Here is a 72,089-nt window from a genome sequence, read left to right as displayed (position 1 = left end):
GATATGTACTTCAAACGGAAACCCCACATACCTCCAGCCTGCCCCACCCAGCACAGTTTCAATCAGTACCGGAACTGCCAGCCGGACATTGCAACTGCAACTTGGAGATAACTGGGAGGGCTGCAGCGGTGGGAGAGAGAGAGAGAGAGAGAGAGAGAGAGAGAGAGAGAGAGAGAGAGAGAGAGAGAGAGAGAGAGAGAGAGGGAGAGAGGGAGAGACGGAGAGCTAGAGTAGAGGTATGCAGACATTCAGAGATACACAGTATTACACAGTCAGTGATATTGACAGAGACAGAGACAGAGACAGAGACAAAGACAGACATCAAGAGACTGAGACAGAAAAGGGAAATAGTGAAGAGGAAATGGAGAATAAAAGGAGAAGCCGAGAGTGCGATAAGAACTAAGGTCAGACAAAATACGAAGGCACAAGCAGAAGCAGAGAGCAAACATTCATTATAGTTGTGCTTTTGAAACTGGATGCCCGATTTGGAGCCCGGTTCCCGTACAAAGACCATCAATGAACATGTTTACACAATTTATTCACATTCCAATTAGCAACGTCCATATAAAGTAACTTTCTAGTTTCTACGAAGACCCAATGTTCAATGTCGCCGCTGCGCTTATTTTCAGCTCAGGGCGACGTTTTTTTTTATCCCTGATCTGAGCTGTCGGCGTGGCCCGGGTGGTAGCGTGAGAGAAGGCTAAACAGAGTAGGAAATCCTGCACCCACCAGTCCCTCCCCTGCGGGCATCTGAAAGTACCAGCTCAAGGACGTGGGTGAGTGATACGCAGACCGACTTCTTTGACGTGCTCTGGACACGATGACGTCTCGACATGTGGCCGTCATAGCGTAACAGATCCCTGCTGTAACGGGAACGGCAGACGATACTGGTATGCTTGCTCCACTATCTGGTTGTGGTTTCGTGCCACACGTTCGATACGCGGCGACAGCAGTTATATCATACAAAGTGGCCTCGGCGCAGGGTTTCTTAGCTTTTACTGTTTTGTCTGCAGTGGTCCCCACAAACACCTATTGAACGGATGATACAGAGTACAGACATTTTTAGTACTTTCAAACACGTGTATGTACATTCTAGTGCATCCATGCGGGGTCATCGCTCTTGCGGGGTTTCTCTAGAAAGTGCTGTATCTTCCGTATAACTATGTGCTGTACTTCGACTTTAAAAATGAAAGCTTATTTTAGTCAAAATTGTTTTTGAAAGGCGTGCCAAAATAAGTATGGCAATATAGCAACCAGAAAAGGTGTGCAAAGTCAACAACTAAATTGAAACTGTGTATGACCTCCACGAGGGCTCGGTCTTACCAATCGTGATATCAGATACCGATGATATGAATAATAATATAAATGTTTAAATTAACCTGATGTTCGAAATAGTTATTATAGAAATTAATCGAAAAAAAATCCATGGACTAATGGACTTTTATCGATTCATTTCCCTAATTATGAGCATGAGGTCAATTCTAACATTTATATTGATAATTATCATGCTCAGAGAAACGTTATATCACATGCAAATAAGGTATGAATACCGCTAACTCATGTCGATCTTTTTGTAAACCTTATTATCAAAAGGTTATCGCACATTATCTCACTTCAGCTTACAATCAGTATATTTCCACTTTTTTATGAATGACCACAAATGCGAGCGGCGTTTAAAGGGACCCTCCCACCTTCAAAAAAGTTAATGAATTGGCATGAAAATGATGTCGCTCGGTTCAGAAAGAGCAAAAACGAATATCTACCAAATTTCATCGAAAAATATTCACCGGTTTTCAAGATATTAGACTTTTACTTTTGCGATAGGCGTTATCACAAGTGTATTCGCGGCCATTGGGGCGACGTAAGAAAAGAAGAAAACAACTGGCCCCAAGAACCTTAAATTATCAGTTAGCATGCACATTTTCCTTGATGTGTAGAGAATTTACCATAAATTGTTAGAGAAAATTGCATATAATATCTTCCATTTATGCTTTTTTCATCGTTTGCACAATGTGTTCTTTTACTTAGCTAGAAACACTAATAAGAAATAGTTCCCGCATCCGTCAAGAACAATAGGGAAGGCTTGAAGTTAATACAATAATCTAAACGGTTTTGTAATCTATGTGAAGACACTTCTAAAATTGCCTGTAGAAATATTGAAGGCAAAAAGTCAACTTCTTCACAAGACTGTTGTCTATACACCTATTCAACGTGTGACAACTCAGCCGGTATTTCTTCGCCTACAGCCCAGCTTTCCCTAGTGACCGATAGAGGCGCTGCTATCGATGTCCGCCCGTGCCGCCTAACGGCTTACTTTTTGGGATCTCCGCTGTTCCTAGCGACTTTATTTGAAAGTGCGGCATTTGTTGCGCGCAAAGCAGCATATACCACCGTGTGCTACAAAACGTTTTAGTCAAACATTTAACGGACGTTCGAAAGCCTGATGACGTCATCAGATTCCCGTAATGGTTAAGAGATAGGGACCACGCTGGTCCCACCCTGCAAGTAAAGGGAAGAAATTTCTTGAACACCATAAAGCTGCGGGGCTTGCGACCAGGATAAATGGTGGTTTCTGAGCCTGGCCGCAAACTTGGCTATCTCAACTCAAAACTAATGTTAAGGTGGGAGGGTCCCTTTAACCTTTCCTCTGGCGTTCAGAAATACCTGCCGCCATACTTGTCAATTCCTGCACTGCCATGAAACCCTGGCCGCGTGGGCACGACCCCGCCCGGCTGCTAATCTGATCATTAGCCAAAGGTTATCCCCCAGGCTCGTTACCATATCCCAATCCGCATCACACGCGACCGTGCCGACACCATTGAACTGACTCGTGACAGGAAACACAGATCCGGTCGGAGAGCCAGACTCCAGACTCAGACTGGGGCAGTGAGAGCGGAGTCAAAACGACAGAGTCAAACTCAGGTGAAAGTGTAGTCACAATGAGTCAGACTCAGACTGGTTAGGCTGGAATTATGTGTCAGAAGGACAGAGTCAGAGAAAAACTGGGTTAATTACAGAATGACAGATTTAGCCTGGGTGGAGAGTAAGATGGAGTACGACTCGGAAACACGCATCACCAGAAATGATCGCAAGGCGCCCGACAGCACTGTCTGCATTGAGTTAAGTCAAATACTTTTTTCATACGTGGGAGGGCGCTGACCTCACGGTTTACACGTTTATACGGCCAGGCCCACCAGGTGGGAAAGGCCAGGGGCGGTTCTTTGTCAGTGACTGGCGTACAGAACATTGAGTCCGGCTCAGTGACTAAAGGGAATCACAGCACTATACTTTCCCCATAGGCGGGCGACCCCACCCCACAGCCGTCGGGTTACTCCAACTCTGCAGGAGATCGGGGTCGCCAAAGGGCAGGGGTTGCCGCCACTGTCTCCACTTCAATCAAGAGCAATTGCGAAAACCGAAAAGAAAAGAGTAACGAACAATAATGAGATCGTGAAATGCAATGTCACTCTGCAACATTCTCTGACCAGCATTGCAAATTGCAAGGCAGGCACTGATCGATCCACGTGACATACAGCTTTGAGCTCAAAGTTTAGCAGAAGGCTACTTAAGACTTTTTCCGCTTACACCGTAATGAGGCCATGAGGAAAACGGATATAATTCTGCAGAAATATATGCTGAATAGTGTGCATGCACTTACGCTTACTGGTGCTGGGAGCACAGCCAGTTGGCCGGCTGTTGTGGTGCCACACTCAAAATGGCACGCCCTGGATCGATGGAGAACGTGACACTATTTTCTGCGGTGTCACCCTCGGTCCTGACTCGAGATTCGGAGGGCGGTCTCAAGGTCCCCTCACGACCTTTGATCACGTGCTGACAGCCGTCATATTCTGTAACCGAGGCTAATTTTTAGCAGGCCAATGTCGGTCTATCTTAGCCCTCGCCCGCACATGGGGGGGTGGTTGCCACCCCCCCCCCAGGCAGTCTTTCTGCTCTGCACTCAACATTTTTAGAGCTAGAAGGCTGATTTTTCGTATAGCTGCTCGTCTATCCTTTCTTGATGTCCACTGAAAATTTCAAGTTTCTGTGATTTTTGGTTTCGGAGATATGACCTTGTTTTTCAGGTCATGTCATGACCCAAATGGCCAATTCTCAACATCTTGCGTTTGCCATGGGCCTTGTGAGCTTTTGACACCCTGATTTCGGCCTTTTTTGCCAGTCTTACCTCCCACCTATCATGGAACATGTTGTTCGACGATGTACAGGGGTCAAGGTCAGGGTCAAGGTCAACCTAGGTCATCTAAGATAATTGCGTTTTAGGCAAGCTGAATTTACTTTTTGTGAAGTTTTTTTGACTGCATTTTTGGTAAAAACTTCTCAGATCATGATTTCATGTGATATGGACCCAAAAACAATCGGTGCACACATCAGTATACACACAGACACACACAGACATACAAACACATATAATTGACCTTGACCTAGCTTGACCTGAAATGACCTCAGCAGCAAAATTCTGGTCGGATAGTGTGACAAAGAGGTTCTAGCTGGCTTGGCACCAGAAAACAGCATCGTCATCGGTATTTGATAAGCAGCGCACTTGATATCCAACGGTGACCCAAAACAGCAACATTTTTTAGTTTGACCTGACCTGGAAGGTCAATGACTGACCTGAGAAGGTAAAACTGGGTATCATTGGATTCGTCTCTTCCCAAAGAATCTTTTTGGTCTTTACTGCTAAGCTCTATCTCCAACAGGAACGAAATGGCGCGGGGGGGGGGGTGGCAACCACCCCCCCCCCATGTGCGTTCTAGGATGGGAAAATGGCATGTGCGGGCGAGGGTTAGTGGGATCTGAACAATATGTAATTGATGCGTTTAGTCTCTGGGAGCATTTCGATTTCCAGGAAAGGCTGGTTCAAATATCTCTCCTGGCCTCTCCCAGCTTGTTCAAATTTATTTGTCTCTAGAAATAACCGATAACAAAAATAGATAAACAGCACTCCCATGGCAAACACAGTTTTTTTTTTCGGTTCCCGAGATAGCCGTTGGCAGTTTCCAAAATGTTGAAATAGTCAACATTTTACCTTTGGTGACCTCTGGTGACCTGACCTCTGACCTGACCAAAAAAATGACCGAAGTGTTTTCGTCCTTATTTTGGACGTTCTTTCGATTGCCGCTTAACGCGTGTCGCTACGTGGCCCAGGAGCCGAGTTAGAAGGGGGGGGGGGTGTTCAGACACCCCCCCCCCCCCGCGGCCCGGCGCGGAATCTCAGAGCACCGGCCCGGCGCGGGCTAGAGGGCTTTCACGCTCTGCACTATCTCGCTTCTTAGTAACCGATTGCCCGGCGGTGACGGCCGATTCAATGCACTTCCCGTTATCACTGTTTCCGTCCTGAGGCTACAATCGTGTCACATGAGAGAAAATATCGACAATGCCGCAAGCAAAAATAGCTGAACATGCTGCTTAAGAACTAAGCTCCTTTCCAAAGCAGATCAAACCAATACTAAAAGGGCAAAAGCTCACGTTTTGTGATCAAAGCAAACAAAACGACAAGAAATCAGTGTTTGTTGTTAGTAAGAATTGAGTTGTGCTCCAATCGTTTTTCAATGGCAAAGCAAACGTGCAATCCTACCATTCCCCAGAATTGTTATTGGACATCTGTGCACTTCCCCAAAATTACAAGTGGCAGTGGCAGCAAGCGGCAGCCATCTGACTGAATGTAGCGTTAGTTGTGATTTGTGAGAGAGATTCGATCAACTTCACTAGTTTCCGAGTACCTACCGGTTGGTTGAAATATAGCCGCAACATGCAGTGAGTAGCCTAGCCACCACATAGTTACTAACTATCTAACCGTGGAGGTAGACAATTATCATTTACACCTTGCACCATTAACCCGCGCCGGGCTGGTGCTCCGCGACTTCCGCGCCGGGGGTGTATTAACACCCCCCCCCCCCTTCTAACTCGGCTCCTGGGCCACGTAGCGACACGTAGTAAGCGGCATTCGAAAGAGCGTCAAAAATAAGGACGAAAACACTCGGTCATTTTTTGGGTCAGGTCAAAGGTTAGGTCGCCAGAGGTCATCGAGGGTCAAATGTAGTCCGTTTCAACAATTTTGGAAACTGCCAACGGCTAACTCGGGAACCTATAGAGCAACAGCGCGGCGGAAAAACGCATTCGATAGCCCTTTTCCAGATCTTTATGTGTATTGTGCTCAGATTTGACCTGAGATCAACGGTTTAGCCTCCAGAGGGCAAAAACTAAAAATAGCAGTTTTCACGAAAATGGTTTTTCGTCAATACCCTAACTTTTGACTCAAGAGAGCCACGACATTAATTTTGGCAGCATCGTGCTCCTCTCGTTGAGACGCGTCTAATGAATTATTTGTTGACCTTAAAAGGTCATTTTGAAAAGTTGACCTCAGGTCAAGGTCATGACCTGACCGGACCGGAAAGGGTCATGTTGCATATCAGTCGATTCGTATTGTCGAGCTGAATACATCTGACGTGTTTTCATCGCTCTAGCAAGTCTTTATCAAAAGTTATAGCCAAAAAACTGCTGGTGACCGTTCATGACCTGAGATGACCTCAGGGGCACACAGGTGCATTTTTTTCGATTCAGTGTGTCATTTTTACCTATGAACCGATGTTTGTGAGGGTTTTGAACATCATTCGTCCAAAATAGGCGCATCTCAATTTTTCTCCCATTGACTTATAACGGAGAGGTCGCAAAATTGGCCTGACCTAAAGTCACTGATATCAAAATTCCGAGATAAACATTTTGTACATACTGTTACTCTCATCAATCGCTGAAAGTTTCAAGGCGATCGTTTCGTCGGCGTAGCTATGACGAGGATTGAAACTTTACTTTTTCTGATGTTAGGTCACTTGACCTGACCTGGTGACCTGACCTTGAGAGCCCTGGGTCTGAAATTTTAACAACATGTGTGGAACAAATGCATGAACAGGTGTGCCAAAAACGGCGGCAGTCCGCGCCACCGTTTTTGAGATATCTGCGAAAAACCGCAGTGGGGGTGTTCAAACGCCCGGCCCGGCGCGGGTTAAAGGAGTCGTTCTAGCATCACACATCACAAATAAATAAATAAACATATCACGCGTGACGTCATCAGACCAAGCATTCATTAGCGTGTCGTTAACTTACTATCTGTGAAAATGTGGCACAACGTTACGACTCCGGTGTCCTGAGTTGCTCTTCGTCTCCTTCCACCCTCCTCTGTCCACCTCTCTCTCTCTCCTCTCTCTCTCTCTCTCTCTCTCTCTCTCTCTCTTCTCTCTCTCTCTCTCTCTCTCTTCTCTCTCTCTCTCCTCTCTCTTCTCTCTCTCTCTCTCTCTCTTCTCCTTTCTTCTCTCTCTCTCTCTCTTTCTCTCTCTCTCTCCTCTCTCTCTCTCTCTCTCTCTCTCTCTTCTCTCTCTCTCTTCTTCTCTCTCTCTCTTCTCTCTCTGTCTCTCCTCTCTCTCTCTCTCTCTCTTTCTCTCTCTCTCTCTCTCTCTCTCTATCTCTCTCCTCTCTCTCTCTCTCTCTCTATCTCTCTCTCTCTTCTCTCTCTTCTCCATCCCCCTGCTCCCAGTTCCCACATCTATCAAACCGTGGCCGTCCCGGTCATGCGTGCCTCGATCAGTCGCGCGCGGCTTATGGGATGAGCTGCTCCCGGTCACACACACACGTGACGTCATCAGGTAGTCGTGCTGTGACGTCATCAGGGGTAGTCGTGCTGTACGGTCCGGTAAGTCGTGCCGCCAGTCCCCATTGTGAGGTTTCAGCGGAGCGCCGCAGGGACACCGGGGTCAGAGCCTGAGGTCAAGTCGGGTCAGGCCGAGTCTAGGGCAGTCGAGTCATGACTCTCGGCTGAACGCTTCGTCTAGAAAAGGTCACGGTCAGGATTATTACGGCAGAGTGAGGTCATTGTCAAACGTTTGTAGACTGCAGACTTAAATGCTTAACTCAGATATTTTCCTATAAGATCATTAACTCAAAGATCACTTTTAGAATCGCGTGTATTATGAGGCTCCTGAGATTATGGTTTCCGTAAAAGAGAAAATAATGCCAATGCAAAGCATTGATGCATGACAACTGCTTGATAATTAGAAAAACACATGTCAAACCAGTGAGTAGTGATTGCCTAACCTGTATCATGGGTTGTGTAATGCCAAATGGTTCAATGTCCAGATGGTTTATCTCTATTCACACACATCAGATCTCCTGGGTGTGCTACGAGTAGACACTATATGTATACAATCAGTGTAGTATAGATGTCAGTCAGAAGATGTACAGGGTGGGGCAGAAAGATTTACCTCTTGATTTTCCTAAATATTTCGGCCCCGAACAAATATATCAAATTGATTTCTGGCACATATATGCAGTAACATGTACACATCTCAGCGACGGCATAATGAATCAATATGGTCACCTTTGTCCTTCACCACTGCCTCGAAACGTCCCTCTGCGGAGGGGCACGAGCGCCGCACTGCGTCCCCGCCAAGATTCGACGGTGCCGTCTCGAGGGCCAGCTTCAGGGCGGCGATTCTGCTGTGTGGCACTGCACACACCCTCCTCTCTAAGATGGCCAGATTGCGAAGTCCATCGGGTTCAGGTCTGGTCTTGATGATGGCCGAATGTCTTTGTCCCAGAACCCAGGCATGTGGGTCTTCCACACGGTTGAGCGATGTTGGCCGTTTGCGGCGGCGCACCGTCCTGGACGAAGACGCATCCGTCTCAGAACGACTAAGTGACCCAAGACAAAGCATGTTCCTCCAGCAGATGGACTTGAACCTCTGAATTCACTTTCACAGCCTCCTTGATGAAGACCAAGGCTCCTTTTGAGCCGTCGGATGCGACGGTAGCCCAAACCATGACACCAGCAGGCTTCAAGCAACAAAAAAATGGTGCGAATAGCAGGATCAATGCTGGATGGACCATCTGCCAAAATGTTGAAGCTTTGGGAGTGTCTCTGGGGCTCAGGCATGAACATGTTGTCATTGGACCAGCAGAATGCCTTGTTACCGGCGCTCCTGATCTCCTCCAATGTTTTGGATCCTGTGTAGCCGATTTTCCCTGGATGCCGCCGAAATTAGGTGTCGACGTTGCATCCTGTAACATAAAGCCTAAGCCGTCGTTTATGATTCTCTTGGCGGTTCTGGGCTAAACAACGAGTTCCCTTGGCAGTTTGCGCATGCTTCGCCTAGGAATTGAAACACCTTCTTGCGCACGATATCAACTAGCTTTTTGAAGCGGAAATTCTTTGTTCTGCCTGGCATGTACTTCGACGACACTAACGCTGTCTTTTGAAGTCATTTAATTATACTGCAAACAGTTTTTACGGCAACACCGAGCTGTTTGGCAACGCTTCGGGAGCTGTGGCCAGTCTACTTCAGCGCTGCAATTTGGGCTCACTTAGTCATCTTCGCCATAGCTCACCAACAACTATTACAAAATGTAAAAACGATCTTAAAGTTGATACATGAGTCAGTTGGGAGGCTGCATGCAAAATTTTATCAAAATCCGTTCATAACTTTTTAAGCAATGGACTGAAAACAAACAGGTAAATCTTTCTGCCCACCCTGTATAGTATAGTTATAGTCAGCAGATGACCACGCATAAATGGCGAGAATAATGCGATTCAGATTGGCTATCAACTTTCTACTAACGCACGTCTGCCAAAATGAGTCCTTCTGTGTATTACTCATGCTTGACCAATAACTAATGCCACATTTCAGCGATTGTTGCAAAATGACCGCTGTTCGCCACGCCTCTTGACTCCAAAGCGACGGTAGTAATCGCTCCATTAGTTTCTTCGTTTGCCACCTGCCGATAAGCGTTTCGCGTTCCATGTTTCATAGCCCAAACTCATTCACTCATGCAAAAATTCAGCGCTGCATAATCGTTGCTTTGCTCCACAGTTTCCGCAACGTCAGGTTTCCAGCCGCGATGCCATTGCAACAAGCGCGCACGCAGCGTAGCGCTCAGGGTCGCTGATAGCGGCTTCGGTGGTATCTTTGCTGCGGTCACAAACATCCTGGGATGGCCTGAAGCACGCACAGTTGGAGATACGTCGTCTAATGGTTGGAAAAAACGGGCTTCCCCAGTGAACATTAGGTAATCGTGGGTGGTTTGTTGGAGTGCATTGACTCCATATGGGTCAAAACTCTTGAAAATGCTCCCCTGAAAACTCCCTAAAACCATTGATAACTCCCTTTCCAGCAGAGTTATTGAGTGTGTTCTAGGGTAACTTCGAGCCTTCCTCATTTTGCGAAAGAGTTTTCAAGAGTTCTTAATGGATGGCGAAATGACTCCATGTGTGACACCCCATAAACCTGTGACGCAACTCTCCATTATTCCCGAAAAACTTTTCCCGAACGTTCCGACAGGAGTAAAAGGGGAGTTACGAAGGGGTTTTAGCATACGTCGCGAGGCTGCCGGTGGCCGCCATCTTTTGCGCGTAGTACACAGCACGTTGTGCGGGGCGGCGGGCGAGGTGTTAGTGAAGAGCGTGTTTGTTGACTTAGACGGACCTGACCTGTACAGTGACGGATAATTGGACCTTACTTTGGATTTAAAGGTAAGCTTAGCTGTATGTCCCATCATGCTTTTATAGTGCAAAGTGTTATAATGCTGTGATGAGAACATATGGAAACCCCATGTTCTTGATGGGCTGGAATGGTCTCTGTAAGGGTAATTGATTGTTTTGTTCCTGAGTGAGATAAAGATCGGAAACAGCATGCTCTGAGTTTCTAGGTATTTGCAAATATCATACATTATTTCCCTCGAATAAATTGGAAAGTTAGGATTACACAAGCTTTACACGTCATGGATTCTATTGTTATTGCCCGATTATTTTAATATCCATACCAATGACAAATATCAAATTTGAAGGGCTTTCAAAGCAGAGCCAGAAAATTAAACTATCTTGGCATAAAAGCCTTGATTTTCCTAGCCCTATATATAAAAAATCAGTTACCTACCACTGCCACTGCCCATGAATGATGAAAACCACCGACAAACCAGCATGTTTAAATAAATTTTGTCTAAATTGTTGTATGTTTTTAGAAAGTGTCCATAATTGAATTTCGTTCATTAACCCGCGCCCTGGTGGGGGGGGGCTATTTTTTGCCCCCCTCCAGATTTTTCAATATATCTCCAGAACCGCTGCGCCGATCGTCACCAAACTTTCAGTACCCTCCCGGACATCAATTTTACACATTGGGACCAAAAATTTTTTCCAAAGGCTATGATAGGTTGGCCGGAAATGACGTCAGAGTGACGTCATGTTCTGCCGTTTTCGACCAAAAAAGGGTTTCGCGGGAAGAGCTGTCAGGCCTATAGCTTTGCAAATACAGAAAAATGATAAAGACATAAAAGCTGTAGAATTGACAGGGCTACAAATTGCTATCTCGGATTTTGAAATTTTGGATTTTGCGCCCCAAAAATAAAAAAATAGATTTTTTGATTATAATAACCGAAAAATCCAAAAAGTTTTTTGAATTTCGTAAAAACCGGAATATATGTGATAGTCCCTACCGCCCTCTATCTACATACCAAATTTGAGATCGATACCTCTTTTTTGGCCAAGTTATAGCGAAAAAAACTGTTCAAAATTGATGACGTCAAATTTTCAAACTCAATTTTTAGCAATTATAGACCTCGTAGCGCAAAACAAAGACCACCATTAGACTCCCCGTGACGAGCTGCATCGAATCGATACCCATTTTATGCAAAAATATCAACTTTGAAATTTGACCTTTTTGACCTGACCTTGACCTGACCTCCACCAGAAAGTGACCTAAGCCGTACCTGATAGTCTTATAACCAACACCATTGAGTTGGAAATGAAAAATTGGCAATAAAACATGCATCGCACAACCTTAGTATCTAAAGTTAGGTTCATGTGACCTGACCTGTGACCCTTGGTGACCTGACCTGTGACCTGACCTGGTAATGTCAGTGACCTTTATAGCAACATATGTACTAGGCAACCGACGCCCTATCGCTGATTCTCGACAAAATGCGTTTTCTTCGGTGTTAAAGCGCATTCCCTAGATGACCCGTGAACGGTGAAACATTTCATCTTTGACCTGACCTGTGACGTCATCGGTGACTCCGAGGTCAATGAAATTTTGTTTCCTTCGACAAATTTGACAGGCCTTTCGAACGCCGTTTGAATTTTGCGGATCCGTCCAGTAGTTTCGGAGATACGAGGGGGGGGGGCAAAAAATTGCCCCCCCCCCACCAGGTCGCGTTATAAACAGACCCCACCAGGGCGCGGGTTAATGTTAACATAGGTACCTATGCCGCGTATAACGTCCTTAGCTTATTTTTAGCGACTGCTCAACTTTTTGAGCGTTCAAGTAGGTACGTTTTATAGCATTGCCCTACTGTGTCTGCAACTAAGATGGAGGCTGTTAACTTGCCCTTTAGACTTTCACTGAAACTTAACTTTATCAAAATTGTAGTGCATAAAAAGTATGCTAACTTTGCAATCTCTTGCGTTCATTATTTTGACATCATGTGCCGAAATGCAGTATCAGTGCCAACACGTCAGGTCGCGTATATGTCTCGTCTCGTCCATCTTGTCTCATCTGCCTACCTCTCAGTCTCCCTCATTTCTTCCTTCCATCTTTCCTCGCTTCCTCCCTCACCCTCTTTCCCTCCCCTCTCCCTTTCTTTCTCCCTCTCTCCCTCCCTTCCTTCCTTCCTTTTTCCTTCCTTCCTTCCTTCCTTCATCCCTCCCCTCCTCCCTCCCTTTCTCCTTCATTATTTCCCTCCTTCTCTTTTCCTTTCTCCTCCATTTCCTCCCAGCAATGTTAAGTGTACCTATAATTTCATAGTTATTAACATTTTGCAGGGGATGAGCTGAAGAGCCTGCAGCGCATCCCGCAAGACACGTCGGAAGCCAACGGAGGCCAGCAAAATATCCACCCCACCATCGTGAAAGGAGAGCCGGACGAAGAAGACGCAGTATTCGTCGAGGCCCAGGAGGTGGTAGGGTAGCGGCACCACCAGACCAAGCAATCCTGCTGTGGTAGGCCGCCTTTGGATTCTTAACATCAAAACTCGCGACCGTAAAGCATATGGAGTGAGATCCCGGAGAGCGTGCCGCGGCGGGATGTCAAAAGCGTTTGTTAATTTTTAAGCCTCCACCGCCCGGACTATGAATGCACATTTCTTGAAATATATTTTTATCTGTGCTTTGGTACACGAGCTTTGGGTGGTTACGCTATTCGTCCAATATTTATTTTCGGGGGGGGGGAGAGGCTGGAGTGGAGTGATGGGAAGTTTGGGTGAGTTTGATGGGGAGTAACAAGAGGTATACCATGAAGCTGTAAACGGAGTTTTGGGGAATAATGGAATGGAGTAATCGGGAGTAATGAGGCAGTAGGAGAGTCATTGAGAGTAATGGAAGGGAGGTTCAGGGAGTATGTTGTTTGTTTTGATAGGGTAAAGGAGAGTAATGAAGAGTTTTCTGAAACGGTAGGGAGAGTTACAGAGAGTTTCTCGAGGGAAGTGTTCGGGTGTAGTGGAGAGTTTTAGAGGGGGTGTAATGAGGAGTACCACCTGGGAGTTTTGGGGTGTCGTTTTGGTGAACTCCCCTGAAGGTGTCATGAGGAGTCAGGATTTTTCTCAGTGTGCTGATTTTAGTAACTCCAAGCAGCCAATAATATACAGACAGAACTGAAGCATTCATTTCTAAGCATGACGTTTGGATAGGCCGTGATGATATATTTGTATTACTAAGCTAATTGTACGTCTGTCAGTTCAGCAGAAGCCGTATCACCTCAGAGCAGCATATTACAAGGTGTCTCGATTTGGCTAAACATGGTATACACGGCCACCTTGACGCACTGATTCCGAAAATATACCACTTTAAGATGGTATTTTGCGCGTTAGCGCGAGCGGGTAATGGCCCGTTAGCATTGCGACATTTGCAAAATACCACACAAAAGAGATACATTAACGGAATCAGCGCATCGAGGAGCCGTGTGTGTGTGTACCAATTTTTAGTCAATCGAAATGCCCCGCTGTTTCTGCCCAAATGTTAAGTTGCAGGGAAGACCGTTAAGCTTCAATTTCTGACTGACTCACACTGCACACATCAATGATCAAACTGCAATGCGAACGCATTTGTGTTACGAGTGCCAACGAATCTCATTTGATTAACCATGCCTTCCAACCCAATCATTACGGCTTCTGCGCGTGCTCTGGTCATTTTGCAGTGTCATTCGCCGGCAACGACATCGCTGAAAATGACGCTTATTTGACCGCGGCTCTACTGCTCGAGCTACGTGCGTCCTATCTGAGCGATTTGACCTTCGAGCGACAGCGTCGTACACAACTGGGCGCCCTCACGTCTCGGGGTCACGGGGGGAGGGGGAGGGGGTCAGGGAGGAGCCCGTCACTGACCTCTCCCCTTCCCTCCCCCCGCGCCGGGGGTGGTATATATCAACTGGAGCTAGGTCCCAGGTTAGTCAGTCAGTCAGACGCCTTCAGGGAGCATCCACAATGATCAAGGTAGGTGGAATGGAGCACAGAGCTGGGGAGGGATGGGGGTTGGGGGAAGGAGGGGAGAAAGGGCTGGTGAAAAGGGAGAGTGGCGGTGTGGAGAGAGTGGTGTAGTGGAGAGGCGTGAGGCCCCGGCGAGGCGCAGAGAGTTAGTGAGGTGGAGGGCAGAGTGGTGGATGTGGAAGGGTAGAGCGGTGTATGCGGTGGGCAGAGCGGTGGTCGGTGGATGTCGGAGGGCAGAGTGGTGGATGTGGGAGGGTAGAGTGATGGATGTGGGAGGGTTAAGTAGTGGATGTGGAAGGGAAGAGTAGTGGATGTGGGAGGGCAGAGTGGTGGATGCGGGCCCTGTTGGTGGTGGAGCGGAACTTTTGAGAGCGCGTGCATGAGACATGTGATGGATATGACATTTTGTCCAAACTACTCCAGCTTTTCTTTACGAGATATCTGCCCATAGCATATCAGCATTAGGTAAACACTGCGTTGGGAAGAAAGAAATCCGTTCTTCGGATTCAATCTGAAGAATGCTGGCAGAGGAACGAGAGAAGTCCCACACCGCCAGCACCCCTTACAGCACTGAATTACCTCTACTGGCCCTGTTGGTGTTTCAGCTCGTCGTCCTGGCTACCGCCGTGGCCGCCGCCGCAGCCAGCGGCTACGGAGCTGCTCAGAGCTACACCCGTGTCCACACGTGAGTCTAAACCGCAGCGAAAAACATGTTAACAGTGCAGGAGCATAAATGTACCACCCATGGATCACCGTATGTGTACAATGGGCAAATAATTTCATACGTTACGATGAAGTAGAGTGAAAGCAAGCCTAGTTATCATATCCACAAAAAATATCAATAGAAAACAATTCAACCGTACGATCATGTGAGTTCAAAACCAGCATGAGCGACAGCAAAACGTATCTAGCAACTAGCAATGCAAGGTTTTCAGGTAATAACATTTGAAGTAATTGAAAAGTAAAACGTTAAACATTTGAAGGTAGTGTTAATTAAACCTGTGAGAATATAGTAAACATGCGCCTGTTGTAGGGCACGCATGCTAACTTCTTATTGTTTGTTGGTTTATCACATACTTTTAGTTTATCTGACGTCTTTCCGTATTTCCAGTTCTGACGGTTACGGCACGTCCTCGTACGGAACTGAGATCGTCCATCCCACTTACGGGTGAGCAGGCCAACCAAATGCTGACTCACTAGGCTGCGTGACGGAGCAGGCCAACCAAATGCTGACTCACTAGGCTGTGTGACGGAGCAGGCCAACCAAATGCTGACTCACTAGGCTGCGTGACGGAGCTGGCCAACCAAATGCTGACTCACTAGGCTGCGTGACGGAGCTGGCCAACCAAATACTGACTCACTAGGCTGCGTGACGGAGCAGGCCAACCAAATGCTGACTCACTAGGCTGTGTGACGGAGCAGGCCAACCAAATGCTGACTCACTAGGCTGCGTGACGGAGCTGGCCAACCAAATGCTGACTCACTAGGCTGCGTGACGGAGCTGGCCAACCAAATACTGACTCACTAGGCTGCGTGACGGAGCAGGCCAACCAAATGCTGACTCACTAGGCTGTGTGACGGAGCTAGCCAACCAAATGCTGACTCACTAGGCTGTGTGACGGAGCAGGCCAGCCAAATGCTGACTCACTAGGCTGCGTGACGGAGCAGGCCAACCCAATGCTGACTCACTAGGCTGTGTGACGGAGCAGGCCAACCAAATGCTGACTCACTAGGCTGCGTGACGGAGCAGGCCAACCAAATGCTGACTCACTAGGCTGCGTGACGGAGCAGGCCAACCAAATGCTGACTCACTAGGCTGTGTGACGGAGCAGGCCAACCAAATGCTGACTCACTAGGCTGCGTGACGGAGCTGGCCAACCAAATGCTGACTCACTAGGCTGCGTGACGGAGCTGGCCAACCAAATGCTGACTCACTAGGCTGCGTGACGGAGCAGGCCAACCAAATGCTGACTCACTAGGCTGTGTCACGGAGCTGGCCAACCAAATGCTGACTCACTAGGCTGTGTGACGGAGCAGGCCAACCAAATGCTGACTAGGCTGCGTGACGGAGCAGGCCAACCAAATGCTGACTCACTAGGCTGTGTGACGGAGCAGGCCAACCAAATGCTGACTCATTAGGCTGTGTGACGGAGCAGGCCAACCAAATGCTGACTCACTATGCTGCGTGACGGAGCTGGCCAACCAAATGCTGACTCACTAGGCTGCGTGACGGAGCTGGCCAACCAAATGCTGACTCACTAGGCTGTGTGACGGAGCAGGCCAACCAAATGCTGACTCACTATGCTGTGTGACGGAGCAGGCCAACCAAATGCTGACTCACTAGGCTGCGTGACGGAGCTGGCCAACCAAATGCTGACTCACTAGGCTGCGTGACGGAGCTGGCCAACCAAATGCTGACTCACTAGGCTGCGTGACGGAGCTGGCCAACCAAATGCTGACTCACTAGGCTGCGTGACGGAGCTGGCCAACCAAATGCTGACTCACTAGGCTGCGTGACGGAGCTGGCCAACCAAATGCTGACTCACTAGGCTGTGTGACGGAGCTGGCCAGCCAAATGCTGACTCACTAGGCTGCGTGACGGAGCAGGCCAGCCAAATGCTGATTCACTATGCTGTGTGACGGAGCTGGATCAGTTCACTTTTTGCACCTTCTGATATCAAATGCCATTGGTTTTTAAATATTGTCAACAATTACTTAATGGACACATGTATGGATGCAATCTTCCGCCTATTGCTCGTCACGTATGAGCACAACCCAGTCACAAATTGACCTCAATCAGGAATAGTTTTCAATTATAATGGATGCGATGGATTTAAATGGTGGACATCTAACAATCACCGGTTATCTTTCAGCGCCGGATATGGATACACCGGTGGACACGGCACCGGACACGGTACTGGATACGGTACTGGATACGGCACTGAATACGGCGCACATCAGGGAGGATATGGCGGATACGGATATGGATCCGTATCCGGATACGGAGGCTACGGACTAAGCCACGGATATGATGGATATGGTGCCGGCCGTGGCTCGTATGGTGGCTATGGATACGGCGCCAACCGCGGATATGGGGGATACGGATACGGCGCCAGCCGTGGATATGACGGATACGGAAATCGCGGATATGGATACGGTGGCGCGCGTGGATACGGATATAACGGTGGTTACGGATACGGTGGATATGGCAGGGGATACGGATACCACTAACGTCGCCAGTTTCAGTTGTGTACGAGTATTGACTCATTTGTAATTATATTTGAACTTGCTTGTCTGTGTGCAATGTATGTGATTCAACAACAAATTGGGAAATAAAATATTCATAGCGGAGGAGAGCATCTAATAAAATGTCCACATAAGACATTGTTCTATTAGCATTGGAGACAACTCCATAGGATTTGCTTCGTTGAGCAACAAGAGCAACGCTATGGTGGAAGTTCGCTGAGCAGAAATAGCTCAGCGAGCACTCCCTCCCTTTCCTTCGCATTTCCTTTTGCACGGGCAGCACAACACTTTATTTTTGTCCTGGCAAAGACATACTCTAACGGACAGAAAGACTGTTGTTGGAGTGTGAGACAGCAAAGGAAAATGTAAGACAAACAGAGCCAGATGCTGGTATGAGGAAGGCGCTACCACCGACATGCTTCTGGCGTGCGAAGGCCAGCGGATAGCGATTGAACGTCTGCGAGACAACCGACAACGCTATTTTCAAATCGTGAAAATTTGAACATCAAATACTGTTTTTGCTCTAATAACAAGCGGGATCAGATATAAATAATTTTACATTATATAAACACAATTGAAATATGTGTTCCTGGTAATATTCAAAGATATTCGTAGTGGACTGTCTAGGTATTACAGAAATGCAATTTCCAGTGGATGAATGAAATGCAAATGCAGTTATAAATTATATTACCTGGTGCTCAAATATGTGCTTATGATCAGTGAGCAGAGTTTAAAGATCCGAATTTATCACAAATTATTTTTTTATAATGTCCTAATTGTCGCCAAAGCACTGTAGTGCCGACCACTGAAGGAACTGAAACCAATCTGACAAATAGTCCGGTTAAAATGTTAACGATAAGTGGCAATCCTCGGGCTTTATGAAGACCAGGTACTATTGACACACACTGAGGTTGTTATATTGTGGTTACTATTTTACAGCGGCGTGCTCATGTGAACAGTATGCAACTTTTGATTCACTTTCTTAGTCAAAAAGATTTCCTCCACGCATTGCCGTTGAAGTTGTGAGCATAAGCATTTGTTAAGGCCTGGCTACACTATGCGTTTTCTTCGTGCGTTTTTTGCGTGTTTGCGTGTTTTGCGTGATATCGTTCTAGAAAAAGGAACGATATTACGTTTTTGTGATGTTTTTCACCTAAAATGTTAGTTACATAAGAGTTATATTAGCTTTTGTATATAACCAAAGTAAAAATTATATTGTTTATAACTTTTTTCCTAGAACGATATTACGCAAAACACGCAAACCTGCAAAAACGCACGCAGAAAACGCATAGTGTAGCCAGGCCTTTACACTAGCCAAGGCCTGCGATGCGACAGTACCAACTTGTGTGTGCGGTGCATATCTTCAAAAGTTGATCTATTAAGAATTCGAATAAATCGAGAAGCGGTTATTAACCTTCGCCCCAGTGGGGGGGGCATATGTTACCACCCTGTCGCGTTTTTTGCGTGTGAATAAAAAACCGCGGCGCGTAGCGCCGCGCCGCTTGGGGTAGCTTTTGGTACATCAATTTTGGACAATGTGTGAAATTTTTGACCCCAGGTCATGTCAGGTCAGGTCACCAGGTCAAGTTAACTGACCAAGCCTAAAAAAAGTTTGCAATCATGTCCAGCCTGCAGTGTTTGTCAGAAAGGTGACTTGGTGGATTGCATGATGTTATGGGCGCCTTCAATTTGTATATCTCGGATTTTTTATATCCGTGACCTAAGGTCAGGTCAGTAGCGTGACCTTTCCATTACAAGTCAATGGAGAAAAATGAAAATGCCTCTAGATCCGTGTGTACTCATAGGAACAGTCCAAATATTTCAGAATCACAATGATTCGGACCACCCGTGATGACCAAGGTGTCATTTTTGCTGGTAGCCTCTAGAAAGGTCATCCGAGGTCATTTTAGGCTACAAACAGATTGTTGCCAATAACTCGCGATTAGAAAGAGATAGAACGCTGGGGATGGTCTCATTGTGTTTGTCTTGTTGAGGCGCATCGACTGATATGCAACATGACCTTTTCCGGTCAGGTCATGACCTTGACCTGAGGTCAAATTTTAAAGTTGACCGTTCAAGGTCAAATTATAGTTCATTCGACGCGTCTCGGCGAGAGGAACACGATTCTGGCAATAGAAATGTCGTGGCTTTTTTTAGTCAAAAGTTATTGTCGAAAAACACTTTTCGTAAAAACAGCTATTTTTGGAGTTTTTGCCCTCTGGAGGCTAAACCGTTGACCTGAGGTCAATTTTGCTTCTGACCTTATCGCAAGAAGAGTTCAAAAGCTATCGATTGCTTTCCCATGCGTTTTCGTAGCTATCATAATTTCTGAGATAAATGCATGTTTTCTGAAAAATATTATGACATTTGGCAAATTTTGACCTTTAATGACCTCTAGTGACCCCAATATTGCTCTAAGATTAAAAATGACTGAAATACTTTCAAACGTACGCATTGAGAGCTATCGACTGCTTTTTACCGCGTTTTTTCTAGCCCTCTTCGTTTTTGAGTTAGAGGTGGGTGGTAACATATGAAGTTCGATGCGAAAAAGGCTGTACTGCTGGGTTGTTTTTATCGACCGCCCACATCAAATCAGAATCAGGTGCAAGTTGACTTTAATGACATAGAGGAACAGTTACAGCATGTAATAGCCACATATCCATCCCAATGTATCATTGTCGCAGGCGATATGAATGCGGACGAACGGACCAATCCTGTTGCGCACTCTCGTCTGTTGGAGCTAGAGAGGTACGGACTGAGCTGTGTGGTGCGGGAACCGACGTTTCATCGCGGTGATTGTCGTTCTGTCCTTGACGTGTTCTTACTATCTGATGCACTGTGCAATGATCATGTCAAGCCGACATGTACTGTCGAGAGCTGTGACTATTCTTGTCATCATCGCCGCGTGTGTCTTGAGACCAGGATACCGCGAAGTAAGGCCAAAACACAGTACCGATCTGCTCGCAACTGGCGTGAGTTCAGCGGCGAGTCGTTTCTCTGTGATATCGCTAATGTAGACTGGTCATCTGTAGTCAATCGCAATCAATCATGTGAGGAACAATGGGATTCATTTTCTTCTGCTCTAGTATCCGCTTTAGATAGGCGCATGCTCCAGTCAGACGTTTTCGAGTTCGGAACCCGAATTCACCCCCTGTCTCCGATGAAACCATAGATCTAATGAACCAGCGTCGAATGGCAAAAATTAATGGTGACCCAAATTACCAAAATCTAAACACTCTAACGAAGCGCGCGATCCGTAACGACTGCCGCGAGACTTTAGCAAATCGTGTCAAACACTCGTCCCCCGCCGAGCTGTATCGCCATTTAAGGCCCATCATAGCCCCTAAGCGCGGTAAACCAGTCGAACCTAGGGATATCACGGCGGACGAACTCAATCGTTATTTCACGTCAGTCGGCACTGACACGCGAGACGCGGTGGCGGCCGATTTCCGGCGGTCAGGCCTTGAGCCGCTGAACACGCGACTGCCACGAGTTCACACTGGCGCCCTGACCATCACGCCGGTCACACTGGAACAGCTGAAACGGATCCTGTTCTCGCTTCCAAACAAAACCTCTCAAATTGAAGGTGACATACCCGTAAAAATTTTGAAGCTTAGTTTTGAGGTAATTGGTCGGTACTTGCTCAGGATTATTAACACTAGTTTTGCGTCCGAATGCGTTCCCCGGAGCTGGAAGCGGGCGGTAGTTATACCATTACACAAAAAAGATGACCCTTCTGTGGCGGCTAACTTTCGGCCTGTTACGCTAGTCCCGGTTATTAGCAAAATCGTTGAGAGGCTAGTTCACGTACAGCTCACAGCCTATCTGAGAGCAAATCACATCTTCAGTGAAGAACAGCATGGGTTCATGGCGCAGCACTCAACATGTACTGCTCTTCTGACGGTCACAGACGAAATTTTAAACGGAATGGATAGGTCGGAAATTTCACTTTTAACTTTGATTGACCTTAGCCGCTGTTTCGAATTTCGATGTCATTGACCATGACATGTTATTATCCAAATTAGAACTATTTTGCATTTCCACCGGGTGGTTCCGTAGTTACCTGAGCGATCACGAACAGAGAGTCCGCATGGGAGATAAATTGTCCGAGCCACTTCCGATCGAGATTGGCTGCTATCAGGGTACATGCTTGGGACCGCTTCTATACAACATCGCATCAAATGACCTGTCATGTTATATACCTCGGGAAATCAATGGTTTTCATATTACGACCGTCAGGTACGCAGACGACACTCAGTTGGCGATTACAGGACCACGGAACCGACTCGCTGAGATGGAGCTATGTCTAGAGCAGGTACTAAACATTATGTGTACTTGGTTCTGGCAGAATGGAATGAAAGTCAATGCGTCGAAAACCGAGATGTTAACCCGCGCCCTGCTGGGGGGGTGTTTGAACACCCCCCTTGTGGTTTTTCGCGAATATCTCAAAAACGGCGGCGCGGAGCGCCGCCGTTTTTGGTACACCTTATCATACATCAATTCTACACATGTTGTGAAAATTTCAGACCAAGGTCATTCAAGGTCAGGTCACCAGGTCACTTGAAGTGACCTCACCTCATAAAAAGTTTCAATGTCTGTCATAGCTACACCGAGTGACCGATCGCTTTGAAACTTTCAGCGATTGCTAAGAGCAATAGCATGTACAAAATGTATATCTCAGAATTTTGATATCGATGACCTAAGGTCAGGTCAATTTTGCGACCTCCCCATTATACGTAGGGTGAATGAAAAGTTTTGAGCCTAACATAGTTACCGGTGACGCAGATTAATGAAACTTTGGTCACATATTTTGCCACTATTGGTATGGATGGACACCAAATTGTGAAGTCCTAGCACTTTTTTCCTCACTTTTATAGCGCCTTGAATCATGCTTTTTTGGGTAAGTGCTCGCGGTGTCAATGACGTCATTATTTTTTGTGAAGCGTCATCCAGTCAGTTTTTTCTTTAGGCTTAGAAAGAAATAGACACCCTTAGGATGCCAATGCTGGTTAAAAGATTAAATTTGGGATACATTGGAAGGCTCAGTAATTGATTGTTTACATTGCAACCAGTGAAAAATACCCTGATTTATTGTCCCAGTGAAACACGACCAATTTTGTCCGCATTTCTCTTCTGATCTTCCTGATTTTCTAACAAAGGTGTATCAGTGGTTCATCCTAGTAATGCCCAATTACAGTAAGACCCTTTGAAAAAGTGCACTTGCAAGATATCTCATTTATTTTCCGAATTACGGAACCCTTTCCTCCTTGTTATGACTCTGACATTTAATTTTTGAGATTATAGTAGAGACGTTTTTTTCACTGACTTCACTGTTCTTCCCATGCTGGATTGAAGTGAAACACCCACAGTTTATCATCGGTAACGAAAAGTGACTTTGAATTCTCAGAATCTGCTTCAACTAGCGCCAAATGTCATTACACATCTCTCGTCGTGCTCTCCAGCAAAAAGCCGAGAGGCCCAATGAGCAGAGACCTTTCTCATGTCATGCCCATCGGTAAGAATGTCGCCAGCTTGCTCTTGGGAGATGTCCATTCTTACCGCTATCTGATGAGCTCACAGTCTTGGATCCAGCATCCACACCCCTAGAGCAGGGTCCATGTTTTCGGATTTTGTCACATTCTACGGCGTTTTTGATATTTGTTCATTTTGGACGCCGTTCCTGCCCTGCTTGAAATTAGCAGCTCAAACCTTAACAGTGCCATATGATGGGCCACAGCCAATAAGTTTAATTTCAGGTCCTTTTTAATTTCAGATGAAGGCATGGCTTTGAAATCGCAATACTTTATAAAAGTTTGGTTCTCGATTTTCTTCCCTTTCACCGAACGCGTAATCTTATTCACTTTAACGGGCTCTAAAAACGAAACGAAAAGGACTAAGATTTCAAGACTTGGTGTACACACCTAAAAATAGTGGCAAAATGTGTGACCAAATTTTCATTAACCTGCGTCACCTGTAACTGTGTTAGGCTCAAAACTTTTCATTCACCCCACGTAAGTCAATGGGAGAAAATTGAAATGCGCCTCTTTTGGACGAAAGGCATTATAAGCACTCCCAAACACTGAATTACAAGTGGTTTAGACACACTGAACATGAAAATGGTGTCTGTGACCCCTGTTTATGCCCTGAGGTCATCTTAGGTCACGAATAGTATCTAACAGTTTTTCGCAAATAACTTTTGATAGAGGCATGCTAGAGCGATGAAAACGCCTTAGATGTGTTCAGCTCGACGATACCGATCGACTGATATGCAACATGACCCTTTCCGGTCAGGTCATGACCTTGACCTGAGGTCAAATTTTCAAGTTGACCTTTCAAGGTCAAGTTATAGTTCATTCGATGTGTCTTGACGAGAGGAACACGATGCCGGTAAAAGTAAGCTCGTACAAGGCTTGAGTCAAAAGTTATTGCAGAAAAACTGTTTCCGAAAAAATCGGCTATTTTTGCAGTTTTTGCCCCCTGCAGGCAAAACCGTTGACGTAAGGTCAAATCTGAGAAAATTACTCAGGAAGGGCGTTAATAGGGCTATCGAATGCGCTTTTCTGCGGCGCTGTAGCTCTATTGATTCCCGAGTTATGCGTTGGCTTCTTGGAAATTGTCGACATTCGACCTTGAAATCGGCGAAGTTTTGCCTTCAATGACCTCTGGTGACCTGACCTTTGACCTGACCAAAAAATTGACCAAAGTGATTTCCTCATTATTTTTGACGCTCTTTCGAACGCCGACTTCCGCGTGTCGCTACGTGGCCCAGGAGCCGAGTTAGAAGGGGGTGTTCAAACACCCCCCCCCCCCCCAGCAGGGCGTGGAAATCCAGGACCCCAAGCCGGGCGCGGGTTAATGTGTGGTGACAGACGACAGCTAAAACAAATCCCACGTCCTGCATGTGTTACATTTTTAGGCGAGCGCTTGGAAAGCAAAGATGAGGTTAAAAATTTGGGCGTTTTGATGGATAGAAATTTATCTTGGGAAAGCCATGTCAAACGTATATCGGATCGCTGTTTCGGTATTCGCATTGGTCTCGCGAATGCAAAACATGTACTACCACGGGAGGCTTTGCCTAGGCTCATTGATTCACTCGTCATGTCACATATCCGTTACTGCGCTCAAGTCTATGGTAGCGCTGGTTCGACGATAATAGGAAGAATTCAGAAGGTTCTCAACTTCGCGGCCAGGATTCTGTCTAATCGCCGTAAATATGATCACATCTCTGATGTGCTGGATGATTTGGACTGGTTGAATTCGAAACAGCTCATTGAATATTCGGATCTATGTATGGTGCACAAGATCATATCGACAGGTCGTCCTGAAGTGCTATCTTCACGCTTTAGATTCAACCACGAGATAGTCAGTCGAGTAACTCGTCAGTCAAGTCACTTAGCACTGGCTAAACCACGAACAAATCATGGAAAGCGGTCTTTTGTATACAGGTCTAGTCAGCTGTACAATAGTTTAAGTTTTCATGTGGATGTCGATTTGAGAGCGATCGCAGTCAGGTCTTTTAAACTATATGCGAGAGCTGCGGTTAGTTCTTAGTGCTATTGCAAATGTGCTATGTGTAGCCGTGTTGACTGTTGACGATACCCTCAGTGGTTTACAGACCGTGTGAAATTGTATGACGATGCCCACTAATAGCCCCAGCATGGGAATGGGACTGATAAGTCACAATAATAAACAATAACAATATGCCCCCCCCCTCCCCTAGGGCGAAGTTGGCTGAGACCGCCACTGGGGCGCGGGTTAATGTGAAAAAACATAGTAGCCGTTTTCACGACAGGCTAGCTGGCGAATGCACCTAATTTGTCGAACTCTGACCAAATGTCTTTTATAACAAACTAGAGGTACAGGTTTGCGCGAAACTGTATGTTTTGATTAATTATATGTGACGGATGCATTAGTTTGGGTGAGTAGCTTGTATTTTAGCTGTATTATTTGGGTAGATTTGGGTAGCTGTTTTTAATATAATAGCGATAGTTGCGGGGGGTACGTCTTCCTTGGGGAGGAATCGAAGAAAATCCGCGCCAATGTCGGCATTCCCAAGTTCCTTTCACTGAACGAATATGTCGCGGATGACGTCACCCGGCCTCCCGAGTGGAAGTGCAGGAAGCCTTCCCTGTGCACCCTCTCCGACTTCGAGGAGTCTGAGGCGCCCAGGTCGGGTCCGTCGCCGCCGCCCGCCGCCTGTGGACCGTCATCAGTGCCGACCGCCAGCGCCGGCCCGCCGGAGTCCGCCGCCGCCGGATCGCCGGTGTCGGCCGGAACCGCAGCGCCGGCGCGTCCCCCGTCACCGGCGACCGGTGCCGAGCCGCTGCCACCGCCGCCGCCAGCGCAGGCTGAGCTGGTGGTGCTGGACGCCGACTCCGAGTCCAAACCGGCACGGACCCGCGAGGACGAAGAACGCGAGCCCCAGAAAGCCACCATGAGGTCGCTAGAGGAGGGAGCGCCGGGCGACGCCTTGGAGCAGGCACACCTCTCGGAGTTCTGCGTGGAAGACGGCCAGTGTCTCTGCTCAGTGGACCTGGCCGGCGACTTTACCTACCGGCTGGTGGGCGTCGTCAGCCACTACGGCGGCGCCACGCACTCCGGACACTACGTGTCGGACGTATACAGCCTCGGCAGGGACCGATGGTACCACTATGACGATCGCCGAGTCAGCTGTGTCGACGAGGCCGACGTTCTGGGCGAGGGACACCAGAAAAACGGCTACATTTTCTTCTACCTCTACAATGACCTATGCAACCAAGTGGCCAGCGTAGAGGGAGCCGGCGGGGCGCTGTGACCGCCGCGCCAGGCTCTGAGCGGCACCGGCGGTGGACCGACCCCGACCGCCCCCTTTCGTATGAGTGTATGTGCGTCCATGTGTGCGTGCGCGTGCGCGAGTAGGTGATCGTGAATGTTGATAAAATGTGACTGACTGATTCTTGCCAGTAATTATCTTGTCGTGTGTGACAACTATAAATTATCACCTGATTTAGTTAGTGCCTGGTGGAACGTGCCGAGTTGACTCTCCAAATGCTTCAACAATGCGTAATTTCAAGGAAGAATGGATAAGCTACACAACATGATAACTGTTTGCTAAACAGCATGTATGGCTGCAAAGATATGGGCCCCTCTAGAATGCTTGATACCAAGTTTCACAGTTGATACTCATTTAACCCGATATTTTTTTTAAGTTATATGAATATTTTTCGATAATCAATCTCATTTCTTTCTCCCTCATAAATATTTGTATTCCATGGACCATGATTGATCGCCTCATGTGTGAATGTGAATGTGAACATGGCAGTGTGTGCATGTCAGTGTCGAGTCCGCTCATCGCCCTATCCCTATAGGAGAACTAAGAAGTAGGCATGATTGGTTGTTTTTATTTTCCTCAGGACCATTTCAATAGCTGCCAGAGCAGCGGGGGCTGAAGGAAAGAGTAGAGAAAGCTGCGACTAGGACGTTGGCCTGTTCCAAGCAGTCTCGAAACGCACACAAGAACGGGAAAATGTCGATCCGGACAGCACGCCCCAGGGAGCGTCACTCGTCAGAGGCGGTCTCGACGGGCAGGTCGGGCGGTGCCCAGGGAGCAGCGTCACCCGTCTGTGGCTGCCCCGATGGGCAGGCCGGGCGGCACTCCGGCAGCACCTGCATCCGTCTGTAGCGGCCCCGACAGCAGGCCGGGCGGCACCTTGGGAGCAGTGGCACACGTTTATGTGTGGGGTGGCCCCGACGGCAGACCGGGCAACAGAGGCAGTCTACAGGGAATAGCGGCACCCGTCTATGGTGGCCCCGACGGCAGGTCGGACACCGAGGCGGCTCCCAGGGAGCAGCGGCACCCGTCTGTGGCGTCATCGACGGCAGGACGGGCGGTGCTGATGTAGTAGCGTCTAGTTTGCTGATAAACGTTAGCGATATAGGCATTATCCTAGTCACCATGCTCAGGCGCGTCGATGATATGCTTGTGCTAGGATAAGTTCAACCTAGAATTCTGACCTTACGTCACGTTGATCTAAGAGGGCCGTATAACTCATTTCGATTTTGACGGTGTTCAGTCCATTAGTGACTGTCCCGACTCGCCAGCTCAATTTAATCGAATGATTTACCTAAAACTCCGACTCTGGCTTTGTGACGTAATCTATGTCGCTAAAGTAAACGGTGCAAAAGTTAAAAATTGGTTTACAAGATGTGTATCATCTCATGGTTTCGTGCGTTTGCATAATCTTCAATCATTTTCGGCACCAAAATAGCAGTTACCACCTTTCCCCATTGACTTGTGATGGCGATGTCACGTGACTGACCTGACCTCAGGTGACCATCAGGAAAAATATTAGATATACAAGCTATAAGGCCTCTGGAGGGTACAAGGTTGTGTTAGTTTGATCTCCCTGTGAAAGCTCCTCTGGCACTGAAGGCATTGCGAAGTTGCGGCATGTCATGACCGCGCAGTATGACGTCATAGGTCAGTGACCGGGCATGACCTGAAAAGGTGATTAGTGTCATAAGATCCGGATTTAACGAAAGGTCATTTATACCAACTTTCAGCTCTCTGAGGCCAGCGTGTACCGAACAAGCACGAGTAAACCGTCTGGGAACAAGGGGTGACTAATCCCTCGCTGCGGTGCGGTACGGTGATAAAAAATTGATTTCAAATACATTTGGTGAGGCTATAGGCTCTAACTAATCATTTCATAACCATACTGGCCATCTGCACTCACTGCAGCCTCCCAATAACTCAAAAATCGGTTTGGAAAACGGGCTCGAAACCACTCCACCCCCATTCACTTTACGTGTTGTAGCAAATGCGAGTCTATGTAGACGGCTGCCCAAACATGGCCGCCTGACCTACATGTTCGCTAGTATGGGGAGCCAATGGGCGTGTCCTATCTAGTCTGTTATCGGGGTTACATGAGCACAGTAAATACGTATTTAGCCGCTAATTCGAATTAGGAACGCATTACCGACTCATGTAGCCACCTGCTAGTACGAATCGGCGATCCGATCCGCGGTTACATGAGCAAAGCAAATACGTATCACGATCGGATTCACCGCTAATGCGAGTCAGGAGCGTACTACCGACTCATGTATCCACCTGCTAATACGAATCGGCGGTCCGAACAAAATCCGCAGGGAAAGAGGCTTAGAAGCAAATAGGACCAAGATACGTATTACAGGAACTATTTCTTTCCAAAAAGAAACATTAAAATGCAAAATAATAGGTATTTTTTCATTTGCTTCTTTTGAAATAATAATTAAAAAATATGTCGGTATTTTGTCAAGTTTTCAAAAACAAATATAGTGAAAACCAAAAAGAAAATATCAAAGTACTTTCAGTTGAAACATTTTTCTGACAGCACTACAGACGAATCAAGAGAGGCAAGTGCTCAATGAGTCAAAGCAAGACAACTTTATGTTTAACTTTTTTTGTTAAGTTAATTGAGAATGTTTAGAGCAGATTAAATGCAAAAAAGACATAAGATATGAAGTTTTTAATTCAGTCACCTCTATTGCTACGGATGTGCGGCACATTTGTATGCTATTCCGTTTGTAATGCGCATCGGGCCGAGAGCCAAACTAGATCCGTTTGACGTCACTGATACGAATTTGCTCATGTAGTCGGTGCACTGAATGCGTTCTTGGGGAGCTGATGCGAATTAGCGTAGTGCGTATTTGGAACGGATCGCTCATGTAACCGAGGCACTCGTGAGGCAATCGTGTGCCACGATTCGGGCCGTATTTCACAAGAACTATTCTTTGCTGACTGGAAGCGTCAAAATGCAAAACACTAAGCTTTTTTTATTGGCTGCCTCGTAGAAAATAGCAAAAAATGTTGGTATTTTGGTTTAGTCTTTACATGTGAAATAAAATGAATGAAATATTTTGATAGATAATTTTTTCTGACCACCCTGCTGTCGCTGAATGGCTAATCAGTGCCCACTGACTTAAAACAAGAAAACTTTGTTTTCATTTTTTGATTTCATGTTAATTTTAAATGTTTTTGAGCCTATCAAATGATAAAAGTATATAAAATTTAGTTCAGTCGTCCCGGTAAATGCCGCAACTGCGCCATGACTGTACGCTAATCCTATTCCGTTTGTGGGAGTCGGCCCGGGTGAGCCAAACAAGATCCGTTTGACGTAGATAAAACGAATTAGTCTCATGTAACCGGTGCCGTAGATACGTTTGTGGGGAGCTGATGCGCATTAGCGCAGTGCGTATTTGGAACGGATCGCTCATGTCACCCCGGTATGTGTTTCTATAACAGTGCAGGAAAGATCACGTGCAAATGTTTACCGCACGGCTAGGATAATGCTAAAGGGATATCTCGGCGTATGGGAATAAAAAACATGCGCACCGATATCGATTGACGGACAGCGTTCGTGAGAGTTCTGTGTGCAAATGACATTTTAGTTCTGCCTGCCAATGACATTTCCTCACCGCGTAATAAAAGATCAGCCGCGCCCTCAGGCCGGTCAGAGACGGTATATATGTATAGCAGCAAGAGGGCAGTTCAAATACAGTCGGCAGTCAGCGGTCATCACCACACAACCTACCAGCCATGTACAAGGCAAGTCTCCTATCTCTCTCTCTCTCTCTCTCTCTCTCTCTCTCTCTCTCTCTCTCTCTCTCTCTCTCTCTCTCTCTCTCTCTCTCTCTCTCTCTCTCTCTCTCTCTCTCTCTCTCTCTCTCTCTCTCTCTCTCTCTCTCTCTCTCTCTCTCTCTCTCTCTCTCTCTCTCTCTCTCTCTCTCTCTCTCTCTCTCTCTCTCTCTCTCTCTCTCTCTCTCTCTCTCTCTCTCTCTCTCTCTCTCTCTCTCTCCTCTCTCTCTCTCTCTCTCTCTCTCTCTCTCTCTCTCTCTCTCTCTCTCTCTCTCTCTCTCTCTCTCTCTCTCTCTCTCTCTCTCTCTCTCTCTCTCTCTCTCTCTCTCTCTCTCTCTCTCTCTCTCTCTCTCTCTCTCTCTCTCTCTCTCTCTCTCTCTCTCTCTCTCTCTCTCTCTCTCTCTCTCTCTCTCTCTCTCTCTCTCTCTCTCTCTCTCTCTCTCTCTCTCTCTCTCTCTCTCTCTCTCTCTCTCTCTCTCTCTCTCTCTCTCTCTCTCTCTCTCTCTCTCTCTCTCTCTCTCTCTCTCTCTCTCTCTCTCTCTCTCTCTCTCTCTCTCTCTCTCTCTCTCTCTCTCTCTCTCTCTCTCTCTCTCTCTCTCTCTCTCTCTCTCTCTCTCTCTCTCTCTCTCTCTCTCTCTCTCTCTCTCTCTCTCTCTCTCTCTCTCTCTCTCTCTCTCTCTCTCTCTCTCTCTCTCTCTCTCTCTCTCTCTCTCTCTCTCTCTCTCTCTCTCTCTCTCTCTCTCTCTCTCTCTCTCTCTCTCTCTCTCTCTCTCTCTCTCCACTTTTGCTTTGCTAAGTTTCTTGTTGAGTTTTTGGATCTTGTTAAAGTTATGTTTGATCACAGTTGGTAAGGTGCTCAATATATCAGTGACACTCATATAATCATATTTTATCTTTCGACGCGTTTCGATTGTATTTTCACAATCATTTTCAAGATCTACATTATATGTTGATATAACACTGTCTATAGCTATTTCAAGTTACAGAGTCGCTTCATCATAAAACATTATCATAATGATCATGTTGATCATAATGATCATAAAACATATGACTGACAGTATTCGAAACCTTCGTTTTTGCTAAATGTCTCTCACATAATAGCTACGCTAGGGATACAGTTCGATACTTTGCACACAAATACTACTTCTTCACATTTATACCAGCACATGCAGTAAAGAAACGCCGCAAAGAGTTGATATTTGGTTTGAGGCATCTTGTGTTGGCATTGCAAGCTGCAAGCTTTCAACATCAAACACCCCATAGGGCCAGTGATACGTGCGTTTGCCTTTGTATGTTGAGTATTGGCTTCAGCCTGTTGATGTGCAGTGCTTCGTGAATGAACAGGCGATAGTGATCGTTTGCACTGTGTAGTATGTCTGTGTTGAGTTTGAGAAGTTTGTGTGTTGGCTTCTGTTCATGTTGGCTTTTGTTCATAAGTGTGAGGGTTAACCTCTTTACTTTCCTTCTGTTCACAGTTGGCCATTCTGTCGGTGCTGGTGGCTGCTGCGTCTGCCAGTGGCGGGAGGAGCCAGGTCGAAGTTGAAACGTGCGTCGCTAGAAGCCGTCAGCTGACCTGTAGAACACATGACACCTCACATATTGCTGATTCATAGATATTGTAGTCAGTCTTACAATTGATTTTCTTCACTATGGTTTCGGAAGCTTAACCCTCGTCGGACGAGGGGGAAGCGGGTGCTGCTGCCACCCCCTCCCCCCTCCCGTAGGAGGATCGTTGGCTTAGCCCTCGCCGGCCGAGGGGAGACTGGTGACGTCCCCTCCCCACCTGACGGTTTTTCGCGATTGCGCGGGACACGGTGGTGAGACTGACAGTTGATATACCTGACCTTCGATTCAATCCGGATCTTGTGACACCAACCGCATTTCAAGGTCGGGTCAGGTCACTGACCAATGACGTCATCAGTGAACCTCTGCACGTTCCTTGAGTGCGCAACTTTCCAAAGGAGCTTTCTCAGGGATACGACCTTACATGGCATAGTAGTAACCACCCGAGGCCTCAAAACTTGCATATCTCCCATTTTTGAGGGGTCACTGAGGTCGGGTCGGTCACGTGATTTCGCCATTGTAAGTCTATGGGGGAACTGTGGAAACTGTTATTTTGGCGCCGGACATGATCAAAGACTATCTTAAATGCACAATGAATCGTGATTTTGCACCTTCTTGCAAGTTCTGATGCCTTTTACATTGTTGGCCTTGTGTGACGTCATATATGACGTAACAAAAGTCATTGGAATTGTTCGTCAATAACTTTTGATCAAATTAAGCTAGCGAGTCGCGAAAGCCACCAATGGACCCCGAAAGACCTACCGAATCGAATGATATGGAACATGACATCCTTCGACCAACTTCGCGACCTGAGTGGCTCTAAACCCGAGCCTGACCTCTCGGTCGGGACGTATGTAGAGAACCAATAGGTCCGGCAAGGGTTAACCCTCGCCCGTATTGGTGTTTTTCCAGCCGCGAACGTATAAGGGGGGGGGTCCGTTGGACCCCCCCCTTGCCGATTCGCCCCTGATCGAGCTAGAGCTTCGCGGAAAAAACGAGCGTGTTGCCCGTGACGAGAGGAAGCCGATGATACCTAATTTTAAGATCCTAGGTCATTGGTTGACCTTGCAGGTCAGGTCAATGACCCAAAAGTCGGGAAAATCGAGACCTGTTAGAACGTCGTAAAGTGTGGCTGCTATGGGGTTTTTCAGGGCGCTGATCACGAATATCATGTTAGTTTTGATCACAGATGATGTCTTTATGCATTTAGTCCAGGTCGGGTCAGGTCAGGTCAGGTCAACCAGTAGGGGTCTTGCCGGGTATTCCTAGTAGGTGTCAAACGCCTCTGACAGCTTCGTAACATGTTACGAAGGTACCAAAACTACTTCGTAAACGTTCATATGGTTGCTAAATTCGAATTCAGCTCCAAAAACTGGCCTAGAAACATGTAAAACTCGAAAAAGTGAACCGAGGTCACCAAAGGTCAATGACCTGACCTGACCTTCAGGTGACCTTGACACCCACCTAATGCATGGGGGCAACATCATATCACATGTTTGAACGCTTGAAACCAAGAAAAGACTGCAAACGCGCGGCTAATGCGAGCAGACATACGCCGAATCGCGATTCCGGCCAAACATGGTCTCAAAAAGTAGGTCACAGGTCAAAGGTCATTGGGGTCAGGGTCATGAAATTTTCAGGGTAGGTGTAAAATTGATTAACGCGAGGGTACTGAAAGTTTCGTCGCGATCGGCCGCTTTTTACGCGAGTTATTCGCGAAAAACCATGGGGGGGGGTCCGTTCGACCCCCCCCCCCCTATACGGGCGAGGGTTAAGTTGGTCATAAACGTAAAAAGCTTAACAAAAATCTCAGTTTTTAAATGATCCGCTACCTCACCAAACTATTATGCTGTCCTTCACCTTTATCGGCACAAGTAGCCGATATCGTCTGGCTACAGACTGACCTGGCCCATGTTTTTCTTCTTCAGTTTCACCCCAAACACGGTCAGCTCGTATGGATCCAACGTGAACCACGGATACAACGCGTAAGTGCAGTTATAAGGCATTCTGCTCCCTACCAGAGCTCTGTACTACAAAGACGTTACGACTTAAAGGGACTATCCCACCTTCTAAAATGTTGTTAAAACCAGTTAAATTGTGCCCGACTTTATAGATTGGATGACCAGTAACACGGTTCTGGCATTTATTTTTCATTAAACATCTTAGGCTTCCCATATTCCAAACACAAACTTTGAAATTTGTGACGTCACAGCCCAAAATTACCTCCTTCCCCAGGCCACATTACTGTCATAAAGCTGATTCTTTTTACTCTGTAGGCACCACAACAAAGTTCAGACCAAGTTTTAAGCGATTTTTCAAAGAACAAACCCATTTAAATCAGAATGACTAAACGAGGTGACGTCACACTAACGGTCGCTCCATGTTGAAGATAGGGCCTTGTACAAGGCCCATTTTCAAATGAAGGGAACGAATTTCTTCAACACCAAGAGGCCGCGGGGGTTGCAACCTAGATGGATAGTGGTTTCTGAACCTCGCCGCAAACTTGGCTATCTCAACTCAAACCCCATGTTAAAGGTGGGATAGTCCCTTTAAACCATAATCAAGCCGTTTGTAAACGTTTCCCATGAAGAAGCATCGTTTGTTGCTGCTTTCTGACAGCCGTTGTGTTCTCCATTTTCAGTCCTGGCGGCTATGGCCAGATCTACGAGCTGAGAGAAGGATTCAGACAAAGCCTCGGCAATGCATTCGACGGCGAAAACGGCGAACACCACGGTCCGCAAGGACTCAGAGGATTCCGATTCAGATACAGCGCCGACGTCGGAAACGGATACGGACAGGGCGGAACCGGAGCCGGATACGGCGGAATTCGCGGTTGATTCGACGGAATTCACGGTGGATTCGGCGGACGCAGTGGTGGACACGGTTCACCTTTGTACAGGTCTCGCGTGTTTTAGCGGCAGGCTTTGCACCTATGAAATTTAGTATAGTTACTTCAGGCTATAGCCTATATCTTGGTCGTCTTAAGCTTTTGAGTGTTCAAGTTGCGATAGACTTGTTCGTTCACAAGCCTGCTATGATCGTTTTAAAATGGCTTCATAGTAGATCGATTAGTTTCTGAGATATAACCGGAAATGTAAAAGGGCAAAACCTACCGCTTAATCTCGCTAGAGCCGTACATTCCTCGGGTACGTTACCCCGTGGGGTTAATATGGTATTGGTGGATTGAACCGTTTCTGAGGCAAATTTGCTAGTGAAATCAATAGATGATAGATATGGTGGATAGGGACATTTTTAAACTTACTTTGACATGTATCTAGAACGATGTGGGCGAAATCCTTTCTCTGTAATATCCATGGATAATGTCATGTCATGGATTGTCTATATGTAGACCGTAACTGCATCTTGAACGACATCACAATGTCACATATAGACCTCACTAGATCCGATCGAGTTGGACACCCGTCCGAGACCGCCGTCAACAGTAGAATCCCCCGCCGGACACCGAGCGCACCCCCCGCCGCCTCGGCCTGTTAATAAAATATCCAAATGACAACGATCTATCGAAAGAGGGAATGTTACAAATCGCATGGGTTAACCAGCGCCCTGCTGGGTGAGGTGTTTGACCCCCGCAACTTGGGTCAACTGTTATAAAACTTCTACAAATATATCAAACACGGCGGTGCACAGCGCCACCATTTTTTAACCCTCGCCCCGTTTGGGGGGGGGGCAATTTGCCCCCCTGTGGTTTTTCCTGAATAGCAAGAAAACGGCGGCGCGCAGCGACGCCAAATTTTCAGTACCTTCCCGGGCATCAATTTGACACCTTCACACCAAATTTCAAGTCTTAGGTCACCTTAGGTCAGGAGTTATTGAGGTCAAACTGAGGTCATGTTCGAGCAAAAAATGAGCAAAAAACATGCAATCTTCAAACGCTCACCAAATCTACAGATACCAAGCAATTTCAAAGTTCTTTATATGGTCTAGTAGACAAAAAGCGACGCTACAAAACTATCTCGGATTTTCAAAATTTTGGGTTTTTGACCCCAAAATATTCAAAAAATTGATTTTGAAAACTAAAAAAAAACTAAAAATCCGAATTTCGAAAAAAACGGAATAGATGTGATAGACCCTGCGCTCTTCTATATACATACCAAATTTCAGATCGATATCTTGTTTTTTGGCCAAGTTATAGCGAAAAAAAACATTCAAAAATGATGCCGTCAAATTTTTAAACTCAATTTTTAGCAATTCTAGACCACGTAGGGCAAAACAAAGACCACCATTGAACTCCCCGTGACGAGCTGCATCGAATCAATACCCATTTTATGCAAAAATATCAACTTTGAAATTTGACCTAATTTGACCTGACCTTGACCTGACCTTGACCAAAACGTGACCTTAGCCGGCCCCAAAGGCTGCCTGACCAACATAATCGCATTTGTCATGTAAAATGGACCATAAAACATGTATCACACGACACTTCCATATTGTGACCCCGCAGTGACCTGACCTATGTGACCTGACCTGGTATCAGTGACCTCAAATAGCAAAATATGTGTTTGAAGAACATTTCCCCATCGATGATTTTCAATGAAATGCATTTTACTCGATTTTACAACGCATTTCTTGAAATGCCTGTAAAAGGTGAAAATTCGACCTTTGACCTGACCTGTGACGTCATCGGTTTGACTTAGGTCAATAAAATTTGGTTACAAGGTAGTTCTCTGATAGGGCAATCCAACACCGTTTGCCGCTTGTCGCTAGGTTGCGTGGTTCTCGAGATCTTAGGGGGGGGGGCAAATTGCCCCCCCCCCCCCAACAGGGCGCGTTGCTCGGCAGAGCCCAACGGGGCGCGGGTTAACCCTCGCCGGACCTATTTTTTTTTTTTTTTTAGTGGCCTCAACTCTCGTTTTTCGCCTCGCGAGGAGGTGACCCCTATACCCGGCTCATGAAGTGAGACCGGTGGCCACTTTATTAATAGCAAAATAGGGAAACCCACGCACATGTAACTTTTCAAAAGGTAAAGAGGGGCCAATTGCAAAATAACTCTGCTGATTTGGGGGGGGGATGCTTCGGATTACATGTGCGTGGGGAAAACCCTATTATTTACGTTAGGGTTTACCTGTTGGTCGTCCTCATCCCGAAGTTAGAGATGCTAAAGCAGCTGAGGAGGCCAGGAACGTTGCAGCGCCGCTTCGCAGCTCGAAGGCGTGTGTGTGGTGCGAGGTGGACTCCGGTCGCCTTTTCAGGCAACTGTGTCGTGTCTGTTTGCGATCCCCGACCCGGCCACATCGCTCCCGATCGTTGAGCTCAGGGCCTGGGGTCAAGCAGGGGGTGTCGAAGTCTAGTAGGAAAATCTGGCAAATTCCCTGCGTGACGTCACGTCGGGACTGACCGACGGCACTATGCACTGAAGGATACGGCGGATTGACTATTTTTGAAAAATGATTAAAAATACTTATGTGCTGTTATGACACATAAAACGCTTATCAGCATGTTCCTCATTATGTGATAAAGCCATATCCGTGGTCGAAAATAGCTGAGCCCCTCCCAATTTCCAACCACCGACCTCATAAGCAAAGGATGTAAGCGTAATCCTTAAGGGCGACTTTCCAATACATATCCGTACATATGCGTCCTTATGGAAATCGGTAGTGTGGCGATTGGCGACGCGCGCGACATCTGTGTGGCGACCAAGTGGTGACTGTGGCGACACCTGGTGGCTGCTTTTCTGCTGTATGTAGGCATTGGGGTTTTGCCAGATATGGTTCCTACTGCTACACAACTATGTTGACCCAATACTAGAAAGTTATTTTGCCAGTAAAAGGCAAGCAAATTGAAAGTCAATTTATAAAATTGCTTATAAATGATAACGAGAAAATAATAAAGAAGTTTTGATTGAATAGTTATTAAAATACCCAACCGGTAAACTATATTCTGGTAGATTTAGTAGAAATTAGTCCGTGCAACCTTGTATTTAGGGCCTTGGGGTCAAGGATCTTTTGGAGTTTTCGGGCGCAGTATCAACGACATACTCCCGTCTCTGAGTCCGGCCGCTGTTCCAGGCTCAGGGGGAGGTGCGGGTCTGCAAAACCTTTAAGTCGTCATCGCGCTAGAGTTCTTCTACTAGTTTAGAGTTTATTATGAAGTCGAGTACCAAGTCTGTTAGTGTGGGGTCATCACCAAGAATGGTCGGCATGTCAAAATTTAGACGATGTAAAGCGAGGTACCTTGTGATATGCCGGCGTTCGTTTCGGAATGATTGGCATCCGATTAGTAGATGTTCGACGGTCAGCCGTATGTTACAATTTTGACATACAGGCGGGCCTGCTCTGTCAAAAAGGTGACTGTGGGTGAGGCGGGTGTGACCGCATCTCAGCCTAGTTAGGATAACTTCTCTTATCCTGTTCGGCTGATTGCAAGTGTGCCAAATTCCGAGCCGACCCCCACCAAACACGATTTGGCAGCACTGTAAGGACGCCTGCTGGGCGTGAAGTTTTCCCTTCACCATAGGGTTTACACACAAACTGGTCAAAGTTTGAGCCAGGATATACTAGTCTAAAAATGCAAAAAACGAACAAATTTTGGCATCAATAGATTCAGCATTTCATCGTGTGCCTCAAACCGTCCATCATTTGGCCTCAAAGGAGGTAAAAATTGTTCAAAATCGAAGTTGAAAAGACGCTTTCTGAGCACATAATCTGGTAGCAATCACGTGACCTGCTATAAGCAGCTTATCGATAATTTACAAACATAATTATTAATATGCTGCTTTAAACAACATTAATCATACATTTTGAGCTTTCAGTACTTTAAATAAGGTCAAAACATTACAAAACACAAAAGTTAATACAATAGTCACGTGGGTGTCAGGAAATGTCACAGGTGCGTCAAATTTGTGACTGGGGCTTTACTTTCAAACATCGGATCTACCTGTTTCTTATAGGTATCTTGTTCCGAGCCTTGGTTTGATCGCGTAGATATGTGGCGCGTGAGTTTGATTCCATTTTCGTTGCAAATACTCCGCAAACTTAATTTTGACTATGTGCAGTAAGTCTCCATGCGCCATAGGTTCTATTACCGACTCAGGGAGCAGTGTAGCTTCCTTCGCAAGGGCGTCCGCTCGTTCATTACCAGCAATGCCGTGATGGCTGGGTATCCATAGGAAAGTAACATGCTGTGCTGCCGTCAGTTCCAGAAGTATTTCGTGGATATTATGGATGCCGTGATGGGTAACGTTTTCTTTCCGTTTGAGGGCCTGAAGTGTCGATTTAGAGTCAGTGCATATCGTAGCACGCTCGATATTTTCCGATTTGATGTATGCGAGGACTTTTCTTATCGCATATACCTCTGCAGTAAAGATGGTGCTGTAATCAGGGAGGCGAGCTTTGAATTCGAATCCTTGTCCCACGGCTGCAGAACCAGCCTTATTGTCTGTGCACGAGCCATCGGTGTAGAAAAAGGCTGAATCGTCGTTTTGTTCCATGTAGCTTTGAAGAAGCATAACACTCTCTAATGGTGATATATACTCTTTGCAGTCGTCGAAAAGAAATTCTATTGTTGGGTTTCTACGGGTCCAGAAGGGCGTAGGAGGGGGTTTGCGAGCAACGTCAAACCGGCACATGTTGAAAGATGTGTGCGCTTCCTCAAGAGAATCAGGGAGAAAGCAGGATCCTCGTAGCGGTCGCCGCGTTCGAGGCTTTCTTCGCTCTATTGCGGGTATCATCATCATCATCATCAATTTATTGCAACATCCTTGACGGACAAACACATATACATGTACACATACACATACACACCTATACCTACATACACTACGAGTACGATCAGTTTTTCAGCCGACGGGGCCTATGAATGGCCTTGATTGAGAGCATCGCATGTCAACAGTCTGATGAGGCTCCAGGCACAGGCATCGTTCTGGGCCATCAGCCATCGTAGTGAGTCGGTTAAGCCACAGGGGACAGTAGGACATGTTACCCACTCGGGCGATACGTGGCCGCCAGCGATCCTGACGATGCTAACAAGGCTTCCATCACACAAGGCGAGCACATGGTTTACAATCGAGCCAGTATGTCTCGTAGAACTTGTGTTCAGAAAAATTCGCGCTAATGCACTAAACAAAACGTCACGGAGACGATGGTCCCCATCAAAAGCATCCCTGAGGGCAGCAAATTGCGAGCGGCGCAACAGTGCCTGAACATTGGGGATGTTAAGTGCTTTCATCAGCGCTGAGTGATGAGCACTTCGCGGTAGTCTTAACGCTGCCTTAAGCGCAGTTGCCTGCCACCGTTCTAAGCGTTTAATGTCCGCGGAACTCAAAAGGGAAATAGAGCAGCCATAGAGCATGGTTGGGGACACAATCGCACGCCAGAGAAAGGCTTTGTCTGCCCCCGGTAGAAACGGACTGAACATGCCAGCTGGGGACAGACCGAAAAATGCGCCTCTGCCCCTACGGATTCGTTCGGCTACCTGGTTGGCGCCCTGTAACTGCGAGCTCAGTTGGACTCCCAGGTGCTCTGTCTTTGGTTGGTATCGGAGAGTTTGCCCACACAGATGCCAGCGGGGTATTTGCGTAATGAGCTCTGCGCCGAAAATGAAGCTGTGACTTTTTGTCATGTTAGGCGAATTGTGCACAAAATCTATCCTCCACTTGCTCGCGAATCTAGTAACAACATTCAGCATGCCTTGCAAATCACTCGTGTTACCGGACATCAGAAGAATATCGTCAGCGTATGCCACTACTGGGATATGGTGACCGAACAGGATGGGGCCGAGGCGAGAGTCATCAAGCTCCTGAATCAGTGGCATGAAGAACATGTTTGTTAAGCATGGTGACAAGAGAGCTCCCTGTCTTACCCCACGACGAATTGCGAAAGCATCTGACCACGCTCCAGCAAAGCGCACTCGGGAAGTTAAATGAGCGTACCATTTAGTCAAGAGGGCCCAGCTTCTCTTAGGTAAGTGTTCGTGTGCACGGAGCAGAACAGCTGAGTGCCAGAGCCGGTCGAAGCACTTCTGAGCGTCTAAATTGGCCACAAACAATGGAACCCTATGCGACAGGAAATGCTGCGCTGTCTCATGAATAAGGATAGAAGCCTCCCGTGTGCCCCTGTGACCAAGAAAGCCAAATTGCAGCCCTGAAGGTCTAAATGATTTGCTGATATCATCCAGCAAAATAAGCTCTAACAGCTTCGATAATGTACCTACTAATGATATTGGTCGGTAGTTATCGGCGCAATTGGAATCCAGTCCCCTTTTCTTCATGATTGGCACCACCGCACTGTACGTGAAGCTATCAGGGACTCGCATCTCGGTTAAGCAGGCCGTCAGTAAGCCGGCAATGACCTCATGCAGTATCCGAGAGGAGCCGTGAAGCAGGTGCTCGACAGTGATTCCGTCAAGACCAGGGGCAGCGTTGCGGTTCAACTTGGAAACGAGGCCATCAACTTCATTAGCTGAGACGACTCTGGCGGGCCCCGGGTTCGCCTGGGCCTGGGCCAACAAGCCTGCTACTCGCTCACGCACTTCCTCTTGCTCTGTGGATAGTTTATCGCCATCCCTGTAGATACGGCGGAAATGTAGTTCAAAATCACTCGCGGTGAGCGACGAACAAGAAGCGCGTGAGCCTCGCCGAGCTAGATCAACGCGTCGCCAAAATGACTGAACGTTTTTATTTCGGCGCAGAATTGGCAAAAAGTGGGCGTAGGAATCTACTTGGGATTTGGCTGCGTCGGAGCGAGCCCGTCTGTAAGCCCTTCGAGAGGCCCGGAAACAGTTGTGTAAAGCTGTATTCCGGGGCTGACCGGCATCGTTCCACATACGGTGCCACAGGCGGGCGCGATCTCGAGCAGCCGACACAGATGGAGTCCACCAGGGCTTCGGTGGTCTCCGGGGCCGAGAGCAGTCTGCTTCAGCTGCTGCCTCGTGGATGCATGATGTGAGATGCCTGTCCAGCTGATCAGCATCAAGATCAAGCAACTGAACCAGCTGGAGGCGCTCAGCAAGGATCCTGCGATATTTTTCAACCCGACTGCTGTCTTTCCAGACTAGGACCGTGCGCTTGCTTTCAACGAGGTTATTCACCAGTGGTTGTTTACACTTTCTACCCTGATACTTAACTGTCAGTTCCAGTGTGCATTGGATGGGCAGGTGTGGGCTAAGGTTATCTGGGGATGGTGGGACTATGGCACATGCCTGAAGCTGATGACCGACAAACAAACGAGGTACAGCAATGTGATCGATGTGTGTCCTATGGCCACCGCGCTCATAGGTAAAATCTACCGACTGAGGAAAACAAAACTCAGCAATGGCCATGTCATTGTCGTCTAGTAATTGCTGAAACTCCCCGCTAAACGCATTAAAACCACGCAGCCGGGGCCAAAAGTGGGGTCTCCTAGCTGGGGACAGCTTTGGAAGGGGACAGTTAAAATCACCGACTACCACTAGTGGAGCAGTGACCCTGTGTGCACAGAACAGTGATTCTAAACTCGCGCAGGCGTCTCTGTAGCTTTCTAACTGATCTACATTCCCAGAAAAGTAAGGCATATAGCAGCCAACTATGATGAGACATGGGGTTTTGTGACTGTTTATCTGTATGGCTAACAGCCGGTTGCATTCCGACTGCAGGTGAGAGAAGGAGAAGCAGCCACCTCCTCTGCATATCATGGCTGTACCCCCGTGACGGCGCCCTTCCCCCGCACCAGGCGGCATTTCCATCGCGTGCGTCTGGAATATCTGTACATCGTCTACCTCAAAGCTTAACAGAACATCAGTTAACATGGAGCTTTCGGCGCTGGAAACCCAAGTCTCTGAGAGAAATAAAACATCCAATTCTCCTATGAGCTCAGCTACGTAGGCAGCAGCACTGAGAAATCCCTCACAGTTATAGCTCATCCAATGCGAAGTGGCTTGGAGCTACTGGAATCCCAACACCCTGCTGTGTCTGTGTCGGGCGAGTTAACAGCCCGACCAGTACCTTTGATGCTGTAGGCCAGTGGTTGATGCGGGCGCTGCTGTGCCGGGTGCAGAAGTTGAGACTGCCCTTGGGCAACACTCCGTTCGGGTTGGCAGGCTCGGCCAGCTCTCGGTGCGAAACATACCCGCCTGGGCTGCGTTTCGCTCTTGCCATGACGACTCACCTCCTGTAGCTTGCTGGTGCAGCGACGGAGGTGAGCTCAGCGTTGATTGCTGTTGCAGAGGCGGGACCGGCTGCTGTAGCTGCGGGGCCGCAAACGGTGCCGGCACCATTTGGGGCCAGGACGGATGGAGACAGGGTGGCGGCTGATGAGCGCTCCAGTCCCGGGAGTGCTCGGTGCGCCACGGCTGTGGCTGCTCCTGGATATGCTGCTGAGGCGCAGTATGGAGCTTCTGTGGAGGCAGTACTTGGGATAGTGTCTCCTGAGGCTGAGGTACTGTCCGATGGAGATCCGGATAGCTCGGACATTGGATCCGAGACGGCTGTGCCCATTGCCTTTGGAATTGCTGCATCTGCTGGCAGCCACACGGTTGATGCAGTAGCTGTGTGTGTTGCTGCCATGGGCAAGGCTGCTGCGGCGCAAGCTGTTGCCTCTGTGATCCCTGAGGCTGTTCAGCCGTTTGGGTCTGAAGAGACTGGGTAGGGTAAGCCAGATGCTGTTGTGGCTGCCATTGCGGTGTCTGCAGCTGGCCCGGCAGAGGCACAATGGACGGCACTGCTGCTGGGGCATACAGTGAGTTCCGAAACTCGTTATGCTGAGTACGATTTCCTTGGAACTGTCGATTGCGGCGCTGCATTGCTCCCTGCCGAGACCTTTGAGGCTGCTGATTCTGGCTCCAGTGCTCGGATTCGTTCCACTTATTGCGCTGTGGTCGGCGGCCAGCATCATGAGAGCCCTGTCCGGGTGGGGCGCGCGTAGACTGCCGTTGGTTCTTCTGTCGGCCCCGGATCGGCTGGAGTGGCTGGGTGTTCCCCCGATTTACTTCCAGCCGTTCGCCGCTGTCGCTGTCGCTATCGCTGCCGTCTGTGCCATGTTTGAGGCCAGCACAGCGTTGCATTTTAGACACTATTGCTTCTGCAAGTCGGCCAATGTCCATAGAACGAGTCACATCATCGACCGCGTCCGGTGCTGAGCGGACAGCGCTCTCTTGGCCTGGACGCTGCACAGTAACGTGTGGGCCGCTAGTGGCGGCACCAGTGGTACTGGTGGGTGAGCGTGGAAGCGGGGCCGAGACCTCCGGTGTAAGCTGAACAGGCGATCTTTGCGCCATAGCTTGTACTCGAGTAGGGTTCCCCGCTGCTGTCGGCTCTGTGCCACCGTTGTCGACCCGGTCAGGGATCAGGGTTCGCTCGGACGGCCGATCGACAGTCTGCTGAGCGCTCTCGCCGGCAGTTGGGACAGCGGGCTCAGGGAGCTGGCTTCTGACGACACCACTGAGTGCTACAGGAGCGGCAGCGGCTTCCACAGTCGGTTGCTCCGGTGTCACACACCCTGCTCTTGCGGTGTGAGTCTGAGCAAGCTGGCATGGACTGTCTCTGGCGTCATCATCTCTAGCCGCACACCTCGCTGCGCGCTCCTCCAAGTTACTTATACGAACTTGTTGTGCTGCCAGTGTGGCCTTAAGTCCCGCTTCACTATTTCGTAGTTGTTGGATTTCTTTGTCCATCCTTGTCATATTTTCCAGAATGGTTTCCATGTTTGTTATCAACGCTGACAGCGGAGGCTGTTCATCTGCTGGGGTTTCAGGAGGACTGGAGGGAAGGCGGCGATCCGGTGGCTTCAGCACGCTGTCAGCCTCCTTCAGCAGTGCTTCTTGGGCTATCGAAGCACCGAATGCCCAGCAATCATCAGCCAGCCTAGCGACGTTCCCAGGCATCCGCTTCATCAAAGGTCGGCCGGCGGTGGATGGAATCACTTTCACCAGCTGCATATGAAGGCTATCGCGCAAGCCGCGGAGAGACGGTTCGTCAAGACTGGCGATACGTTCTCTGGTGCTGGCTGGGTCATTAAGAAAAAAGTTCTTGACGTCAGCTAAAATCAAGTCCGTGGTCACTTCCGTCATGCTTCAGCTATGTCTTTAGTTTCCGGCGGAAACCAGTAGGCTTGCCTGATTATAATATTAGGTTAATCCAGTTGGAGGCGCAGAGCACAATCAGGCACATATGCTGTCCAAAAAATCAACTGAATATTTTAGGCCTGCCAGCATCCAAAGATCAGCAACTACATGACATTTTGCAAATTTTTAACTATGTATTTTGGACAAAACAGTTAGTGTATCTTGTTGACCTTCCGGCCTTTGACGGAAAATTCGCTGTAGATTCCAAAGATACTAAATTCGCGTAGGAGTGAACCGTGCGTACATAATTAGAATCGGAGCAAATAAGAGCAGCCGACTAATCTGAACGTCAACACCTATAGATAAGTGTACTGTATAGATAAGTGGTTTTGAACGCTTTTCGCACGATAGTAGTAACGCATTAGTAAGTAGAGGCGTCGGTCTTTAAGTGCAGGTAGGGCGGATTCTGCTCGTAGGGCGAGGACGGGGGTGGTGCGAAAAGCCCCGGTTATCAGCCTCAGGCACGTAGACTGAACGGCTTCCAGCCTTTTGCACAATGTGGGCGAGATTGTGTTAAATAGATAGCAGTTGTATTCAATAGTTGATCTAATGAGGCCAATATACAACATCGATAGAGTTTTTCTGTCAGCACCCCAGGAAAAGCCACTGATACACCTTAGAACGTTAAGTCTTTTGATGCAACGTGCTCTTATGTGATCAACGTGAAGCCTGAAGGTCAGTTTTGAGTCTAGTATGATTCCTAGAAATTTATGAGACTCATGAAACGGAATAGCTGTTCCCTCAATTCGAGGCGAGTCATTCAGGGACGGGGGTGGTCCACGTTTGAAGACGATCATGGCAGATTTGGGAGCAGATAGGAAGAACCCCCATTCCATGCACCAGTTGACGCAGTGGTCGATAGCTGCTTGGAGGATGAAGTACGCCCTCTTGTAATTTTTGTGTGTGACCCATAGAGCAATATCATCAGCAAACAAAGAATATCGTACTGAAAAAGTCAGTACGCGCGGGAGCGTCAGGAGGATATCGTTTAGAGCGATCAGAAAAAGCGTTGGCGACAACACACTACCTTGGGGTACGCCGTGTTCCATCGGGAAGCTGTCCGAATATGTCGTTGGACATCGAACTCGAAAAGTTCTGGGCATGAGAAAGTTGCGTAGAAAAGCTGCCAGGTGGCCTTTAATTCCGAGGGAGTGTAGTTTGTAAATAATGGTGGAAGTATGTACCTTGTCGAAAGCCGCCACGAGGTCCAGGAACACCGCGACAGTCGGCAGACGACGCTCCCAATTTGTTTGGACGTCAGTAATAAGACGCAGCACGTTATCCGCCGTGCTTCGGTCTCTGCGAAAACCACTTTGACAGCTGTCGATGATGCACTTGCTCTCAAGGAAGAATCGGAGACGTGTATTCACCATTCTCTCAAACACTTTGCAAATACAATTGGTAAGGGCGATGGGACGATAGGAACCTGCTAGGCTACTATCCTTACCGGGTTTGATGATGGGAATAATTGTACTGCTAAGCCAGCCATCCGGAAAGGAGTCGCTTAGCCACATATCATTGAAAGCAGTCAAGAGTGTAGAAAGGTTTAATTCGTTAAGATTAGTGGTAAAAAAGGAATAGGGAACACCATCTGGGCCAACTGATGTTTTAGTTCTCGTCTTAGCTAGGGATAGTTTAAGTTCATAGAGGGTGAAAGGAGCGTTATAGGATTCGGAGTTTGTAGAGGAAAAGTCAAGTCGCGCTGTTTTTGCTGTTAGAGACCGGTGAACATTAGGAGAGTAGATATTCGAGGAAGATACGTCGGCGAAATGTTTTGCGAATAGGTTGGTAACAGCGAGTGGATCAGTTACGAAGACACCGTTGGAGAGCAGCTGTGGAAAGACTCTGAGATGGGTTTTTCGAGAAGCGAAAGAGCGCACATTTCCCCAAAGTTCGGCCAGTGGTGTGAATCTGTTACACTTGGATGCATACTCTTCCCACGCTGCCTTTTTTTCTGCGTAGATTACTTTAGAACATTCCTTTCGTGCAGCTGTGTATAGTTCCGCATGTCTATCGCAAATACATTTTTGAAAGTTTCGGAATGCTCTTTTTCTAATAGCTTTCACTCGCTGGCATTTCCAATTCCACCATATTACATTTTTTGGCCTATTTGAAGAACCGGTTGTTACATTCTTTTCTCGCAAAGTCTTTTTGGCTGAAAGTACTACTGCGTTCATAAAGCTATCTACAGTTTGATGAATACTATTAGACGTATTGTGGCTTATACTCGTGTTAAATGCGTCCCAATTAGCGTTATTTGTTTGCCACATTTTCAAAGTCAGCGCGCGAGGTAAAATATTGCTAATCGTAAGACTTATGTGGATAGGAAAATGATCGGAAAAGAGAGGATCTGAAGTTACATTCCAATTGAAGAGTGGTGCTACGCGGGGAGAAGCGATAGAAAGATCGATCATTGATGTTGTGTGGTAACTATGGCTAAGGTATGTGGGCCTGCCACTGTTCAGGCACACCAGTGATCGCCGGTTAAGCTCAGCCTCGACTATCCTTCCGCGCACCGACAAAAGCCGGCTGCCCCACAAAGGGTTGTGGGCGTTAAAGTCACCAAGAAGTAGACAATTATCAGGCATTTGAGCTAGCAATTGGTCCATAGCATGTTGTGTGATTAGAGGTGATTAGAGTTAGGTGGTAGGTAGAGAGAAGCAATTAGGATGTCGCGATTGAAAAGTGACACAGTAGCCGCAACGATGTTGAGTGGTGTAGTCAAGTTTGTTTGCCGTTGTGGAACTGCGTTAGCTATGTATAGGGCCACACCTCCTTGTCGATTAGTATGATTACGGAGCGAGCGAAGCGAGCGTAGTCTTTCCTTAGATTAACGGAAATTTCTGAGTATGAGCGGCCGGCCGGCCGGCCGGCCGGCCGTGCGGACGCTTTCCGAGGCTTATATCTCAGCAACCACTTGACCGATTTACACGAGGTAATTTTTGTAGGGTAGCTTCATTCCTTCTACCAACTATTGGACTATTCCCGATGCATGTGGGCGACCCCTTATGCACGTGCCACGCGCAAAACGAAGAGGTGTCAGTTTTGTAATTGTTGCAATATCTCGGTAATTACTTGGCCGATTGCGCTGAAAGTTGGCATGTAGGTAGGCACCCACTAGGCACTGCATATCCATGTGCCAGAGTTGGGGTGCTGCTGCACGTGCGCACGTGCAGGGGTCGTTTCCAGATCTCGAGAACGGCTGGACCGATGGCGCTCAAATTTGGTACACGGTTAGGGACCAGTTAGTAGGGTGCCGTGCACAAGTCAGTTGGGACCCATTCTGCACGTGCGCACGTGCAGGGTGCCGCTTCCAGATCTCGAGAATGGCTGGGCCGATTGTGCTCAAATTTGGCACATCGCTAGACCGGTTAGTAGGGTGCCGTGCACAAGTCAGTCGGAGGTACCCCCTCGAAATTTCGCACGTGCAAGGCTCACCCTCTCGCTCGCTCCGTTAGTCGCCCCAAAAGGCGCTATACTGGTTTATGTCGTGCTTTAAAGGGTGTAGCCAGAAACATTATAATTGTAGTTATCAGAATCCCGAAAGTGCGTTTCTTGAATGGCTGCTACCAGAGGGGATTCTTTCCGCAAATATTGTTTAAATTCAGATAGGTGCGTTAGCAGCCCTCCTACGTTCCACTGGAGTAGCATGTCCCTAGCCATAGCTAACTTTCTTCCTCTTTAGCCTTCTACGCGCTTTCTTCTGGAACGAAAGCCCGCTTAGTCACGGGTTGAGATCTGATGCCCATGTTCTTCCGCTCCCTTGATGACCGAGCTCGGAGGCGGGTGTTCGGTCGCGGATCGGGAAGGGTGGAAGTGTCAGATTCGCTGTCAGAGGTGGCTGACGGTAGTCGTGACATTGGGGTCATGGCGAGTAGATTCGGGGTTTCCTCGTTGTCACTACTAGTGTTGGCGGAGTCGAAAGTGTCGTCATCGGAGCCAAAAAGTGGGCCTTGTGACGCTTTCGGGGCCTGGGTGTGGTGAGAGGCGGGGAACGGGGTCGCTTGTACGGGCACAGTGGGGGCCTCCGCTTTGTTTCTTTCAGGGCTGAACTGCGTCAGCGACTCGTCCCCAGTGTCGTTCTCGCTATACGTCTCCGTTCGGGCGTTTTCAGTGTTCGATGGCTGTTGTTTGGCGGGGGACGCGGCTGCGTTCGGAAGCATCGCTGTGCGCTGCTCTTTGATGATCGAGGTGGAGAAGTGTCCTTCCTCGCGCGGTGTTGGCGGACTCTGTCCCTCGGTGGTTGACGGAGGAGAGCTTTTTGTTTGTTTGTTTTGTTTTGTTGGGTTAGGCCCTTTCGGTCGACAAGACCATTGCAGAGCCGGAAGGATGATAGGATTTAGGGGGAGACATTGGTCTGGGCAGGCACCCTAGTGAGTCGCCGGGGCTGAGCCCGTCCAGAGGACAGGCCACCCAGCCCCAAGGCACTCACTGCACCCGGCTACGGGGTGCGCTCCCTCGGGAGCAGCGGTGCCGCTCCAAGGGAGCAGCCCGCATGAGATAAAGTTGCCTGTCCAGCCCGGAAAGGGGTTGCGGCGTGGAGGTGAAGGATTTCAGTATCCTGAGGATAGAAGCACGGATGGATGTGGAGGAGAGCTTGGCTCCTCGGTGGGTAATGGGAGTGAGTGATTCTCTTCGATGGCCCTACCGGGTGGGCGCAGCTGCACGGTGGGCGGTGCGTGCGAGTGCTGGACTCCGGCGGACACTGCGGGAGGACGAGTCTCCTCTGGGGCCGGCAGGGGGGCATGAGGAGGGGACGCTTGGTTCGCGCTCGGCTGGGCCGGATCCGTTTGGGTGCCAGTGGTGACCGTGGATGGCCGATCCTTGCCTGTAGGGGCTCGAGGGGTCGGGAGGCTCGGCCACACGTCCGGACTCCTGGTGGTGGGATTCTGAGTCTCAGCACGGAGGGCGGCAGCCATTTCCATCCAGACAGGACATTTTTTATCCGTCACAGGGTGTGGTCCCTGACATGCTGCACAGCGGGGCGGGGCGGTGCATCCTTCGGACGAGTGGTCCTCAGAGCAGCGTGCGCATCGAGTGCGGCTCCGACAGGTGTTTTTGCCATGTCCATACCTCAGGCACTGCCCACACCTGCGTGGTAGGGGGATACAAGGTCGTACCTCGTAACGTAGGAAGGCAGCGTAGAAGTGGGAGGGAAGGAGCATGGCAGCGAACCTGATTTTCAGCAGGGGACTCGGACGGTAGGTTTTTGATGGTAGTCGTGTAACCATGGTCACCCCTTGCATGACGCTTTCATCCAGGATAGCCTGAACTGACTCCTCCAAAAGCTCAGGTGCATACACTAGCCCCTCCCGGTGGTTTAGCTTATCAGCTAGGATGACCTGGATTTTCTTTCCCTCAATGGAAGACCAATTCAGAAGTGTCTCTGTCTGGGTGCGGTCCCTCGTTTGGATCAAGAGAGCACCACTGCGGGTCGGGGTAACCTTCTCCGGCCGTTTAGACAGGATGAGTTTTAGAGAGTCCCTGATTTTGTAGGGGCTGGTGCTTTTGAAGCTGAGGGTTTTATCTTCATACCGCACCAGCAGAAATGCTGAACCCTCTGGCACAGTGGTCTGACTAGCTGAAGCTGTACTTCCAGCAGATCTGTTAGGATTGCCTGTTTTTGGTGGCATGTTTCCTCACTATGGGGTTTAAGCCAGGAGATGGAGCAATGTGATGGTGTGAGATACGAGATGAGATGAGATGTGGAACAGAGCAGTGAGCACAAGTACAAAATCAATGGAGCGAAGGCCGAAGAGGAAGGACAAAGATGAACCAGTTTGAAAAATTGACCAGCAGACTTAACTTAAGAGCAGGAGTAAGAAGAGCAAGAGCAAAGAGATGATAAACCAGTATAACGCCTTTTGGGGCGACTAACGGAGCGAGCGAGAGGGTGAGCCTTGCACGTGCGAAATTTCGACGGGGTACCTCCAGCTGACTTGTGCACGGCACCCTACTAACCGGTCTCTAGCGATGTGCCAAATTTGAGCACAATCGGCCCAGCCGTTCTCGAGATCTGGAAGCGGCACCCTGCACGTGCGCACGTGCAAAATGGGTCCCAACTGACTTTTGCACGGCACCCTACTAACCGGTCCCTAACCATGTGCCAAATTTGAGCGCCATCGGTCCAGCCGTTCTCGAGATCTGGAATCGACCCCTGCACGTGCGCACGTGCAGCAGCACCCCAACCCTGGCACATGGATATGCATTGCCTAGTGGGTGCCTACTTACATGCCAACTTTCAGCGCAATCGGCCAAGTGGTTACCGAGATATTGCAACAATTATAAAAGTGACACCTCTTCGTTTTGCACGTGGCACGTGCATAAGGGGTCACCCACATGCATCGGGAATAGTCCAATACTTGGTAGAAGGAATGAAGCTACCCTACAAAAATTACCGCGTGTAAATCGGTCAAGTGGTTGCTGAGATATAAGCCTCGCAAAAGCGTGACCACGGCCGGATACTCAGAAATTTCCGTTAATCTAAGGAAAGACTACGCTCGCTTCGCTCGCTCCGTAACCAGTATAACGCCTTTTGGGGCGACTAACGGAGCGAGCGAGAGGGTGAGCCTTGCACGTGCGAAATTTTTAGGGGGTACCTCCAACTGACTTGTGCACGGCACCCTACTAACCGGTCTCTAGCGATGTGCCAAATTTGAGCACAATCGGCCCAGCCGTTCTCGAGATCTGGAAGCGGCACCCTGCACGTGCGCACGTGCAAAATGGGTCCCAACTGACTTGCGCACGGCACCCTACTAGCCGGTCCCTAACTGTGTACCAAATTTGAGCGCAATCGGTGGAGCCGTTCTCGAGATCTGGAAACGACCCCTGCACGTGCGCACGTGCAGCAGCGCCCCAACTCTGGCACATGGATGTGCAGTGCCTAGTGGGTGCCTACCTACATGCCAACTTTCAGCGCAATCGGCCAAGTAGTTACCAAATATTGCAACAATTACAAAACGGACACCTCTTCGTTTTGCACGTGGCACGTGCATAACGGGTCACCCACATGCATCGGGAATAGTCCAATACTTGGTAGAAGGAATGAAGATACCCTACAAAAATTGCCGCGTGTAAATCGGTCAAGTGGTTGCTGAGATATAAGCCTCGCAAAAGCGTGACCACGGCCGGCCGGCCGGCCGCTCATACTCAGAAATTTCCGTTAATCTAAGGAAAGACTACGCTCGCTTCGCTCGCTCCGTTATTAACTGACCAAGAAAATGGTGCCAAAAACCACGAGGCAAGGAACTGGAACAGCCACAAACAGGCTGTTATCCTAAACCTGAGTCCGAGATGGAGTTGAAAACTCAGATGCAGTGGAAAAGTTAGGGAAAATGCCTTGAAGGTCCAGAAGTGAGAGATATGAAAAACGCTCTTTTTCCAAACGTGAGCGTTATCTTACCGTTGCTAGCCGAAAGGAATTTTCTAGAAGCCGAAACGCCGAGGGAAAGATCAGTGCTTTTTAAATACGGGGCCAGTCCTGGAACGCTCACAAACGCGCGGGCAGCCCTCTTTTTTATCGCAGGAGCGATAAAAGGCAAGAGCAAAATGCAAAATGCAAAGGAAAAACTATCTAATCGCGCCGGACCTATTGGTTTTCTACATATGCGCCGGCCGAGGGAGGAGGGCGGGTACGACCCCCCCTCGCCGTTTCGCCCCTGGTGGAGCTAGCGCGTCGCGGAAGAAACGAGCGTATGCGCCATTTCAAGACGCAGATATTGATACCCAATTTTAAGGTCCTAGGTCAACCGGTGACCTCTGAGGTCAGGTCAAGTGCCCCAAGGTACGGTTCGGTTTTTGGTGTTTGGTGAATAACTTCGCAAAAAAACGGCCGCAGAGTCGCGATTTTGGCAGCATCGTGTTCGCCTTGCTCAGGCGCGTCGAATGATATACTTTTTGTTTGGGTGAGGTCAACTTAGAGTGTTGACCTCGGGTCACGGTCAGGTCAGCGCCCCCGGGTCAGGAAGCTGGTCGAAGGAGATCATATCGCATATCATTCGTTTTTTTGGGGGGTTAGGCCCTTTCGGTCGACAAGACCAATATTCGGGTCTTGTCATATCATTCGATACGGCAGGTCTTCTTGAGTCCATTGGTGGCATTCCCGAATCGCTAGCTCATATTGATCGGGAGTTATTGACGAAAAGCTAATATGACCCAAATGACGTCATAAATGACGTCACGCAAGGTCAACATTGCAAAAGTGACGCATGGAACCTTGCAAGGAGTGCATGAAATCACGATTCTGTGTGCTTGAGATAGTTGGAGATCGTTCCCGGCGCCAGAATAACAGTTTTCATTTTTCCCCGTTGACTGATAGGGGAGGACCGTACAAGAGTAGGGGAGAGTGGGGTAATTTGGCCGGTGGTGTAAATTGGCCGCCCCCACCTGTACGAAAGCTGATAAAAGTGAATGAAATAACTTTAGTCTATTCATTTGCCATCGTCAGAACTAACTCCAGACCAAATGTCAAAACTTTCCCCCTCTTAGTTTTATTCAAAATTAATAAAACGTAAATTTCGTTAGAAAATGGTAACTTTTACTTCCGTTTAAAAATTTGTATAACTGTAGTATTTGGGCTGTAAACGAATTCCAACATTATAGCGCCATTCTTGAGGGTATTCAGCGGTTCCAGGAGCAATTTCATCTAGTTCTGTACAGCCATGACGACTTATAGACAAAAATTTCAGAATGGCAATGTGGGGTTATTTGGCCGGGACTAGCGGGGCAACTTGGCCGGTGCGCTCAGAGTCACTATGCTGGGACGGCCAGGTTGTCATGGTCAATTATATCATAAAGGACATAATTCATGACCAACTTTGACTACCTTGATGCCATATTTCGTATTGGACAGCTGTAAGGGCATGTGACGTCATCAAAGGTTACCTAACGCGTTTTTGCTAATAAATACTTACAGAAAAAAGATACAGCCGCGCAAATGGTCTCATTGTGCTCAGCTCGTCAGGGCGCATCGAATGATATATATGATGACCTTGAACTCACGTAACCTTGAGGTCAAGCGACCTGAGGTAACTTGACCTGAAGCCAACCTTTGACCTTGACCTCTCGAGGTCAACACATACATGTTTCGATGCGGAATGACGAGAGAATTACGATGGTACTTTTAGTTTTGGCTTAGCTTGATTACTTCAAAAGCTATTCGTAAAAAAAACTGTCATCGCATCTAGAGCCGCTATTTTGACTATTTTCGACCCCTGTGGCGGCTGAGTCAACCTCCAAAATGCTTCAAATGCGTCGTAGGACACGCGTCATTGCTGAATGTGAAGCTGACTCGCCTATAACAAAAATCATGGCCTGAAACTAACACCGGCCAAATTGTCCCACACCCCCGGCCAAATAACCCTGCTAGTGGGGCAATTTGGCCGCTTTGCAGACCAAGTTGTAATACGTCACAATTTCAATATAAGTAGTTACTCTATCGTTTCAAGTTACTGTCCAGGAAAGTAAAATGTATGCCACACCTGGCAGCGTTGAGAAAATGCAGAAATGTGTTGTCGATTTTTAGTTACATCGTTTTCTAAAAAAAAAGCGGCCAAATTACCCCACTCTCCCCTACGCACCTAATGCATTTTGTCGTCTCACGCCGTTCGGTTTTGGTTTATAGCTACGATCAGTAAATTTCGATAAAGCCTGATCGTTTGCCCACAAATTGTCATGACCACAGCGGCCTACGTCCAATTTAAAGCGTGACCGTAAGCAATTTTCTAACACCCTGCATTTGCGTACTCTTGCCCGATAGGCAGTACAAGAGTACTTACGCACTTCGTGCGGGTGGAGTACGCACTACGTGTAACTATGTATTCCTACTCGCTGAAATCAATGCATTCATGCAAGTAATTAAACTATTGTTATCTTTATTGCCGCAGCCACTAAAACGGTCATCCGTCGGTGACCGGCCGCCGGTGCCGATGTGCGCGCGCCCGCCGCCGGTGCCGATGTGCGCGCGCCCGCCGCCGGTGCCGATGGGTCTGTTCTCCGACTAGGCCGCCTGGGATGGACTATTATGGATGGAACGCCAGGATTCTACGATCCTTGTCCAATTTCTGCAGCAGCAGCGCGAGTCACTGGCAGCGCTGTTGCTGCCAGACGACGGCCGTCGGCGCCCGGCGCACGCGCGCCGCGCACCGGTCGGCGTGTCAGCTGGTAGCGGCTGTGCGCTGCCAACGCCGGCGCAGCAGCTGGCGGAACACGACAACCTGGCGGGTCGCATGGCCGGGTCAGAGGGGGAGTGGGAGCCGACAGGGTCAGCCACATCACAGTGGATGCCTACCTCACCCCACACTGACAAAGTGCCACCATGCCAAGAAAATGTTTCACCTCAGAACAGCATGAACCTAGAAAGAAAACAGGATTGCATAGCTCCTGTGTAGAATAGTCATAGACATAAAGCATAGACTCAAATTATTGAGCCATAGCCAAGATTTTACTGAGGGAGGGGCCACAGGTTGCGGCCTAGTGTCGTACCCCCTCCAAAAAGGAAAACTCGGATTTGGCCCACTATTTTTGGGGGTATGGTACAGCTGTTTTTATTTATTTTTATTTCATTTTATTTAATTTCTCGCCTTTGGGGGAGATCATGACACCCGTGGCCACCCCCTTGGCTACATCCCTACATTGAACGAAGAAGCAAATTGAAGAAGCAGCTTTGACCATAGGCGCAAACATAATATGGAACAGACTACATTTTTATGCAGTATGTTATGTAGTCAACATTGCATGCTTTATATAGCCAATCTAATCTTCACCAATCCATTTTGTTAAGCACTTATCTACTTTTCTAGTTTCAATTGATTGGTCAATGCTCGTATACATAATTATCAGCATTCAAATATATGATGCTGAGACATGTTCAATCTCTGACCAACTCCCTGTATACAAAAAAAAAATAGCATTATGCATAGGGTCATAACTTACTGATCACTTTCTGTCAACAGCCTGCAAGCAGCATTGCGATCTTCCTTCCGCAGTGATGGAGACCTCTGTCATGTGCGCATGGTGTGTTGTGTTGTGTTGGCTTTCAAGAAATTTCAACAGCTAAGAAGGAAAAACAAAACATTTCTTTAAATACAGGGTGACACAAAAAAAAAAACGGTCATCACCAAAATTCGAATAACTTCGGAAGTTTTATTCAGATCATCACCAAACTTCGGCCACTTTAGGTCACACCTATGTAGCAGACATCCACCAAGTTTCAAGTCTTCACTACGAATACTTTTAGTACAGTGTGTGTTTTACGGACGCTCCACAATGTGCTCCAGGTGAGCGCCCCGGCGCTGCAGGGCGTAGGCACACCTGCATCCGGCGGGCAAAGTTGCCGATAACCCGATAAGAATAACGTTTCAGGGGTAGCACACCCCCTGAGCACTGTCTCCAGAGGCCATTGCACACTGTAAAGTGCACAGCCATCGGGTTATCGACAACTTTGCCCGCCGGATGCAAGTGTGCCTACGCCCTGCAGCGCCGTGGCGCTCACCTGGAGCACATTGTGGAGCGTCAGTAAAACACACACTGTACTAAAAGTATTCGTAGTGAAGACTTGAAACTTGGTGGATGTATGCTACATAGGTGTGACCTTAAGTGGCCGAAGTTTGGTGATGATCTGAATAAAACTTCCGAAGTTATTCGAAACTTGGTGATGACCGTTTTTTTGTGTCACCCTGTACCTGCATGTTTGCTATAAGCGCAAGCTAGGATGCAATGAGTAAAAGTATACAAAAACCCCAATAAATAGGTTCGGAATGGAATAGGTTGTGAGGTGTTACTGTAGTAGGCTGGTTGAAAGGTTTCTATGTTGTAGACATCTGGCATGGGGGTTTTAGGTTGGTATTAAGGGTATTACAAACTTTTTTGGAAAGTAGGTAAGGTTAGGTCAGGAATGTTGGTTATTTTCATTTAAATTTCACACTTGTTCACTTTAATTGTATTTCAAATTGACACAAACGTTTTAAAAGTTATGGTGAAAATATGTTCCTTTCCTATGTGAATTGTGATTTTAGTATTTGAATTTTATATGCAGGAAGTCAAACATAGGGTAACTGTGGGGAAAACGCACCCCTGGGTTAAACGCCTCCCCTAAAAAAATCGTATTTCTTATCGACGGATAGGTGTTTTATCCTGTCTTTCAGAACAGTCACCTGCTTGTTTACGTAGGTCTCTATTTCCGGTTCTGCGTCTTGAGGAGCAGCGTGGGTAGGTGCTGATGTTGGTTTTGGGTGTTGTTTTTGTTGTTTTTACAGAAGATTCCTAAGATTTTGATGCCCTCTTTATATCACAAAACTTGCTAATGTGCACATCACTAAAATCTGCGTTTTATTGCCATTCTGTTGAATTTATTATGCTGCGGCGTTAGTGGCGCGTTTTTTGTCAATATTTTGTTGACCGGAAATGGAGTGGATGGGGAAAGACGCCTACTCGATGCATGGGGCAAGACGCCGGCCCAGTTTTCTGAAAGGGGGGCGTTTTGCACGGTGGTGAGAGTGCAGGGTAGCGCCCTGTAGGTGGATGCCGAAAAGGCATCTCCCCGTCCTTTTTTGCTGATATATCCTAAACGACTGCAGATATCGTCACCAAACTTTCAGGACTCCTCCGGGCATCCATTTTACACATTGCAACAAAATTTTATTCCAAAGGCTATGATAGGTTGACCACAAATGACGTCAGAATGACGTCAAGTTCTGCCATGTTCATCATGTTCTGTTGCTGGTTGGGGTGGGGGGCGCTTTGCACATGGGTGTGGGCGTATTACCCAGGGTGTGGGGCAAAACGCCCTTTTGTAAGGGTATGCGAAAACCTTTTTGGGGGGTTAAATACCACACGCAGGTGTCTTTTCTTGGTCTCAAAGCGTAGTAAAAAGAATGAGCTACATGATGGTGCCCAAAGGTTTGAGTAATCTGTGTTGGGTTGAGTGTCAGAAGGTTTCGCGCTTAATGGGGGCGTTTTTGACCTATTCACCCTACTTACATTGACTATCATACCACCAACCACAAAATGCCCAGTCAGAGACACTTTTGTTATTGTATGAGCCGCGTCATATTTGAAAGCAAATATATTTGCTGCCAAATTTCCCCCTCATTGGCATGAAGTAAATCCTTCATTACGTCACAGATCCGATCTAAATGACGTCACGATGAAATCTAAAAGTCGCAATATTTAAAAAAGCATACAATGAAAACGCGTAAAAACTTGCAAAATTCGTCACAATGCCCTAAGTAACATTTCCGAATCCTAAACGGGATTTTTTCGAAGGTGGGATGGTCCCTTTAATACCCAGCCAGCAATTCGCTTGGGCTGAACTGTGGCAAGCGTCGGGCAGCTTGGGCTTAGCTTGGGTTTGCCCACTTTGATCAAAACCAATGTATTTTTTTACTAGGGCTGAGCTGGGGCATGCCGCAGCTATGCCCACGTGCGGATAGCAGTAGCTCAGCCCGACATCTGCCCGCGCATCCAAAACAGGCTTAACTTGGGCGGAGCGCGGGCTGATCAAGCTGGCTGTGTCCTTCGGCTAACTGGAGTAAAGCCGGAGCTTAGCCATACTTGTTCGGCTGTTCGCGCATGCGCAGTTCTGCGCCAATCATGTGCAGCGTTTGTGACAGTCTGTGCGCTGTGCGACGAAACGACACACCGGTGTTGGGGCATTTGGTGGTTGATGTTTGGGCGCGTGTGACAGCGCGAAGAAGGGATAGTGCTCACTGCTCTTATCAAGTGGATTGGCATGGAGTTTTACGGTAGGTAAGTGTATTGAATGGTGCGCTTGATCGTATGTAAACGTTATGATTTTGACTGAGTTTGACGCCATCAAACATGAAGCTGAATAACTGTTCAGCCTGGCGACTTATACCCTCGCTCAGAAAAGCTGCATTCCGTGCCTTTATATCTTTGTGAAATACTAGCACTTCTGAACCAGGAAAATGAAATACAAAACACAAATATTTATCTACTTATTACCGAGCACGCTCATTCTCTGTCCGCATTTAAAATCAAATGAACATTTTATACTTATCAATGAGAAGTGTTTTTACAGTATCAATGCATCAATAAGTTATTTTTCAAGCAAACATGCAATGTAAATTAAACCAAACTAAGCTCTTTTTCAGGTACGTACCATTAGAGCAAATGGTTCCAAAAAATGGAATAGTTATACAAACCAGGACCGGGTGGACGCCGCAGTCGCCCTCGCCAAGTGGTTTAGCGGAAACTGCCTGCTTATAATTAAGTAGGTATACCTACATATACGGAAACTGCGCAGAAAGCCCGAAAGCTGGTCGACCACCTACTGCAGATGCGTGTGTGTGGAGGAGCCAGACGCCTCCAAAGCTCCCATTCACCAGAGTGAAGTTCCTTATAAACGATTGTTTGCTTATTGCTTTATGTCTTATGAGCGATTACTTGCTGTCCTTACTTTATGCTTTCAGTTGAGTGTTTAACCAAGTATTATGAACGGGGAGGGAGGCTAGCGGGCCTTGTGATTGTTTTATTGTTTTGATGGCATTTTTTCATGACTCATGCCATATTACTGCTGCAGTTTGCAGTCCACTGTTTCATGTATTTGTGTTTCATTTGACGTGTCTGTAGTCGTTTGAAATATACATTCAATCAAAGTCAACCACTACTTTCCTTTTGCAATGCTCGAGCCTCGATGACCGGTTAGCAGAGCATATGAGTGACCGTAACAATTTTAAATATGCATTGAAACCGCACAATCTGCTGAAAGTGCATTGGCTGCTACTTGCTACCTGATCCAGTGTGAAGCAAAAGCAAGATGAAGTCAAGTCGAGACTTGAGAAAACAGGAGCCATCACTCGAGCCGAACCCGAGCAAAGCCACAGCAGTTAGCAATGTATAAACCCCATTCACTTCTATGGCTTAAGTCGGGATAGACAGGGCACACAGAGTGGGCTTGCCGGAGTTCAGCCCGCTCGGGCCCAGAGTAATCTCCATTATATAAATGGATTCACTGCTCGGGCTTAAATCGGGCTAACGCCAATCGTCGCTCAACTAGGGCTAAACTACGGCTGTCCGGAGCTCGCAGAGCGGGCATACCTCCGGCAGAGCATGGGCTTTAGTCGGCGTATTTGTGTCATACGCCGACTTTAGCCCAAGCCCTAGCCGACTTTAGCCCGACTAAAAATCTCGGGCAATCCGCACTTGAGCCTGCTTGGGCCCGGAGCAAAATTGCTGGCTGGGTAAGTGCCACAAAACTATGGATTATGACATGCTATCACATAAAATCACTAGAACAGAACGTTTGTGAGTTGCGACAAATATTTTTTGGGATTTCTGTGTCGATGAAAAAGAAGTGAGGATCTATGATCTCACTGGAGGTCAAGCAAAAAATAGTCTGGGATCCATGACCCCTACGGATCTGTCGATAAATTAAAGGGCTGGATCTATGATCCCATCGGATCCGAGATCAGGATCCGTAAGATCAGATCCAAGATTCATTTGCTGGGATCCATGCAGATGTCTGGCCCCATCCCCCTCCCCCTAGGGGCCGCGGGTTAACCCGCGCCCCGCTGGGCTATTCAGCCATACGCGCCCTGCTGGGGGAGGGGGCAGATTCTGCCCCCCCCCCCCCACACACTGTCTAACTTCCGAACCGATGGTCGTAGAAAGACGGGAAAAACGGCAATCGAAAGCTCTCAACAAGGCAGATCTTAAGAGCCGATTTTTTTTTTGCTTAAGTAGGTCAGAGGTTAGGTCAAGGTCAAGTCAAGGGTACAAAATGCAAGTTTCTATATTATCGGCCTTGCACCGTAGTTGCCGAAGAATGGACTGAGACTGATTGCCTGGCACACGCAATTAGTGATATGGACCACATCTGGATGAGTTTCGAGTTTCAGGTCGAGGCCAGGTCAAGGTCAGGTCAAGTAAGGTCAAATTTTGAAGTTGATTGTTAACCCGCGCCCTGATGGGGTCGGCCGAGCAACGCGGTCTGATGGGGGGCATTTTGGCCCCCCAAGATCTCGAGAACCACGCAACATAGCGACAAGCGGCAAACGGCGTTAGATAGCCCCAACGGGGAACTACCTTGTGACCCAATTTGATTGACCTCAGTCAAACCGATGACGTCACAGGTCAGGTCAAAGGTCGAATTTTCACCGTTTACAGGCATTTCAAGAAATGCGTTGTAAAATCGAGTAAAATGCATTTCATTGAAAATCATCGATGGGGAAATGTTCGTCAAACACATATTTTTCTATTTGAGGTCACTGATACCAGGTGAGGTCACAGAGGTCAGGTCACTGAGGGTCACAAATTAAAAATATCATGTGATGCATGTTTTATGATCTATTTTATATGCCAAATGCGATTATGTGGGACAGGCAGCCCTTGGAGTCAGTTGAGATTATGTTTTGGTGAAGGTCAGGTCAAGGTCAGGTCAAATTAGGTCAAATTTGAAAGTTGATATTTTTGCATAAAATGGGTATCGATTCGATGCAGCTCGTCACGGGGAGTTCAATGGTGGTCTCCGTTTTGCGCTACGTGGTCTAGAATTGCTAAAAGTTGAGTTCAAAAATTTGACGTCATCAATTTTGAAGTTTTTTTTTTTTTTTTGCTATAACTTGGCCAAAAAAGAGGTATCGATCTAAAATTTAGGATGTATATCGAAGAGCGCAGGGACTATCACATATATTCCGGTTTTCTCGAAATTCGAAAAAAAGGAAATTTTTTGAGTTTTTCTTAAAAAACCATTTTTTATTTTTGGGGTTAGAAATCCCAAACTTTCGAAAATCCGAGATAGCAGTTTTGTAGCGCCGTCTTTTTAGTTTTTTCTACACAACCACATAAAGAACTTTAAAATTGCTTGTTAACTGTAGAATTGGTGAGCGTTTCAAGATGTCATGTTTTTTGCTTATTTTTACTCGAACATGACCTCAGTTTGACCTCAATAACTCCTGACCCGAGGCGACCTGTGACTTGAAGTTTTGGATGAAGGTGTCAAATTGATACCCGGTAAGGTACCCAAAATTTGGCGGCGCGCCGTTTTCTCGCTATTTCAGAAAAACCACAGGGGGGGCCAAAATGGTTCCCCCCCCCCCATCAGGGCGCGGGTTAAGACCTAAAAAGGTGTCTATCTGATGCAGTTTTTCACGGCGAATGGCACAGACCCGGGAACAGGGGGGCAGAGGGGGCGCTTGCCCTCCCCCCCAACTTGAGAGCCGAGGGGGCGGCGCCCCCTCAACATTGAGGCGGCGAGAAAGGATCTTTCCTCACTTTTCCATACTTCTTTCCTTCTTGTTTCCTTTATGCATCTAAACACATGGGTGAAACTTTGACATCACCATTGGGGTCCCAAACGTCCATGAGGGCCTCCATTTAGTGGGGGCCTCCAAGCAATTAGGGGCCTCCAATTGCGGAAGCGGTAATTTACGAGCCACGCCAGGGCCTCCTCTAAGAAATTTTCACTGGGGGACCGGAGGCTCAGAAGCCAAACCTAGGGTACCCCCAAATCCAGTTTTATCATCGGTTTTAGGCCACTTATTTTTCGTCACAGCCCGGATGCCATGATTTTTTTTTTTAATATTAACCCGCGCCCGGCTGGGGGTCCTGGATTTCCACGCCCTGCTGGGGGGGGTGTTTGAACACCCCCCCTTGTAACTCGGCTCCTGGGCCACGTAGCGATACGCGGAAGGCGGCGTTCGAAAGAGCGTAAAAAATAATGACGAAATCACTTCGGTCAATTTTTTGGTCAGGTCAAAGGTCAGGTCACCAGAGGTCATTGAAGGCAAAATTTCGCCGATTTCCAGGTCGAATGTCGAAAACTTCCAAGAAGCCAACGCATAACTCGGGAACCAATAGAGCTTCAGCGCCGCGGAAAAGCGCATTCGATAGCCCTAATAACACCCTTTCTGAGTAATTCTCTCAGATTTGACCTAACGTCAACGGTTTTGCCTGCAGGGGGCAAAAACTGCAAAAAAAACCGATTTTTTTCGGAAACAGTTTTTCTGCAATAACTTTTGACCCAAGCCTTGTACGAGCTTACTTTTACCGGCATCGTGTTCCTCTCGTCAAGACGCATCGAATGAACTATAACTTGACCTTGAAAGGTCAACTTAAAAATTTGACCTCAGGTCAAGGTCATGACCTGACCGGAAAGGGTCATGTTGCACATCAGTCGATCCGTATCGTCGAGCTGAACACATCTAAGGCGTTTTCATCGCTCTAGTATGCCTCTATCAAAAGTTATTTGCGAAAAACTGTTAGATACCATTCGTGACCTAAGATGACCTCAGGGCATAAACAAGGGTCACGGACACCATTTTCATGTTCAGTGTGTCTAAACCACTTGTAATTCGGTGTTTGGGAGTGTTTATAATGTCTTTCATCCAAAAGAGGCGCATTTCAATTTTCTCCCATTGACTGATAATGGGGAGGTCGCAAAATTGACCTGACCTTAGGTCATCGATATCAAAATTCTGAGAAATACATTTTTTACATGCTCTTAGCATTCGCTGAAAGTTTCAAAACGATCGGTCACTCGGTGTAGCTATGACAGACATTGAAACTTTTTATGAGGTGAGGTCACTTCACGTGACCTGGTGACCTGACCTTGAATGACCTTGGTCTGAAATGTTCACAACATGTGTAGAATTGATGTATGATGTTGGGGGTGTTCAAACACCCCCCCCCCAGCAGGGCGCGGGTTAATAAAGAAATGGTAGTTCACCTGACCCATACTGGTGGATCCAGGCCAGCAGGGTGACATTGTATGTAAATATCCCCCGCGGCGTCCGAAATCGATGCAAATTTCTGGCTTCTTTACTTTCGACGATAAAACAAAATGCCTTTATTATAGAAAAAAAAAGAATTTAATGGCACAGTATTGCGCAAGGAATCTAACCTATACCCCAGAAAGTGTGAGGCTTAACCCTCGCCCGCACCTGGGGGGAGGGTTGCCATCCCCCAAGTTAGTTCTTTCTGCTCTACACTGAACATTTTTAAAGCTAGAAACCCGATTTTTGGATAGCTGCTTTTCTATCTTTTCTCAGCGTCCACTTTGAAAATTTCAAGTTTCTGTGGCTTTGGGGTTTGGAGATATGACCTTGTTCTTCAGGTCATGTCATGACCTAAATGAGGAATACCCAATACCTTGCGTTCAGGCTTCAGCGTTGGCTATGGGCCTTGTGAGCTTTTGACACCTTGATTTCCGCTCTTTTTTTGCCAGTCTTACCTCCCGGCTCCCACCTATCATTGAACATATTGTTCTGCGATGTACAGATGTCAGGGTCAGGGTTAAGGTCAACCTAGGTCATCTAAAATTATTTTCGTGAAGTTTCTTTGACTGCATGTTTAGTAAAAGCTTCTCAGTTCATGATCTCATGTAATAAGGACACACAACCCAATCTGTGCACACGTCAGTACATACACAGACATACACAGACATACAAACACATATCATTGACCTTGACCTAACTTGACGTGAAATATGAAATATGACCACAGCCAGCAAATTAGTGGGATAGTGTGACAAAGAGCTGTTCTAGCTGGCTTGGTAATAATGCGGCAGTGTCATCGGTATATGATGGGTTGGCCCGCTGCTTGTGTAGGTATTTTATTCGACATCACCACAATTTATTCAAACAAGATTTTAGGCTTCTCGGTCAAGAGCAACAGATTCTTTGGGAAGAGACGAATCCAATGATACCAAATTTAACCTCATCAGGTCAGTCATTGACCTTCCAGGTCAGGTCAAACTAAAGAATGTTGCTGTTTGGGGTCACCGTTGCCCGTTGGAATATCACGTGCGCTGCTCATCATATACCGATGACGCTACCGTATTGTGGTGCCAAGCCAGCTAGAACCTCTTTGTCACACTATCCGACTAGGTTTTTGCTGGCTGTGGTCATTTCAGGTCAAGTTAGGTCAAGGTCAATGATATGTGTTTGTATGTCTGTGTGTGTCTGTGTGTATACTGATGTGTGCAGTGTGCACCGATTGTGAATGTGTCCCTATAGCATGAGATCATGAACTGAGAAGCTTTTACCAAAAATACAGTCAAAGAAACTTCACGAAAGTCAACTCAGCTTGCCTAAAACGCAATATTTTTAGATGACCTAGGCTGACCTTGACCCTGGCATCTCTACATCATCGAACAACATGTTTCATGATAGGTGGGAGGTAAGACTGGCAAAAAGGCCGAAATCAAGGTGTCAAACGCTCACAAGACCCATAGCCAACGCAGGATTTTGGGCATTTGTCAGTTGGGTTATGACATCACCTGAAGAATAAAGTCATATCTCCGAAACAAAAAACCACAGAAACTTGAAATTTTCAGTGGACGCTAAGAAAAGATAGAGAAGCAGATATACGAAACATCCGGCTTCTAGCAATCAAAATGTTGAGTGCAGAGCAGAAAAAAACTACCTGGGGGGGGAGTGGCAACCACTGACCCCCCTCCCCATGTGCGGGCGAGGATTAAATAATTTGAATATCAGGAAAACAATTTATTCAAACAGGCATTCCAACAGAGTCCCGCTTTTTTATAGGTGACCTCCGATTTGTGTATCCTTTAAGTTGCCCAGGGGGCCTCTTATTTGTAGGTATAGTACAGAGAACCTCCTACTTCGACTACTTGCACAGAGAGCCTCCTTTTTGTACATACAGCTAAGCTTCTACAGGCCGAGCGCCGGCCTCCTATTTGTGCGTACAGAGAGCCTCCTACTGTTACAGAGTCTATTTGTCTAGGGGGCCTCCTATTTGTCCAAGCGGCCTCCAATTCGTCTAGGGGGCCTCCTATTTGTCCAGGAGGCCTCCTGTTTGTCCAGAAGTTCCCCTATTTATCCAGGGGCTTCTATTTTCCAGGGGGCCTCCTCTTTATCCAGGGGGCCTCCTACGTGTTCAGGGGCCTCCTATTTATCCAGGGGTCTTCTATTCTACCAGGGGTCTCTTATTTGTGCAGGGGACTCCTATTTGTCCGGGGGTCTCCTACTTGTCCAGGGGCCTCCTTTTTTGAAGGGCCTCCTTTTTTAAGGGAGCCTTCTATTTGTCCAGGGGGCCTCCTATTCGTACAGAGGGCTAGCTCCCTAGTCCCCTATTTGTACATGGGGCCTCCTATTTGTTCAGGGGGCCTCCTAGTTGTCCAAGGGGCCTGTTATTTTCTAGGGGCCTCCTTTTTGCCCAAGAGGCCTCCTATCAGCGGGCCTCCTATTTATTCAGGGGGCCTCCTATTTTTCCAGGGGACCTCCTATTGGTTAAAGTAGCCTCCTATTTTCCAAGCGTCCTCCTATTTATCCAGAGGGCTCCTATTTTACGGGCCTCTTTTTTATCCAGGGGGCCTCCTATTTATCCAGGGGCCTTCTATTCATAAAGGGGGCCTCCTATTTGTCCAGAGGGCCTGCTAATTGTCTAAGGGGTCTCTTTTGTGAAAGGGGGCCTCCTATTTGTCCAGGGGGCTCCTAATTGTCCAGGGGGCCTCCTTTTGTGAAAGGGGCTTCCTGTTTGTCTAGGTCTAGGGCCTCCTATTTTTTCATAGGGCCTCCTATTTTTCCAGGGGGCCTCCTAGTTGCAGAGGGCCTCCGACTTGCCCATGGGGCCTCCTATTTGTTCATGGGGCTTCTTATTTGTACAGAAGGCCTCCTATTTGTCTAGGGGCCTCTTATTTGTCTAGGGCCTCCCATTTGTCCAGCAGGCCTCCTGCTTTTCCAGAGAGCCTCCTATTTCTCAAGGGGGGCCTCCCTATTTATCCAGGGGGCCTCCTGTTTTCCGGGGGGCCTCCTACTTGTTCAGGGGGCCTCCTATTTGTCCAGGGGGCCTCCCATTTGTCCAACAGGGCCTCCGATTTGTCCAGGGGACCTCCTTTTTATACAGAGAACCTTCTTCTATATGAACATCGGACCTCCATTTGTAAAGTAGCTGGTGCGTCTCGGGGGTCTCCACTATTGGGGTCCCAAAATGACAATTGGGGTCCCAAATGTTCGCATTGGGGTCCCACATGGGACCTCAAAAGTATACAAAGTTACGCCCATGTCTAAACATCAACACACGGCATTTTCCTTGCCATCTGAGTTGTTTGTGTTGATACAGTATCGATTTTACAACATCTGCTATTGTTATCCCGCTTTGGTTTGGGCCTGACCTTGGCCATAAGTTTGGCAGACCATATTTTATGCTGGACCATTTTGAGTCAGCTTTGAGAAATATGCACATAACGTATAACGGTGGTAAAATCGTTACTATAGGCTGAACACAGTTTACTCGCTCCGGGTGTGAGGGACGGGTGTGGGGCAATGAGTGCACTTAGGTGGCGCCCTCGGAAGGCCGGTATGTGATAAAAGCTCAGCGACACTAAGTACTGGTGTGGTGCCTTCGGTTATCGGTAGCACCCTCAGAATCACCGGCGTATAGGGCCCTCAGAGCCGCCGGTAAGGGACCTTTGAGGCACCGGTGTGGGGCTGTCATGCAGGTGCCGGTGTAGGCGCTCAGAGGTGCTAGTGTGATTCTCTCAGAGGCGCCGATGAGGGTCCTTACAGGCGTTGCTGTGGGCCCTCATAGACGCTGGTGTGGAGCCGTTACAGACGGGAGTGGGGCCTTTAGAGCCGCTGACGCGAACCCTCTACAAGCCGGCAGGGGGTTCTCAGTGACCGGCAAGGGGCCCTTAGGCCGGCAGAAGAAGTTTTGTGGGGTCCTTACTTAGAGACCGGCATGGTACTGTCAGACGCCGGTAGGGCCCTCAAAAGTCACCAATGGGTGGCCTTTAGACGCGCAGGTGTTGGCCGTTGGGTCCTCAGAGCCACCGATATAGGACTTTAATATAGGCACTGGTGTAGGCACTCAGAGTTGGGCGTGTGAAACCCTTAGAGACACCGGCACCGCTGTGGGCCCCCTCAGGCGCCGATGAGTTGCCGTTATTCCCCAAAGTTACCGTTATTCGGCCCTCAGAAAAATAAGTGTGGGACCATCACATGTGGGAAATGTCCCTAGAACTGGCCCCTCATAGGCCGATAAGAACTCTCAGAGGCCAGTAACGGCCTTTGGAGACCACCGAGGGACCCTTAAAGCCGTAAGAGGTCCTCAGAAGCCGGAGTGGGGCCCTTATGGAGATCTTAGTGTGGCTATTTAGGGCCCATGAGGTGTTCTAACGAGCCCATGGGGCCCTTCTGAGTCTAAATATGATCATCGTTAACCTTCAGCGGTCAAATGGCGCCGGTCAAGAGCCCCTCGGACCCGAGGGTCCCTTTGAACCCAATGGGGGGGGGTACGTGTCCCCTAAGAGCCCCAGCTACGCCACTGTTTCATATGCATCATTTCAGGTATTTTAGGCTCGCCCCCCCCCCCCCCCAACTTGAAAATCGTTCCCGGGCCCCTGGCGAATGGTGCTGTTGTTGTTTCCGTATGACGTCTAGAAGTTCCAAAAGTTCATTTTTCGAAAATTTTGTGTGTCGTGACGTCATAAAAGTTTGAATAACTCCCACATTTTTGAACCAATTTTTCTAAAAATTGGCATGTTAGTGCACATAGACCACTTCTCTAACATATATTCCGGTTTTTTGATAAACACAAAATCTTGGATTTTATGTTGAATTTCCCAAAAAAGTAAGTTTTAAATGTGGGTCAATATCCAAAATTTTCAAAAAACCGAGATAGCCAGTTGATAGACAAAGTAGAATCACGTAAAAACATTTTTGTTCCGTCTTGATTCCTTAAGAAATAAAGATTTTAGCGGCGTTTCAAGTTTGGCAGTTTTTGAAGCGAAAATGGCGTGACATGATGTCACTTAACCCGCGCCCGGCTGGGGGTCCTGGATTTCCACGCCCTGCTGGGGGGTGTTTGAACACCCCCCCCCCCCCCTTCTAACTCGGCTCCTGGGCCACGTAGCGATACGCGGAAGGCGGCGTTCGAAAGAGCGTCAAAAACAATGACGAAATTACTTAGGTCAACTTTTTGGTCAGGTCAAAGGTCAGGTCACCAGAGGTCATTGAAGGCAAAATTTCGCCGATTTCCAGGTCGAATGTCGACAATTTCCAAGAAGCCAACGCATAACTCGGGAACCAATAGAGCTACAGCGCCGCGGAAAAGCGCATTCGATAGCCCTATTAACGCCCTTTCTGAGTAGTTCTCTCAGATTTGACCTAACGTCAACGGTTTTTCCTGCAGGGGGCAAAAAACTGCAAAAATAGCCGATTTTTTCGGAAACAGTTTTTCTGCAATAACTTTTGACCCAATCCTTGTACGAGCTTACTTTTACCGGCATCGTGTTCCTCTCGTCAAGTCGCATCGAATGAACTATAATTTGACTTTGAAAGGTCAACTTGAAAATTTGACCTCAGTTCAAGGTCATGACCTGACCGAAAAGGGTCATGTTGCATATCAGTCGATCCGTATCGTCGAGCTGAACACATCTAAGGCGTTTTCATCGCTCTAGCATGCCTCTATCAAAAGTTATTTGCGAAAAACTGTTAGATACCATTCGTGACCTAAGATGACCTCAGGGCATAAACAGAGGTCACTGACACCATTTTCATGTGCAGTGTGTCTAAACGACTTGTAATGCAGTGTTTGGGCATGGATGAGATAATAATGGATTGGTGTCTTCGCAGTTTTTGGCGACATTGAGCTCTGGCCTGCCATCTAGCGGGAGAATTATCGTAAGTTAGGAGCAAGCCGTGTGAACGCCGATGATTAGCATTGTGACACACGGGAGTGTGGTGTAGTAGCAGGCTTGTTGTGCAATTTTTCAAAAGGTTATGTCTTTATATGTCAGTAAAAGCGAAGAAATTAATAGATTTATATGCAGGGTCAGTAATAAGATAAGTAGTTCCATGTTATTTCTTCATTTTAAATCGTGAAACAGGGAGTTATTGTAGACTTCGCCAGCACGTGTCGTTTTCGCTATTTTCCACATGAGTCTTTACTTGGCCTATATCAAACAAATTGTCCGATCAAAGAACAAAACTAACGTAAGTACTATCATAAGTCTAATGAAAAAGTTAAACGGAATTGCTAACGTCATTGCCGCTCAATATGTCATTCAAGACGCTCTATGAAAAGGACCCAACCAGTGCTGCGTAGTCGATGAAATTTCAGTGACTTTGGCTCCAACTCCGATTCCGGTATCCAAATATCGACTCCGACTCCTCCGGACAGAACTGTCGATTCACACAGACTCCGACTCTGTCTCCGACTCTGCAGCCCTGGTAAGTCTGTGGAGTCGATGACTTTTCGGTGACGTTCGACGCATACTCCGACTACAGCTTTTAAAAATCAACCGACTCCGAGTCGGAACAGAACCGCTGGCTCTGACTACAACTCCGCAGCCCTGGCCCAAGATAGCCGTCTAAAACAACTTTGGTGTGTGATCTTCTTGGTACATTGTTAATGTTATTTTAAACAAGGAATGGAAAAGGGAGACGAGGCCTTCACAAACAAGGATCTCCTGTTGCGGATCAATCAGCTGCTGGAACAAATATGTAGGCATGAACACCACGCATCTCATTTCATCGTTTTCCTAACGATTCTGCACCAATGTAAGCACTGATCAATGCAGTGCGAGCATCGATGTGACATTTGTGTACCAAGTTTGAGTGTTATCCGCCCAGCCGTTCTTGAGATATGGAAGCGGCACCCCGCACGTGCGCACGTGCAGTAGCATCCCCATAGTGACACATGGAAATGCATTGGCCACTGGGTGCCTAACTATTGACGAAGTTTTACTGTAATGGGCCCGGCCATTGGCGGAGTTACTTTATGTGGGACAATTTCGACACCCCTAAGTTGGCACGTGGCACGTGCCCTAACATTAACTAAGATGAAGAAAATCGGGCCGGAAATTCGGAGAAGAAGGAATAAGCCTACCAAATATGTATGACATATTGTCAAACTGCTGTACCATTGTGAGTAAATGACCATATAAAAGGTCGTACAAGCCGATGGGACTGGGCGTTTCAATACACACCGTCTTACGCATTTTATTTTCGTTATTACCTAAAGCTGCTTGACGTTTTTGGCTTTCAAACATTTAATACATTTTTTTGTCGTCTCAGGTCCAGTAAGATTACCTCCAACTCGTGGGAATATGCACTTCAAGCCAACTAACACACCACACCCACGTGTGTCATAATGCTGAGAGATGGCGTTCACCTGGCTTGCTCCTAACTTACGATAATTCTCTCGCTAGATGGCAGGCCTGATCCCAATGTCGCGGATCCCAATGTTAATTTCCACGAGACACCAATCCAATGGTTTGGGAGTGTTTATAATGTCTTTCGTCCAAAAGAGGCGCATTTCAATTTTCTCCCATTTACTTATAATGGGGAGGTCGCAAAATTGACCTGACCTTAGGTCATCGATATCAAAATTCTGAGATATACATTTTGTACATTCTATTGCTCTTAGCAATCGCCGAAAGTTTCAAAGCAATCGGTCACTCGGTGTAGCTATGACAGACATTGAAACTTTTTATGAGGTGAGGTCACTTCAAGTGACCTGGTGACCTGACCTTGAATGACCTTGGTCTGAAATTTTCACAACATGTGTAGAATTGATGTACCAAAAACTGCGGCGGGGAGCGCCGTCGTTTTGAGATATTCGCGAAAAACCACAGGGGGGGGGGGGTGTTCAAACACCCCCCAGCAGGGCGCGGGTTAAATCAGTGAGAGCTGGCTATCAGTTTGAGTCGGCTCGAGTGACGTCTAATAAAGGCATGCAGTTCGAACAATCGGTGCAACTTGGTGACAACTTAGTGGTCCCTACATATCCAGCAATGTTTCCGGCTTCGCGGTGAGCATGTCGGCTGTTGCAAAATAATTTTAACAAAACGAAGCAATTGTGATGTTACAAAATGTTTGGGACACTCTGTGTCGATAGCTCCATATCGATCAATAAAGCAGACACGCCTTATTATTCACAGGTGCCAGGAACCGGAACAAAAAAGAAAGGCCGAGCAGTACACGCACAACCAACGGTCCTGAATCAGGAAAATAATCACTAGAGAAAAAAATCAACCTCATTTTGACCACACTTACTTCGGACTTGACTTTCCAGGCTCCATCCAAGATTAGACTACAGGCTATGAAGGATAATTTCAGATCGCTTTGTTGTTTTGTTCGCGAATTGAAAAATCAAAATGTAAAAAAGCATTCTCACAGTCAGCAGCGATTCATATGTGACGTAGAGAGAATGTCTGGCGAACACTGGCACCGCC

At 47.6% G+C, this 72,089-nt stretch overlaps 1 protein-coding gene and 1 long non-coding RNA gene across 2 annotated transcripts; both read left to right on the top strand.

Moving 5' to 3' along the window:
- Positions 1–14,443: 14,443 nt before the first annotated feature.
- LOC122374087 (keratin-associated protein 19-2-like) lies at positions 14,444–17,827 on the top strand. The gene is made up of 4 exons (XM_043352629.1): positions 14,444–14,481; positions 15,081–15,160; positions 15,587–15,643; positions 17,349–17,827. Exons 1-4 carry the CDS (start codon positions 14,473–14,475, stop codon positions 17,704–17,706), a joined length of 504 nt encoding a protein of 167 aa, XP_043208564.1. The 5' UTR covers positions 14,444–14,472; the 3' UTR covers positions 17,707–17,827.
- Positions 17,828–31,782: 13,955 nt separating this feature from the next.
- On the top strand, positions 31,783–35,393 carry LOC122374089. The gene is made up of 3 exons (XR_006255156.1): positions 31,783–31,862; positions 33,808–33,864; positions 34,521–35,393. It is a non-coding gene; the product is annotated as an uncharacterized LOC122374089 (long non-coding RNA).
- The last annotated feature ends 36,696 nt before the right edge of the window (positions 35,394–72,089 follow it).

This window comes from Amphibalanus amphitrite, unplaced genomic scaffold (assembly GCF_019059575.1).
Source record: "Amphibalanus amphitrite isolate SeventyFive unplaced genomic scaffold, NRLGWU_Aamphi_draft 001601F_arrow, whole genome shotgun sequence".
NCBI classification, from domain to species: domain Eukaryota; kingdom Metazoa; phylum Arthropoda; class Thecostraca; order Balanomorpha; family Balanidae; genus Amphibalanus; species Amphibalanus amphitrite.
Note: the sequence above shows the minus strand (reverse complement) of the source record. Positions and strands in the feature narration are given on the sequence as shown.

Coding starts and splice junctions, on each gene's coding strand:
- LOC122374087 (XM_043352629.1), top strand. Junction 15,161..15,586: donor AGCTACACCCGTGTCCACAC/GTGAGTCTAAAC, acceptor CCGTATTTCCAG/TTCTGACGGTTACGGCACGT. Junction 15,644..17,348: donor ATCGTCCATCCCACTTACGG/GTGAGCAGGCCA, acceptor GTTATCTTTCAG/CGCCGGATATGGATACACCG.